This window comes from Lolium perenne, chromosome 7 (genome assembly GCF_019359855.2).
Source record: "Lolium perenne isolate Kyuss_39 chromosome 7, Kyuss_2.0, whole genome shotgun sequence".
Lineage (NCBI taxonomy): Eukaryota > Viridiplantae > Streptophyta > Magnoliopsida > Poales > Poaceae > Lolium > Lolium perenne.
Window position 1 is genome coordinate 59,234,598 of NC_067250.2, and position 72,089 is coordinate 59,306,686.

Sequence of the window (72,089 nt, forward strand, 5' to 3'; positions counted from 1 at the left end):
GGAGTCTTCGACTCTGCTGCTGTCCGCAACCCGGCTTCATGGCAAGCAAGATAAACCGGTAGGGGATAAGCACATGAACTGCGAAGAGGGAAAGCAGGAAAGAACAATCCGGAAAATCTAACTAACCTCGGTTTAACCGGTTTTTTGCAAAATTTCGAAGTTATTTCTAAGTTCAAGAAAATGCTTGTTTGGTGAAAGAACCTTGTGCTCATACGCCAAAGAACGCCCAGAGAAGGCAGGCAGAGCCAAGGCAAAAGAACCAAGTGTGCATCGAATTGGATGCGGAAACAATTTGGAAATCTTTGCAGTGCAGGATAAAAGCAAAACCAAAAGCAAATATGCTAAGACGAGCTTAAGATAATTAGCTACCGGTATAACTTACCGGCATAAAATGTTGCGCGGCAACCAAAAGCGGACTTAAAGTTTTACATCATAAGCCCCGGCATACCGGGGCAGAATTTAACAGAACATTGTCTCAAGACACGCAGGACCAAACAGCATGACAAAGGTGAATCTTAAGGCAGGTAATCAGACAGCGGGGGCTTCAGGAGGAGCATCGCCAGCACCAGCGTCATCTAGAGGCTCCTCCTCGGCTTCATCCTCCTCCTCATCAAGATAATCTTTGACGTCAGGAGGGGGAGGGATGAAGGTGCGCATATCGGCGTACTCCGCGATGTGGTACGCGCGATCCTGCCGCTTAGCGGTGAGAATCGGGTCCAGATCGGTTTCCGCGCCTTCGCGCACTCCGGTAAGGGCATCCAGGTTCAGCTCCGGGTACCAGGAGGAAGCGACACGGAGGGCAGAGTCTGCTCCAGCGTGGGCAGCAGAACACTGCCACTCGCGGATCCTCTTGCCGGCGCCCTTGAGACGATCGCTGATGAGGGAGAAAGTATCCGGCACCTCCTCGCCAGGCCACAGAGTCCTGAAGAGCTGGGTAGCTACATCAGGAATGTCAGATAAATTGCGATCTATGGCGTGCATATGAGACACCCGCGCATTCAGCGCGACCAGATGGTCATAGGGCGTCCATGGCACGGCAAGATTCGCTTGGCCCTGGGCAGTGCGGCGCTCGTCGACCTTCTTGACAGCATACTTCTGAGAATCCGGAAAGAGGCCTGTGTAAAGAAAGAAAAAGGCTAAGGAAGGGAATCCGGAAGAAAATGCAACCGGAAGGAAAGATGCAACCGGGAGAAAATGCAACCGGAAGAAAATGCGATCGGAAGAAAAAAGGCTCGTATGCAGTAGTCAAAGAATGCAAAAGGAAAGGACTTACGGTAGGCAAGTGTATCAGTTTGCAGGATCAGGCGGTTGCACTCCTTATGCTCCTCCTCTAGCCGCGCAGCTTTCTCCTCGGCACCCTTCCGGGCCTTGGCCAGCTCCTCCAGCTCAGCTCGCAATACCACGGTGGCATTGCTGGCATCTTCCAGAGCCTCATCCATCTTGGCCGCTGCATCAGCTTCAGCGGCTTTGAGGGCCTTGGCATGATCAAGCCCCAGCTGGATGAGCTGGGACTTGAGCTCCTGGTAGCTGGTTTTCTGGGCGCTCAGCTCCTCCTGATGCCGCCGGATAAGCTGGTCCTTCTCCCCTGCAACCCGGAAAAGAAGGTGTTAACAAGATTGTGCTGGTAAAGATGAAAAGGAAACCGAGTTAACAGGAGAAAGGAAAAAATTGTACGTTGGGCGGCAGCGAGCTGCTCCTTGAGAGCCTCAATGGAAGCTTCCGGGATCACTGTTAAGCAGAAGTTATAAATGTTAGAAGGAAAAAAGGTTTCCGGTAAAAAGATGCCGGTGGTACAAAATTACCTTGGCACTTGTCGTGTGCCTCAGCGAGGTCCCGGTGTTCCCATAGGAGCTCCTCAAAGAGGGCCTTCCGAGCGTCAGCCGTGAGCTATTCAAGAAAAAGAGGTAAGCTAAGTTTTGTGCTAAGAACAGAGTTCTTAACCCAAAACTCGGGGACTGGCAGTGCCGGTTTCGCGCGTTTCTAAGTTAAGTTTTGCGCTAAGAACAGAGTTCTTAACCCGAAACTCGGGGACTGGCAGTGTCGGTTTCGCGCGTTTCTAAGTTAAGTTTTGCGCTAAGAACAAATTTCTTAACCCGAAACTCGGGGACTGGCAGTGCCGGTTTCACGCTGAGTTTTTAAGTTAAAGTTTTGCGCTAAAAGCTGCGCTCTCACCACAAAACTCGGGGACTGGGAAGATAGACAAGAGAGAAACCGGCATGAAACTAAAGAAAAATCCGGAAGCAAGGAAACCGGTAAAAGATGAAAAGAGTCAGTAAAACGTACCATTAAGTTGTTCGTGGCATCGTACCACGCGCTGTCGAGCTCCTTCACGGCGCTGCGAAGCCGCATGAAGTGCTCCTCGGAAGACCGGTCCCCAACAGGGTCAGGCGCCGGCAGCCTGTCCTTGCCCAAACCGCAGGTCGCCGGGGTCATGTCTGCGGCGTTCCACTTCTGGGCGTAGGGCAGAAGATGCCCCAGGTCCCGGCCCCTGCGCTGGAACTCAGTAATACGGCCAAGCAGGCCGGTGGCCTTCGTGGCGGTATCCCTGGCAGCCTTAGAAACGTGCAGCACCAGGGGCTGCTGGCCGCCGGAAGGGGCGCTGGAGGCCGTCGCCTTCCCCTTGATGAGCTTGGAGATCTTGGGCGGCGGCGCAGTTGGAGCAGCCCTGGAGGGCTTGGTGCGAGGAGCATCAGGAGGTGGCATGAGGATGGTTCGTGGAGAAGGGGGAGCGCTGGGCGCGTCACCCGGGTTGGAACTTTCCGGCGCGGAAGTTTCCGGCGTGGAAGTTGTCTTCTTTTCGAGGACGGGAGGAGCCGGAGGCTCCGCCCGCCCGGCAGTTTTTTCCTCGGCGCCGATGTTGCTGGCGCCGGTATCCTGGTTCTCTGGGAGGAAGGAAAGATCCTCCTCCGTGCGGTGATCTGATGATGAAGGGGCCGCACGCCCCGAACTTGTTGTGCCCCCCGAAAGGGAGGCAGAGGTGTTGCCGGCACCAGATGGTGCCGGGCTTGAGCGAGGAGGAGGGGTTGAGGTCCTTGCGGAACCTTCAGAGCCCGATGGCCTTGAGCCAAGCTTGAGCGCGGGGCTGAAAGAAAGAAAGAAGGATAGTTGGAAAAAAGCAACCGGAAAAAGAACTTGGCGAAAAGAGGCAAGAAAGTAAGAAACTCACCCGGAGGCAGTCGGCATTTGCTTGCGCCCGTAGCGGCGCACGCCCACTTCCTTCTCCCCCAAGGGCTCAGTCCGGAAGCGCTTGGAGGGAGGGCCCTGGCTTGGACCGGCATCAGATGCCGGCAGCTTGTTCTTTTGGCCTTGGGCCATGAGTTTGTCCACAAACTCATGGCCGGCCTCAGCGCGCAGGGGCGGCGCGTGCTCGTGGATCTGTAAGTTAAACATAGCTAAGGAAAAATTCGCAAGAAGGCAATTCCGGAAAAATATAAGAAACCGGAAAAGAAGATACCTCAAGCATGGTCAGGTCATCGGAGGACCCGGTTGGCTCCGGCGGAGACCGGCCAAGGCGCGCAGCCGGAGTCTTGCCCATCTTCAGATCTTTCCAAAAGATGTAGGGATCTGGGTCGAAGGAGTCAAGGGCGCGCTTCACGCAGATCCCGCGTCGCTCTGCTTGGATGAGGGGGAAGCGGTCCTTGGCCTTAGACACGAAAAAAGAAGGTTAACAAGAGCAGAAAGTTACCGGCAAAAACTACCCCAATTGCGTAATCTCTTACTTCTTGGGTCGGAGGGTTAGTAGTGCTGAGGGGAAGGAGGCCCCATTCCCATTCAAACGGCATAGCAGTTTGGCAAATCTGCTTAGCCTTGCGAACAACATCCTTCTTGCTAAGGGGACGGCCTGTGATCTTGGTAGGATCGCCAGGGCCGTACATCTCGCTCATCCTATGCACACGGCGCTTCAGAGGAAGTACCCGGCGCGAAATAAAGGTGCGGATGACATCATCCGAGCAGATGTTGGTCTCCTTCTTCAAAGAGGCCATGAAGCGTACCACCCGGTTGGTTTCGGCATGATCCGTCTTCGGGTTGTAGCTCCAATTGGTTCTACTAGGAGGCCCCGCTTGGAACGGAGGAAGATCAATAAGATTGGCGCGGCCGTTGTTCTTCACATAGAAAAAGGTTCCTTGCCAGGCGCGGCAGGACTCGAGGCCAGTGAACTTAAGGAAAGTGCTCCCTTGGCGGGAGCCAACGATGCAAGATCCGCACTCCACAGGCGGCTTGGGCTTAGGGATTTCCTTGCCCTGAACAGAATTAATCCGCAGACAAAAGAAGCGGGCAAACGTCTCACGAGTGGGACGAATGCCGATGTAGGCCTCCATGAAGGTGGCATAGCAGGAAAGGTAGAAGATGGCATTGCCAGGAAGGTGGTGAGGTTGGAGTTTATAGAAATCTAAGAACTCCCGGAAAAAAGGAGAGGCAGGAAGGCCGAAGCCACGCTCAAAATGAACAAGGAAAACAACATGTTCACCGGGCTGGGGGTCCGGTTTGATTTCGTCACCAGGAAGCCGGCAGGTTACCCCTTCCGGAATCCTGCGGGACCGGTATAACCAATCGATCTCATATTCAGTGACATTGGAGTCCATCCAGGCTCCGCGGGTGATTGGGGAAGGCTCCGCGCCGGATGATTGGCTAGAGCTACTAGATGCTTGGCCAGAGCTACTCGCTTCTAGGTGGCTACCGGATGCTTGGCTAAAGCTACCGGATTCTAGATGGCCACCGGACTCTTGGCGGCTACCGGATCCCTGCTGGTTGCCGGAATCGGTATCCATTGGATCTGAAGCCGTAGATTCGCCGGAAGATTGTCTATGACGGCTAATGGAAAGGGAAGAAGAAGAAGCAGAGGAAGATTCCTCGCCAGACATTGGTTTGGGAGGTGAAAAAATAGAAATCCCACACTTGAACCCCGCGCGAAGATCTACGAGTAAGAAGAAAATCAAAGAAAAAGAGGAGATAAGAACACCGTAGACCCAAGATCTAGAAAGCAAGCAGATGGCGAGCAAAGTGAGATTGGCACTAACCTTGAGCGGCGCAGTCGCTGAGGAAGACGTTCGCCGGTGAAGGGGCGGACCTACGGTCGCCGACGAGCACCGTCGACGGCGAGGCGAAGAAGGTCACGAAGAAGCAAGAATGCAGCGCGCGCGACGAAGGTGCTGCAGAAGATTCCCGCACGACGAGGGCCGGTGGAAGCACGGCGTGAGTTCGCCGGGCGACGGAGCTCGAGCGAACGACGGCGGACGGAGAGCGGCGAAGGCGCAGAGGCGAGGAGCACTGTGCGTGAAGGTTGGGGAATGCGAGAAGAGGAAGAAGAAAGGACAGTTGTCCTTACAAAGAAGAGAGGAGGTGGGCCGAAAACCGCCGGGCCGCGGCGGTTCGCCTCGCGGCCCGCGACGGTTCGCGCCACGGGCCGCCACGCGGCGAAGAAGTACACGCGAGAAAATGGAAGCCACACGGGGGCACACGCGGGATCCCAAGTGGCTAGTGGGATCCGCAGTGGTGCATTTAATGACCGCGCGGGAGTCGAAGCGAAGTGACAACTGACTCTGGCGCGACAGTTAACAGTGCGCATGTCACTGACAGGCGCGGGGCCCAAAATATTCTCGACTTCGCCGAGGAAAGAGTAAATACGAATGATACCGGAGAAAAGAGATGCCGGAAGATGCCTTGCAAAGAGAGGAAAGATAAAAAAGGGCAAAGATGCCGGATCCAAGCTCAGGCCGGAGAGATTAAACCGGTATCCTAAAAAGATGAAAACCTGGCATGGTTTGTAGGATAGAATCCGCCAGACTATACCAGCTTCGGGGACTAATGTTGGGGGGATAACCCCCGGTATGCCAAAGGCATGCCAAACCGGATGGTTTGAGCCATCGAGATACCGGTTTAATGTTCTTACCGGAAACAAATGTAGGAGTTTGGGCTAAGTGAAGCTAAGCCGGTATCCCCAAGGGGGTATGCCGGAACCCGGTAAAGAAATACCGGAGAGAAGGGCCTGTCGGCAGGACTGGTCAAAGATTCTCTTCAGAGCAAGAGGACAAGGATGAGCTAAGCAAAGTGGCTTTAATCAGAGCCCTGGCGCCAAAGAGAGAGATGACGCTGAAAGAAGCCGGAGGACGTCAGCGTTCCTGATTAAAGAAGACCCCGGCGTCATCTATGATTAAAGTAGCTTTGTAAAGTAGTTTGTCCAGTCAAAGATGCCATTAGGGTTTCTTGTTCTGTAAGCCACCCTCTCCCCTATATAAGGAGAGGGGGTACTGCCTCATACAGGCGCGAGTCCACAGAGGAGATTAGACGATAGAACTTGTATTCTGGCACTTGTAACCATGTTGAGATCAATGAAGCTTGCGAACTAGTAAAGAGTTCTTCCTCTTGTCTCTCTTCTTGCATACCGGCCTTTGGTGGTGTTCTTGAGGAAAGCATCCGGAAGTTCATCCCATCTAGTCGCAAACCCTCCCCCGAATCCTCTAGCGTCCATTCGGCCCCAATCTAAGCCATCCTATGGCATCTGCTCGTTCGCCACGACGACACCCGCCACCCCACAATTAATAGCCAAATACACAATGCATTCCCCTAGGCCCATAAAGGTGAAGTATCATGTAGTCAACATTCACATGATACCACTAGAAGAATAGCACCACAACTTAAATATCAAATCATTGCATATTAATCAACACAGTTCCACTACGAACAGCATGACTTCTCCAATGTCCTCAAGAACTAAACGAACTACTCACGAGACATCATATGGATCATGATAAGAGGTGATATGATGATGAATAACAATCTGGACATAAACTTAATTCAATGGTTTCACTCAATAGCATCAACTACAAGGAGTAATCAACACCGGGAAGTTTCCCCTATGAACTAGACAAGTATCAAACCCAAGATGTTACAGCGGGATGGCATGGAGACAGTGGTGATGATGGTGATGGTGGTGGATACGATGGTGATGGTGATCCCGATGAAGTATAGCTCGATGGCGGTGATGATGGCGACGATCTCCCCTCTCTGGGAAGGAATTTCCCCGGCAGATTTCCGCCTGCCGGAGAGCTTTTCTCCCTCTCTGGTTCTCAGCCCCGTAGCGGCGGCGGAATATTTTTCTGGTCGTACCCCCAATCTTAGGTTTCCCGAGGGGTTGATATACGCGAGGGGGCATCGTTAGAGGTGGGCCAGAGCGGCCACACCATGCCAGGCGCGGCCTGTGGTGGGCTCGCGCCTAGGGGTGGTTTGGAGCCCCCTGGCCCATCTCAGCCTCCCCTTCTGGCTTCCTCCGTCATCTGGAAAAATATGATTTTCTGTATCTTTGTTGAGAATTGTTGGTCTTCAGAAATATGGTGCCTTGACAGTCCTTTTTCCAGCAGATTCCTAGCTCCGGTGGTTAATTCTCCAACAATCATCAAACATGCAAAAATAGATGGAATGACATAAGTATTACCTCTAAATATGAAATATATCAATGAATAACAGTAAATTATGATATAAAATAGTGATGCAAATTGGACGTATCAACTCCCCCAAGCTTAGACCTCGCTTGTCCCCAAGCGAAACTGAACTTGGTAAACCAGACCACAGGTTTATGGAGTGAAGTGTCAATTAACAAAATACGGACAAGAAGCATCATAATTACCAATACACAAGTCATTATAGATAGCAACTTCTTCTTATATAATTCAACTTGCTATGAGTAAGGAATCATTAAATAGAGGTGCATAGAGGAAATCATAATTGATGATGGCAAACTTTTGCTCTTGGTCGGAGAACAATTAACAAATGGTACTTATCTTTCGAGCAGAGTCTTTATATTAGAGCTTATTGCAGAAATCACATGCTCAATCATTTCAATCTCTTTTCAATCATGGATAGCTTTCAGAGTTATATTCATTCAGATAAAAGTATTGTGCTACACAAGGAAGAATGAAGAGAGGATTGAATGGATCAACATATATAAATGGTTGGATCACAACAACTTAAGTGCTTGCTTGAGGTAGAGGGAAATAGGTTTACTGACTCAACATAAAAGTAAAAGAAAGGCCCTGCGCAGAGGGAAGCAAGATTACTCATGTGCTAGAGCTTTTTCGTTTTAAATGCAATAGGAGTGTAGAAAATATATTTTTTGAGAGGTGTGCATGTCTATGTCAACGGTAGTGATAATTAATATTACGCATCATATAAGTTGCATGTCTTATGCCCATATACCATTAGCGCGCACAACCTTGTCTTACTTTAATGATTACCAAATATCTTCATCATATGCATATAGTTTCAAGCAAGTATCGCAAAGGGGTACCTCCATGGCGCTTGTACAAAGGTCCAAGGAGACAAATCACATTTGATTTCTCGATTTTGATAAATCTCAACTTTAGACATCCATACCAGGACAACATGGAAAACAGATGGTTGGACTCCTCAGATTAATGCTTTAAGCATTCAACGGTAATATTATCTCGATTGAGATTTGAGGATTTAATTGTTCGGCTGAAACTTTCACCATGTGAGCATGGATTCGGTTGGCGGCCCTTTGCTCTTCTCTAACAAATATGCATACTCCAATCTAAACATGGCAACCCCAATTATTTCACACAAGATGGACATTCATAGCATGGTAAAACATGATATTCAACAAAAAGAGACACATTGATGGCATTCCCTAGACAACATGGTTATCGCACAACAAGCAACTTATAAGTTACATAATCCTTATCACAATAGTATTTTTAGAATAATTTCCCATGAGCTAAGAACACAACACAAACGGGTAGTAATGTTTGAAGGTTTAAAGGTAGCACACAAGCAATTCACTTTGGAGTGGCGGCGAAATACCACATATAGGTAGGTATGGTGGACACAAAGGGCATGAGTTTTTGGTTCATGGCTTGGATGCACGAGAAGCATTCCCTCTCAGTACATGTCTTTGGCTAGAAAGGTTGGGTAGCAAGCATAAGAGTTGAGTGATACAAACAAATATACATGTGATAGAAAAAATCTGGGAGTACAAATGATTTAATCTTAAGAATATGAAGCTTATGAGCCAACAAGAAAGAAACATAATGGAATAATATATCTACATGAATTTCTCTCTTTTCTAATTAATCCTCAAAGTAATGTTGCTACTGACCAATGCTAAGTTTGCCAAGATCAACTAGAATTACTTAATGCTCCCAAAGTGATACCAATACTAACCAACAAGTTTAATCATATGATAGAAGTCACAAACTAAAATAAGATGTGCAGAAAGTAAATGATAAAGACTTCTCATTAATATTCCATAACGGCAACTCAAACCAAGGGATACATAGATAACCAACTAAGGAGAGATACTTCCACACTACAAACTATTATATGTGATAACTTCGCTACTCATGATATGACTATACTAAAAAAAATAAGTAAAAGATGATAGTGTGATACCACGGCACTCCCCCAAGTTTGGAACAAGCCAAGGTGATGCCAATACCGATGACGAATCACTCCTTCAGCGGTGGTGATGCGTCCATGATTGGAGTAAGAAAGTTCTTCAGCATTCTGCGAAGCCGGTTGTTCTCCTCTCGAAGAATCTCCACCTACTTCCTCAGAGCTCGATATTTATCACAAAACTCATCAGTGACTCGAATGGCCTCCTCTGCTGCAGGGAAGGAGCTAAGGTCTAGAACTGGTAGTATTGGTCCCTGCATATTATGAGAAAAAGCATGCCCAGTGTTAACTGATCCTATGAGGGTAGGTTTCCTTGCCCTCAATCTTGCAGCAATCTGCCCCTCTCAGCTTGATGATGTCTCCTTTACTTCCTCCATCCGTCCAGCAAGAGTCCTCCGTTCAAGATCACGAAGGAGCTCGCACCGGCGTTGAAGCTCGCGATCCTATGAAGATGAACCCCGGGATGACATTTGCAAAGAAACAGATCGAGACAAAAACAAGACGAGAACACGATATACATACCTCAGGGGATCCAGGGGATTATATAGCAAAATGTTTTGTAACAAAAGGAAGAGAACAAGACGAAACCGGGTCGGAAAGGGGCTCCAGGGCGCCCAGACCATGCCTAGGAGCGGCCTGGAGCTTGCCCGCGCCTAGGACTGGTTTGGTGCCCCTGGGCACCTTCTCGTACCCGTTTCCATCTCGTAATTTTTCCTATTTAGCAAAAACAGCAAAAACATTACCTGGAAAACCTAACGCGAACTTTTTCTTACTAGAACTGTTACCTATTTGGAAATGGATTTTGCAGATTCCTGGAATTGCTCCTTAATGAATTCTTCCGGAGTCACCACTTGAATAATATCAACATCTTCATTATAAGAATCTCCAGAAATATAATGTTTGAGTCTTTGCCCATTCACCACTTGTGTAGTATTATCCTTCAAGGAAGCAATTTTTATGGCACTGGAACGATACACCTCTTCAATAATAAAAGGTCATTCCCATTTCGAGAGTAATTTTCCTGCAAAACATCTGAGACGAGACCTATACAATAAAACTTTATCGCCTACATGGAACTCTCTTTAAAGTATTCTCTTATCATGCCACTTTTTAACCTTCTCTTTAAAGAGTTTAGCATTTTCATAAGCTTCACTCATCCATTCATCTAAAGAACTCAAGCCAAGAAACCTTTTCTTACCGGCTAGTTTGAAGTCTCTATTAAGTTCTTTCACTGCCCAGTAAGCTTTGTGTTCTAATTCTGAAGGCAAGTGACAAGCTTTTCCATAAACCATTGTTTAAGGAGATATACCCATAGGATTTTTATAAGAAGTTCTATAAGCCCACAAAGCATCATTTAACTTTCTAGCCCAATTCTTCCTAGATTTACTAACAGTCTTTTGCAAGATAGATTTAATCTCTCCATTTGATAATTCTACTTGCCCACTTGTTTGAGGATGATAGGCTGAAGCAATTCTATGATTAACATCATATCTAGCAAGTGTCTTTCTAAAAACACCATGAATAAAATGAGAACCTCCATCAGTCATAAGATATCTAGGCACACCAAATCTAGGGAAAATAACATCCTTAAGCATTTTTAATGAGGTCTCACCATCAGCACTCTTTGTAGGTATAGCTTCTACCCATTTAGTAACATAATCAACAGCAACAAGTATGTGAGTATAACCTTCCGAAGGAGGAAAAGGACCCATAAAGTCAAATCCCCAACAGTCAAATGGTTCAATCACAAGAGAATAATTCATAGGCATTTCATTGCGTCTAGAAATATTACCAACTCTTGGGTATTCATCGCAACATAAAATAAATCTTCTTGCATATTTAAAGAGGGTAGGCCAATAAAAACCTGATTGTAGAACCTTTTGTGCAGTTCTATCTTCAGCATGATGTCCTCCATAAGCACTACCATGACATTTGCTCAATATCTCTTGTTTCTCATATTCCAGAACACATCTTCTCATAATACCATCCACTCCTTCTTTATATAAGTAAAAATAATTCCTCAAATCATAAAAGAATTTCCTTCTTTGCTGAGCTGTAAATGTTGGAGGCAAATACTTGGAAACAATAAAGTTAGCATAATCAGCATACCAAGGACTCTCATGCGAGGTTACCTTTATTGCAGCCAATTGTTCATTTGGAAAACTATCATTAACAGGAATAGGATCATAAGAAATGTTTTCCAATCTAGACAGATTATCAGCAACAGGATTTTCAGCTCCCTTCCTATCTACAATATGCAAATCAAACTCTTCTAAAGCAACACCCATCTAATAAGCCTAGGCTTAGCGTCCTTCTTTTCCATAAGGTATCTAATAGCAGCATGATTAGTATGAATAGTAACTTTCGAATCAACAATATAAGGTCTAAACTTATCACAAGCGAAGACTACAACTAGAAATTCTTTTCCAGTAGTAGCATAATTCTTTGAGCATCATCAAGAGTTTTACTAGCATAATGAAAAACATTCAGCTTCTTATCTACTCGCTGTCCGAGAACATCACCTACCACAAAATCACTAGCATCACACATAATTTCAAAGAGTAAATTCCAATCAGGTGGTTTAACAATAGGAGTAGTAGTTAAAGCCTTCTTTAGAGTTTCAAAAGCTTCCTTACAATTATCATCAAAAACAAAAGGTACATCCTTTTGGAGAACATTAGTAAGAGGCATTGAAATTTTTGAGAAATCTTTAATAAACCAGCATGACCAAGAACACTACGAATACCTTTAACATCCCTAGGACAAGGCATTTTCCTAATTGCTTCCACTTTGGCTCTATCGACTTCAATACCTCTTTCAGAAATTTTATGTCCAAGCACATTTCCTTCATTTACCATAAAGTGGCATTTCTCCCAATTAAGAACAAGATTAGTTTCTTCACATCTCTGCAAAACTTTATCAAGATTGTGCAAACAGTTATCGAAAGAAGTCCCATAGACGGAGTAATCGTCCATGAATACTTCCACAATTTGTTCCCAAAAACCATGAAAGATAGTAGACATGCATCTTTGAAATGTAGCAGGAGCATTACACAAACCAAAAGGCATACGTCTATAAGCATAAGTTCCGTAAGGACAAGTAAAAGTGGTTTTCTCTTGATCTTGCTTTTTAACAGAAATTTGGGAGAACCCAGAATAACCATCAAGGAACAAAAATGAGTTTTCTTAGACAACCTTTCTAACATTTGACCAATAAAAGGTAAAGGATAATGATCTTTCTTAGTAACTTTATTAACTTTTCTATAATCAATGCACATCCTATAACCAACTACTAATCTTTGAGGAATAAGTTCATTATTCTCATTAGGCACAATAGTAATTCCTCCTTTCTTAGGGACACAATGCACAGGACTAACCCATCTACTATCGGCAATAGGATAAATAATACCAGCATCAAGAAGTTTCAATACCTCATTTCTTAACACATCCTTCATCTTCGGAATTAAACGGCGTTGATGTTCAACAACTGGCTTTGCATATGGTTCCATATTAATAGCATGCTGAAATATAGTAGGAGAAATCCCCTTCAAATCATCAACAGTATATTCCATAGCTCCTCGGTGCTTCTTTAATATTCCCAATAATCTTTCCTCTTTCTGTCCTGAAAGTTTAGAACTAATAATAACAGGATATATTTTATTATCATCAATATAAGCATATTTAAGATCATCAGGTAAAGGTTTAAATCAAAAACAGGATCCTCCTTGAGTGGTAGTGTGGTACCCAACTCTTCCACAGGTAAATCGTGCTTAAGCATCGCCGGTTGACGAAGAAATATCTCATCAATTTCCATTTTTTCTTCCATAAAGACCTCACTTTCGTGATCCTCCATATATTGATGCAAAGCATTGTTAGGAGCAACAACAATATAAGCAAGTTTCAACTCTAAAATCTTCATTAGGCAATTCAATTTTATAAGGAGCTTTAGTAAACTTAGAAAAATTAAATTCATGAGACTCTCCATCAAATTTAGTAAGGATTTTCTCCTTCTTGCAATCTATAATAGCACCACAAGTATTCAAGAAAGGTCTACCAAAAATTATAGGACAAGTCTTACTAGCCACTGAACCAAGTGCTAGAAAATCAGCAGGATATTTAATCTTACTACATAAAAATTCCACATCTCTAACAATACCAATCAGAGAGATGGTCTCTCTATTAGCAAGCTGAATAACCACATCAATTTCTTCAAGTTCACATGAACCAATTTCATGCATAATTTCCCTGTAAAGCTCATAAGGAATAGCACTAGAACTTGCACCAATATCACATAAACCATAATGGAAATGATCACCTATTCTGACAGAAAGCACAAGAACACTATTTTTCAGTAACCAAGTCCTTTACTATTGCTACCGCAGGTTCAATAATTATTTCTTCATCAGGTTCTATAGATTTCTTTTTTACTTTTATTAACCACACTAGTTACAATAGAATGTTCCTTTACCTTGGCAGGGAAGGGTACTTTCTCAATATAAGGTTCAGGCAAAACACGATCAGCAGTACAAACTTCAATATTTCTAGTAGGAACACAATTAACAATATCTTTATAAGGTGCATGATACTTGTTCCACTCCTTTTGGAGAACATCAAGATAAGAGGCAAAAGCCTTAAAAAAATTGCAAGAATTTTAGAATCAAGACCGTAAACAACACTAGTATTGCGAAAGTCGTCAGTTTGCATAAAAGATTCAATGCATTCATAATCATAATTACTACCTGACTTTCTTCCTTTATCCCATCCTTCAGTATTTTCCTGAATGCGGTCAAGAAGATCCCATTTAGCTTCTTCCTTCATACGTGTAAATGATCTAGAACAAGAAGCATCCAATAAATCCTTATCATGAAGAGAAAGCCTCGCATAGAAGTTATTAATAACAATGTTACTAGGGAGCTCATGAATGGGACATTTGAGCATTAGTGACTCAATCTCCCCCACGCTTGGGTAATACTCTCTCCATCTTGAGGCCAGAAATTATATATTTGATTCTGATCTTTATGAATCTCACTTGGAGGATAGAATTGAGAATAAAAGAGAGGTACAATTTCCTCCCATCTAATAGATCGGCCATTCTTTAGCATCTTATCTGCAGCTCTTCCCTTAAGTGATAAAGAGAATAATTTCCTCTTAAATTGGCCCATTGAGATACATGCACACTTGAACAAATCGCATAATTCATGTACAAAGAGTAAATGATCACCCGGATAGACAATTCCATCTTTATAATAGCAGTTATTCATAACACATTCAACAATTTTCATAGGTATTTTAAAAGGATCCAATTGAGCTTTCGGTGGTTCATCTACTACCATAACGGTGGTAGTAGTAATTCCAAATAGAGGGACAAACGGAGACGCCTCCATAATAAAATAAAGCAGTAGCAGATAGAAATAAAAACAGTACTTACAGTAAAAGTTACCTTTATCAATTCCACTCTTCAATAGCGCTTCACTCCCCGGCAACGGCGCTAGAAAATAGTCTTGATGACCCACAATTATAGGGGGGGGGTGTATCGTAGTACTTTCGATAAATAAGATTGTCGAACACGACGAGGAGTAGAAGGTGTTGACCAGCAGTTTTGATCGAGGATTCACCGTAAACACTAGCGAACATGTTTGCAGGGGTATTTGATATTGCAGATAAATAAAGTACGAGTAAATAAAATTCAGTTGTAATAATTGCAGCGAGTGTCCCAATCCTTTTTAGAGCAAAGTACAAGCCGGTTGTTTTACTTATGATGAACAAACGGTCATGAACACACTAGAATCACGTCAAATGCTTTCGCTTCACATAGTTGAATAATATTCAATGGTTTGGTAAGTGTTGTGTGGGTGAACCTATGCTAATGCACTACCCCGTACTTAGACTAATTCATACTTGTGATTATACCTCGTGCAAGCATTCGCAACTACAATAAAGTAATTAAGATAAATCTAACCACAACGTTAAACTTTTAGATCCTACACTCCCTTGTGCACCGGTTTCCTAACGGGGGTTTGGGTTTCTGTAGCTCCTGCCACCCTACAATTAGTAGCCAAATACACAATGCATTCCCCTAGGCCCATAAAGGTGAAGTATCATGTAGTCTACGTTCACATGATAACACTAGAAGAATAGCACCACAACTTAAATATCAAATCATTGCATATTACTCAACACAATTCCACTACTAACAGCATGACTTCCTTCTCCCATGTCCTCAAGAACTAAATGAACTACTCACGAGACATCATATGGATCATGATAAGAGGTGATATGATGATGAATAACAATCTGGACATAAACTTAATTCAATGGTTTCACCCAATAGCATCAACTACAAGGAATAATCAACACCGGGAAAGTTTCCCCTATGAACTAGACAAGTATCAAACCCAAGATGTTACAGCGGGATGGCGTGATGATGATGGTGTTGGTGGTGGAGATGATGGTGATGATGATCCCGATGAAGTCCAGCTCAATGGCGGTGACGATGGTGACGATTTCCCCTCTCCGGGTAGAATTTCCCCAGCAGATTTTAGCCTGCCAGAGAGCGTTTCTCCCTCTCTAGTTCTCCGCCCCATAGCGGCGGTGGAATATTTCTCTGATCGTACCCCCGATCTTAGGTTTCCTGAGGGTTTGATATACGCGAGGGGGCATCGTCAGAGGTGGGCCAGGGCGGCCACACCATGCCTTGGCGCGGCCTAAGGTAGGCCCGCGCCTAGGGGTGGTTTGGAGCCCCCTGGCCCATCTCGGCCTCCTTTTCTGGTTTCCTCTGTCATCTGGAAAAATATGTTTTTCTATATCTTTGTTGGGAATTGTTGGTCTTCAGAAATATTGTGCCTTGACGGTCCTTTTTCCAGCAGATTCCTGGCTCCGGTGGTTAATTCTCCAATAATCATCAAACATGCAAAAATAGATGGAATGACATAAGTATTACCTCTAAATATGAAATATATCGATGAATAACAGTAAATTATGATATAAAATAGTGATGCAAATTGGACATATCAGGGCGCCCAGGCCCGCGGCCTCGACCGCCTCGCCGGCTACTTGGACCCGCCATGGACTTCCTCGCGGGGCTTGCTGCATCGCAAGAAGAGCTAGGCGGCCCTACGGTGGAGCTCGTGGTGGCTAGGGTTTGTGTGGAGGAGTGAATGGGGAAGAAGAGTGCACGCCCTCTTTATATAGGCCGGAGGAAGCCGGCGACCACGGGACGCGTGGCATCGCCATTACTGCATTGGCGGAGGTGGGCGGAGGTCGCTCGGCGGGCAAGGCATCGCCATTAACGTGGCGCAGATTGCCGAAGCGACGCAGTGGCGCTAGTCGCTGGCGCGCCTGAGAAGAAGCATCGAGCCAGGGTCGCTTCCAGGCGGGCCCGACAAAACGTCCGCTAGACGTGAGCGGACACTTTGTGCGTCCGCGCAGCGTCCGTAGAGACGCATTCGAGGCGCATATTTGGGCCAGGTTTGCGTCGCCGCGGATGGCCCGATCACTTTTTGTCGCCCCGCTGGAGCAGGGACCCGACGCATTTTTTGGCCCGACAGACGCAAACGGTATCTCAGCGTCCGTTTGCGTCACCCGTTGGAGATGCCCTAAAGCAACATAAGAGAGGGGAGGAGGAAGAAGAAAGATGGGTCGCAGGAAGGTGGAGATGAAGCAGATCGAGAACAGGATCGGCAGGGGCAATCCTTATTCTATGCTTCACGGGAACGTTAACCTCGCTACGGGTACCCCTTCGATAGCTATATTCTTCGAACGAGCCGGCCCACTATCCTGGCAGGTTTGCCTTTTTCCGGTTTTAGGAACCTTCTAGATCCTTCCAATGCGGTTTTCCTGGTTATTTTGTTCCCCGTCGGTTTCCCTTGTTTTCCGGGTTATTACCTTTTTCTGTTTTTACATTTTTTTATGGTAGAGACCTTATTTATTCAATGTCAATAACAGTGGGGATACATAAGCCCGAAGGCAGGTCGATAAGCCACACTCGGCGACCCCGTCATCTCGGATGACGCTTCTAGCAAGGTTATGCGCCTCTTTGTTCGAGCTCCTGCGTTCATGACCAAATGTGAGCTTCTGGAACCCCACTTTGGACTCAACAATCTCTCGGACGATGTGTCCGTAGACACCCATGGATCCTCCTTCCAGACTTCGTATAACCATCTGGCAATCACTCGCAATATGTGCCTCCCGTGCATTGATATCGCATGCAAGCGCAATACCCTCCCTACACGCTAGAGCCTCTAGTATTTCCGGGTCTGTTCTGCCGGGTAAGACCACAACCGACGCACCTAAAAAAACACTGACTTCATACCGCGCTACCGCAGGTGACTTTCCCCAAGAGCTGAAATGGGATGCTAGGCCTAGGAGTTGTCAGCTATCTCCAGCAGGTGGCCTGATCTATTTTAAACACAAAATATGTTTATTTTGATCTATTCCGCTATATGTGCTCTTTTGGGTTGGGCTGCCCAGAGGCCCGACACATTTGGTCCGGTATGACCATTTTGACTTATCTTTTCCTTATTTTTAACTTAAATAGCTTATATGTATAGAAAACGGTAATGTAGCAAGCAAATAGATTTAAGTAGTATACATAAAATAAACAAAATAGATCGCATGCAATGTAGTGCAGAAAATAAAACAACATAGTTCATAATTAAACAAATAAAATCGGATTGGATGACTACTTCTTCTGGCCTGCCAATTCCCACTAATGCTCAATAAAACGCTTGGAGACTATCGTGAATGTGGCTATCATGGAGCTCACTGTTCATACAGAGGAACTCCTCAAACATAGATGCCCTAGGCTCTAGCTCAACCAACTCATCCTGAAATTGCCATCCTTTATCATGGACGCATGCATCATCAAGCTTTTGCTCAATGATCATGTTGTGCATGACCACACAAGCGGGTCATCGCCTCCTACATGGCCTGAAGGCTACATGTTCTAGCAGGCTGACGATCAATAGCCCACCGAGATTAGAGCACACCAAATGCTCGCTCCACATTTTTCCAACAAGCCTCTTGATATTTGGCAAACCTCTTCTTCTACTCACTTACAGGCTCGTGGATGGTCTTTACAAGTGTGGACCAGTCATGATAGATGTCATCAGCTAGATAATATGGCTTGTTGTATGCATTGTTGTTGGTCTCATAGAGAACTACTATAGAATTGCCTTCTATAAGCCTGGAGAATATCGGAGACCGCTCGAGCACATTGATGATTATGGGAACCGGCCATGCCAAAGAAATAGTATCAAATCCCTAAATCTTGTGATGCAACTGCCTCAAGAATGACAATGCATCCCTTCACATGCTTGCTATACTGCCCCTGCCATGCAAACGAACAATTCTTCCACTCCGAGTGCATGCTATTTATGCTTCCGATAATCCCCGGAAAACCACTTGCCTTGTTGATGGACAATAGCCGGGCAGTGCAGACAACATTTGGGTGCCTCAAGTAAACCACGCTAAACACCGGAATCACATCTTTGCATAACTTTTACATCGATTCAAGGCATGTGGTCAGTACTCATCAATGAGATGACCACACACTCTGTATGCAAGGATGTGAATAGCTGCTGAACATGAAGCCTAGCTTACAAGTGGCATCAGGCTTGCATCTAAAGTAGGTGTCATAGTCTGTCACGCCTTGTCGAATAAATAAGAACAAGTCATTTGACATGCGATAAAAGTGCACAAATAAGTGCTCCGAAAAGAATATTTTGGTCGGGTGAAAGTAGTCTTTGAAGAGCCTCTACCAGTCAACTCCGCGATTGCGCTTCATGTTGGCCTTGTGTGGCCTCATCTAGCCCCTGTGCACATGCGTCTTGCTCTCGGTGTGCTCATGGATGAGGGGGGCCACGGCCATCATGATGTCGGAAGAGGCGACCGAATCATCATCGATCGTCGAGTTGTCAACCATGTTCTGCTAAAAGAACTGGATCATCTTGCTGAGGTCCATCTGTGTGCAACAATGATGGATCAATGGCCAATATCATATGCAAAAATGGCCGAAAAATGGTCCAGGTTATGCACCTCAAAATCGGTCATGCAAATGGTCGAATAGTTGATTGCAACAATCTGTGTGTACCAATTTGTTGGGACTCCAAGTGCAGAGTGTTGTAGCAAGTGTATTTCCCCACAAGGGTGAATCGAGGGTTTATATAGAACTCTCGGGAAATTGGCTTAAGCTAAATTCTTCCTTCTCCTCTTCTAGCAACCTTCAAAATAAAGTTCTTGCCTTGTGTCCCCAACTCCACCGTGTGGTGCAAGCACAAGGTTTCGTATTAGTAATAGGAAAAATATAAAATAATGTAAGGTAAACAACTTAAGTAAACTAAATAAAAAGAAGTAAATGCTAAGGGTATTTGGATTTTGTGTGTGTATTCAGAGATAGTATTTTTGGTATTTTAGGATTAAATAATGGTAGAAAATATTAAGCAAGGTAAAAGTGTTGAAAAGGTGTTTCCAGTGATTTAAAATAGACCTGGATTCATGGGTTCACTTGTCTACTCTCTTTTCAAGTTGTAGTGGACACTAACAATTCATCAATGGCATAATATCGGTGGAACTTCAGTATGTGTTTGATAAGCATTCATATGGGCATTATGTCCTAACATAGTGATGATGCAACATATCCCTCTTATACTCCTCAAGAAAGGAAAACTCCAAGAAATCTTGAATTATGAATCAATAGATTATAGCCTTATGCAATATGACATAATGTTTGAATATCAAATATGCTTCCGTGAACAAACAAGATCATCATAATGTCACATGATAAACATAACACATGTATTCAATTTATCCCTAGTGTGGCAGCAAAACAAAGGTAAATACCATAGTAGATCATGAATTTGTTGTCACTATTCAATCTACACGACCATGCTACTCCATCTAATACACACTTCTCTCCATACATGTTCTTGCATACAAGTTGGATCAGAACAAGCACATAAGAACGGGGTACATGCTATTTATCTATCAATACTTCTTACACATAATAGATTCCGATCACATATATCAATATCACAGAATAAAGATCAACATATAGGAATTACATATATGCTCATAATTATGTTGTGTAGCTCATATGGTACTATAATCTATGAAGAACAAGCCAGAGAGATCAAGCTACTACCACAAAACCCATAGTCCAGGGGTGGACTACTCTCTCTTCATCATGGTGATGATGGTGGGGATGTTGGAGAATGTGGAGATCTCTCCGGTGGTGGCTCTAGCGGAGTTTCTCCCTCCAATCTTCGCTGGTTCTGGCTCTGTTTCTGTCGCTCTCTCCTCGAGGAAGCCTTGGGAAGTAATATATATAGGGGTATTTAGGTCAAACAAAGTCTGTGGGCGAAAGAATCAGGCGAATTAGATAGACGAGGTGGAAAAGAGGGGAGTGGCGCGCCCTCCCTGCTAGGCCGCACTGCATGCCCTCTTTTGGCTCTCTTGGCCCATCTCGTGAGGTCTAAGCGCTCCAAATGCTTCTCTTGATGAAATATTAACATCCCAGAAATTCTAGCTCAATTTAACTTCGTTAAGGTCTCTCAAAACCAAGAATACACAAAACAGGTTTTCCTGTCCTGCAGAGTTATACCGCAAATAAAGGGGACCTTTGGTAAATACCAAAAATTAATATAAAACATGGATACAACATAATATGTTGCAAATATGTGGGACTATGTGTAAAAAAACTGTAAAGTTCATGCATGAATTTTACATGCATCAACAGTTCCCTGGCATCGACGCTGGTGGGTGGGCGTGAGCCAACGGGCAGCGCGCAGGGACCTATTCTGGTTCCGACAAATGCTCGTGAGGATGTCGACATGATTCACGGCCTCTTAAGAGCTGCGTCCCCATTAGAAGATGCTAGCAATGGTGAGGGGCAGGGTATAGGCGGTGGTGAGGTGGCAGGGTTGCGTTGCGGAGGGAGGTGAGCAAGTTGGTTCCAGCTGGCATGTGCGCCACTGTCGGGCGGTCCCTAGGGGTCCAAGAGGTGGACATGCGTGGATGCGCTTGTTGTCCGCGCCGATGCATTGTCAACTCAAATTTGGGCCACAAATGGATCATCGCGGATAGGTAGGTTTGTTCTGTCGTGCCGGTGGGCTAGGGTTTTGCCCTAACTTTGTTCGCACTGGCACGTCGATCCCATTTACGTCGGGCCACTGGAAATGCCCTTCCCGCTCACGACACCGAGGTGGCGTCCACCATCTTCTCCGGCTGCGGTCGCCTCTTCGAGTTCTCCAGCTCGTCGTGGTACGAACTGTATGTAAAGTTTTAACTCTACTCATGTCCATCGGCTGGCGATATCACATCCAAGATTCACAGCTTTTTTATATATAGATCTCTCTCAGCTTCGTTCCCTGCGCTTGGTTTTGGACCCTATCCCTTCATCGTTCCTTCAGCCAATTTTTTGTGTCAATTAAGCAGCGGCTTCATCAAGATCTAGCCAAATGAACCTCTGTTCTTGTCTTCTGTCAACAAAGATTTTTTCGCGGGACCAAGAAAATAAAACAGACTTGATTATAATATAAATATAAGTGCAGATTAGTTACTAAACTAACTAAACCGGATTTTATTAGGATTGTATCTGATATATGTTTACCTCATGGGTCCTGGTGTAGATTTCTCAAGCTTAGACCACAGAGTTGTCCTCTCCATGTATTCATCACCATTATGGTTTTGGATCGCTTTGGTGCAATGGGTAAGAACAAGTGAGTCGTTCATCCATCCTTGCTGCTTAATCCTTCCATCTTTAGAGAATACTCTTTCGCAATCTACTTGTCCTTGCACGTTCGCTTTCTTTCCTATCCATTCTAGATCATCACACCCATCCAGAAATGTCTCTTCTGCGAGACTCGCTCAAAAATCGCATACCCAAAAGTATCATTCCACATCACTAGGGCGGGTTACGGTCGAGCAGCAATCTAGAACTACAGTTAATCTAGGATGTTGTCACGAGCTGAAATGAGACACCCATCTTACTGTTTCATTGGTTACTGTTCCATAGAAGGCAGCTCTCTCCAAGAATCTGACGTATCCACATTAATTGAGCCCCGTCTATTGGTACTTCTAGCTCTGTGATCTGACCGTCGAACCGCTCAGAGTCAGAGTGCGTCGTGTCAGCAAAATTAAAGGCAACACAGCTTGCACACAATGCATGCATGAACGAGCTGCATGCAAGCCAATCCTAGTTGGGATCACACAAAAAAATAGTAATTCTATAATTGAGTAAGATTCTTATTGTGTGGACAATTTTAGAAAGCTGGTTGAAATAAATTGATAATTGTACTATAGGAGTAAAACTTGCTGGTACAAAGAATGATCACCGCTTTTCTCATTTTACTCTCTTTTATTTATTGGTTGTTATAAAGCTAAGATACAATCCTAAAATTTGACATAGTTTTACTTTCTAAAAATAATATAAGGCTTAATCCTTAGGATGAAATTAGTATTTCTCAAGACAAAAAAGTAACCCCAAAGTAAGATACAGCGAGAGTGAGGCAGATGGAGGAAAATAAAGAGAATTCAGAGCTGCGGAGAAGCAGACAGTGCGTGCCAGGACGAGTTGGAGTACCAAGAGACTTTTCTTCTCCACACGCCCGTCGACACGTAACCCGTCCTCTCCCAGCTCAGCAGCAGCTGCATGCCTGCATGAATTCCGGACGTCCGACCACCTTCACTGCCCTGATGTCAGCTGATCGTACGCACGCATGCACTTTGCGGCTCGGTCGCATCAAATCATAAGGGCATCTCCAACGGGGCGATCCTACTGTTACCATCTTCAGCGGTCCGCTCGGAAAATGCGTCTGCTACCATCTTCAGCGGTCCGCTTGGTCCTCGCACGGGCCCGCCTGACAGGGGCACAACTGCTTCGTCTTCCGCGGCATTACTTACGGACGGGCGCGCTGCAGCCTTTTCAGGGCCGCGTTAATGGCGCGCCTCGGCTTCCGCGAGCGTGCGCAGCTGGGCAGCGTCGCAGTGGCATGACATTGAATGCGAGATGGCGTCCGAGCCTCTTAAAGGGACGCTGCTGGCGCCCATTTCCCCAACCACACCATTGCCAGAGCCCACACTATCCAACCGACCGACGTTATGGGGAAGAAATGTTGGCCGTTCCGCAAGACCAAGAACGACCACGAGGCTAGCAGCTCGCGGTCCGGGAAGAAGCCACAAGTCGGGTGGTACGTCCGCGTTGAGCTCGCGCGGCGGCTTTCAGAAGAAAAAAAACCGTTCGGTACCATGGCCGAACGGAAACCTGCCTAGAGGGGGCTGGTACCTCCATTCGAGGTGTGTGCCGGTCCACCCCCCCCCCCCCCCCCGTGCCGCGCGAGGGCCAAGAGCGGCGGGACGAGGTGCGCTGCCACCGAGCGATCTTGCCGCCGAATCTCCGGGAAGATCCAGCGTACGCGCTCAACTCCTACAACTGGATCTCTTTCGAGACGTGGGAGTTCGACACGCGCCGCCGCGCTGGCTACCTCGGCGACATCGACTACTTCGACCGCGAGATCACCGCGGAAGAAGAAGAGAACGACCAGGAGGACGCGGACGAGAAAGCGGACATGGCAGAGTACGACCACGACGACGGCGGGCCAGCGTGGGATCCAGAGACCCAGCCGCGAACATTACCGAGGAGGAGGCCATTGCCATGGCACTGGCCAACAACGAGCTCGCTTTGTGGGACGGGCTCGCAATCCAGCTCCGCGAGTCCGCGCTCGCGCAGGGGAGGCCCGCGACACCTCCGGCCACGCCGACGCGTTCCAACGACCGCGCTCCGGCTGCTGCTCCGGCCTGGGATCTCTGACCACCTTCACCACGAGGGCTACTCCGGTGCTCCCCCCTAAACTAAGTTGAAGGGTCATAGTTGATATATTTTTTCCTATGTTGGATCCGCCGAAATTCATGTCTAGCCCATGTATACTTGTCTATATTGATACGATATGTATACGTCGCGCAAGGAAAAAGAAGAGATCACATAAGCAAGATCTTTATAGCATTTTTTTATTTCGGCACACGCACGTGACCGTAGATACGTATAAAACGAGATACAACACAACGGCGGACCATACGGCCTGTACATGGCTGTACGGACGGTGGACCTACACTCAAAATTATGATCGTGAGTCCTCTTACGAACATCTATGGAAAGATCTCCACCATTATTGTATTTTACGTGCCCATATTTTTTCCAGGGGAGGAGCACCGGAGCAGAAGTGCTTCACCACAGCCTCCTGCGCAGGCAACAGCCTGGCCGCAGTTGCCGCAGCTTGCGCTACCTCCTCCACCGTCAGCGTACCAGCTTCCATGACCGAAGCCGGAGTTCATCGACCTCGTCAACGACGACGATCAGTAGGCAATACCTACTTTTACCACGCCTTTATGGTCTTTTTTATGTTTTTTGTTAATGTAAATTATGACTTTATGAATGAAAAAATTATGCGTCGTGCCGTTGGATCTACCCTCGACGCAAACGAACGCGCGGACGATTTCGACCATGACAATGTCTGTTTGGGCGTCCAAAATGTGTCGGCCCCTTGGAGATGCCTTAAACCCCCACCACCACTCCAAAAAGTACAGTACCAGAGAGAAGAGAGAGAAAGACGGAACAACACGAACGATTGGCCATTGGCCAAGCTAGGGATCCGGGGTAAAAAGATTTGGTGGAGGGGGACATTTCTAGAGCGAGATATTTGGTGAACATGGATATTTCTTGAGAGGGAAAGAGAAACAGGACTTAAAGGCACACCGAGAAAGCATATGATCGGAAATTCAGACATCCTCTGCTTGCTTCGTAAAGCAACAGGAGAGAGGAGAGGGGAAGGGGGAGAGAGGAGGAAGAAGAAGAAGGAGAAGAAAGATGGGTCGCGGGAAGGTGGAGATGAGGCGGATCGAGAACAAGATAAGCCGTCAGGTGACGTTCGCCAAGCGCCGGAACGGGCTGCTCAAGAAGGCGTACGAGCTCTCGCTGCTTTGCGACGCCGAGGTCGCGCTCATCGTCTTTTCCGGCCGCGGTCGCCTCTTCGAGTTCTCCAGCTCCTCGTGGTACGTACTGTGTCTTAGTAAGTTCTAACGCTGCTCATCATGTCCATTCTCTGGGCTCTAGCGATATCACATCAGAGATTTTGCCTGGGGTTTACATCAGCAACTTTTTCAGCTATAGATCTATCTTGCCTTTGTTCCCTTCGCTTGGTTTTGGACCTTATCTGTTCATCGTCGCTTCAACCGATTTTTTGGTCTCAATTTAGCAGCGGATTCGTCAAGATCTGGCCAAATAAACCTCTGTCCTTTTTGCTTTCTGTCAGCAAAGCTTTTTTTATGGGAGCAAAAAGATAAAACAGACTTCATTATATAATACTCCAGATAGTAATATAGTATTAGGATTTTATCCAATATGTGTTTACCACATGGATCCTGGTGTAGATTTCTCGAGCTTAGACCATAGAGTTGATCTGCTGCACGTATACCTCACCATTATTGTTTTGGATCGATCGCTTTGCTGCAATGAGTAAGAACAAATGAGCCAACACCATCTCTCCTTGCTGCCTATTCCTTCCATCTTTGGAGAATTCTGTTTCACTACTGGTAATTGCAGGATGTTCTCTTTCTTTCCTAGCTATCAGTTCTGTCTCATCAAACCCATGAAGAAATCTCTCTTTCTGCAAAACTCACTCAAAAATCGCAGTTCCAGAATAATCATTCTACATCACAAGAGCCGGTTGCGGTCGTGCAGCAATCTAGAGCCAAAATTGCTCTAGCATGTGTCACAAGTAAAAATGAGATGCCCTTCTTGCTGTTTCATTGGTTACTGTTCCATTGAAGGCAGCAGCTCCCCCGAAAAATCGTCTAGTGTGGTACTTCTAGGTGTTGCGTGGTCTGACCGCCGAACTAAATTACTACTCCAGTACTCCTACGTCGTGTCAGCAAAATTAAAAGAAACACAGATTGCATGCAATGAACTACTGGATGAACTGATAGGTGGACAGTGCATGCATGAATGAGCGGCATGCAAGCCAATCCTGGTTGCGGTTACACAAAATAATACTAATTCTAAAATTGAGTAAATTTCTTATTGGGTGGAGAAGTTGAGTAAGATGATTGAAAGAAAATGATGATTGCATTCTAGGAGTTAAACTTGCCGAGGTAAAAGTATCATCATAGCTTGAACTAGACTTACAATGATAATCATGTTCAGCTACTATCTCCATTCACAAATACTCCGCCTTCTGGGTTTAATCAAAATCAAACTTATAAACTTTGATAAAAAAAGTTTACAAAAAATATTAACATCTATAAAATAAAATATATTATATTAGAATCGTCATAAAGTGTACTGTTGTATTAAAAGTATTTTGTATTACAGATATTGATATTTTTCTTATATTATTGATTAAACTTTGCAAAGTTTGACTTTGATTAAAGCCAAAACGTGAAGTAAACAAAAATAGAGGGAGTACAAACGTCATGTAAACTTTCTATTTTGTATCCTGTAAAATATGGTGCAATACAGTGAAGTTTCGATCCATCTCTCGTTCAACTTGCCATCAATCCATGTTACCACATGTACTCCATTTCTATATATTTTTTGCACCCCTTTTTATATTTAAGAGGAAATTCTACTTTTTACTCTATATTTGTGATTTTATGAAACTGATTAACCACATTTAATTTTATGAGGAACATTTGGCCCCTACTTGTTACAACGTGTCAAGTTTAATCCCATTTAACCATTTTTCCTTGGTTCTGTAGCTCGAACAACCTGTGAGGCTGGCATGGATGTTGAGTTAGACAGCAAGTCGGAGACGTCATGCAGTTTTGTGTTTTCATCCAACTTGTGGTCCGCTAACGCGTCTGACTTGCACCTCGACCCGCATCCAGCTGATCTCACTTAGCCAAACCAGGACATGTACCAACTCCAGGATTCCCATTCCTCATAGAACTAAATATGATTACATATTTGAAAGTGACAACGTCGGTGAGTAGGTCTAGGAGACCTAGGGATGTTGTGCGGCTAACTCATGGGTTTGTTGGTAGCGGGTTGTGGTGCGGGTAGGTGGGGAACGGATCAGGTATAACCAATGAGAAGAAAACAATGACATCGGGTAGGTTTCCAACCTTTACTTGCATCCACATCGGCTTGACATGTGGTGCTGGAGTGCCCGCAATAATAAAATGGTTGTAAAACTTGGCTCACAATCATAAGTTTGTGGTAAAATGTTGCACACAAATTAAAAAAGGTAAATGATATCACAAAATCACAAATAGAGGTAAAATGAGTGGAATTTGCACCTATTTCAGGCAACTTTAATTTTTAAGTGCTTCTTTGATTCCTAGGATTCTTCAAATGCATAATTGTAAAAGGACACATGATTTCAATGTCATGGCCTTTCAAATCCTACACATTTTTTATTGTTCGATAGCTTCATAGAAAAATGATTCCTTCGAAAAGGTTTGTGTGGATGTAAAATTTCCTATGAGATTGGGAAACCTTAAATAAATGGTACATAATTGATCATACGAATTAAACAAATGAAATGCAAAAAAAAAATCTAAGGATTGTAATCCACCAATGTTCCTATGAAAATCCTTTGAATCAAATACACGCTCATGCTCTGTATTCTAAGTTTTCATTTCATGTACTTCAAGTTTCGGTGGTCTTCTCTTCTAAATTTCTAAGATACGGTTGTCTTGGATTAATGACCTCACAGTGGAAAGTTTATCCCACATCCTTGTTATGTGCTTAGTTAAAATATTGTATGTCTGAACTATTTTAAAAGTGATTTAATTAACATTTTTAATGAAAGGTATTGCTATGTAGTAGTATACAAAAGTGACCAACAAAGACAATAAATTTGTGCCCACAACATATGCACATAATCATTAGATAACAACAAACAACGCAAAAAAAACTCAACATTCAAGCGAAATGAAAACAAGGACATGTCATTGCAAGATCGTTAACTAAACAAAAACACACATCTAAAACTGATTTAATTGTAGACTCTACGATGGAGCCAACAGAACATTATCTCTATGCGAATAACAAATGTGGATCTGTGAGGTTTAGAAGGGACTTATCATCAAAGCGACCCACATCAACACTGTGGGTGACAAACAAACGCATAATCTATGGTTTCAGCCTAGGAAACAAGAGAAGCTGTAATATGTATCGTGGAGTATGGCTAGCGAAGGCCCGATCTACGTGTTCCACCACCCATATGGTAGGTAGAAAAACTCTATCCAGCCACAACCGCCACCATTGGCTAAGAGCACCCCAGCCGCATCCTTAAATAGGAGTTTGACACATGTGTCGAACAAACCGAATGACGGGTATCGGGCCTGGGTTCCGCTTTTGGGTGGCATCTATGCGACTATGCCCAGCTGCCACCCTCAAATGGCCTACAGAAAAAGCTCTAAGTTTAACGTAAGTTAGAATTTTATTCAAATTTTGTTATATATTACATACACGAATGAAGTTCGGCTAGAATTTAAGACTAAACTAATTTTTATATATATCCTCGGAAATCTTTGTGTCACTCTACCAAAATACAAGAAATTTATTTGAATCGGGTTATGATCTTGAAATCTCTTAGATTCAAACTGAAGTAAAATTTAGTCAAATTAATATGACTTTAAGAAAATGGTGGAAATTGTTTCTGAATATTATATATTGCTGAGGTCTTGAATATTTTTGTAACAAAAGCTTAACCCTGCCGTTGAACAGCCTACATTGCTCCCCCACCGCGTGACACATGCATGGTCGACATTCATACATGTATAAAGCGTGGAGATATACACATATCTCTCTTTACAGCCGAAGCGTCATTGAACATCCATTGAAAGTCAGGTGTCAATCATCTCATGCAATAAAAAAGCAAGTATTACTTTTTTGTTGTTGACGGGAAACAGTGAATGCATGTATTTATATTTTTTTTTCCTTTGACTACAATTGTACAAGAGGATGCTTATGTGTGAATTTTACAAATCGATGCACACCACAAAGAATCTTACTCCCTTTGTTCTCATTATTCGGCTCTCTGAACTGAATGGATGCATTTTTATATCTAAACGATTATTGCTGGGATTTTTCTCCCTCAAGTTTTTTTGGCGTTCATTTATATTTCATGAAGATATTTCCTCTTTGGATGACTTCATGGTGAAGAATTTTATGGTTCATCCTCGTTTTAGGTGCTTGATACGCTGTTATACGTCCTAAATACTGGACACGGCTAGCTGAGCAATTTGCATATCGATTCTTGTACTGATATTGGCACGTGCAAGGGTACAATAATGCATTTGCTTTCGTATGTGAGCACGCCGTTTGGCGTCAGAGTCAGCCCGCTTCAAGTTTCCTGCTCTAAGCTTAGGCTGGGTTGAGATTGCACCGCTTTCGTCGAACTTTATTCTTTATATATTATTGTGCCAATGTATGTAAGAGATGGACAAAAAAAATTTAGCCAAATAGTGAAATATGAAGAAAAAAAAGATTAGGAAAATTAAATTTGGTTATTATAATCCAACATAGAGCTAAAGTACGCTAGCATTCCTCCATCGGGGTTGCTGGTAAGGATGGCAATGTGTAGTGAATAATATTAGGTTTGGGTGCTACCCACAGATACACAAGCATACTCCCACCCTGAATATTTTGGTTTGGTACCGAAGGATAAAATTGCCATCCTTAGTTGTCAGGCTTAGCATGCTTTGTAGTCATCTCATATTGCACTGGCGAACAAATGGCTCCCTAGGTCCACATGTCAAGCTTATTTAAGTTTTATTCTAAGCAATGTCATGCTCTATCTCCATCAACTAGATACTAATCTTTGCCCTAACTATTTGCCACATTTGTCGCATCGTCGATATACTACTATCAAAACCTCCATTACGGACTTTGGGGGAACTCATAGGTGCCTGCAACAAAGATATCAATTGGTGGTAGCGGAAGATACCACTTATGGTTTCTAGAGTGCAGGTGAAATACAAATAAGAAAATAGAAAGGAAACACCACCATATTCCACGGTTGTCCATGTCCTCCTTTGGAATGGAGAAGGAATTGTATGGTACCGGTGCCTTTACTGTTAAAGGTGCTGCCAGGTCGACTTCTCCAGGTCGAGGAAGGATCTCATTAGCTAGGTTTGCCTCTTTTTTATCAACGCCGATGACCTCCCTCCTGGCAAGCATCACTACGAAGACATCCATGACCGTTTCTCACCTATCTATCGTGTTGATTAGACCCACATACAAGTAGAGAATCCTCAATATGGGTGTCGTAGTTTGGATCAAGGAGCTCCATTTCTGGGAGCTAAGGATATCATGTTTAACACTGAGAGACTCAGTCTCTGCCAAGCGCTTATACATGGTTGGATCTTGGCCTGGAGCATACTAATCTTAAGCACAGACCTAGGACAAAAGTCCATTATATCATTCAAACTGTTGAAAAACATCTTATACATAAAGAACTCAATGTCCAAGAAGACATGATGCGAAGAGCCAAAGACACACAACCAATGGCATGGATCGTATGGGGTCGCTTGCAACGTACCAATATATCATTACAGCTAGTTTATGCTCCATCAAGCAAGAAAATCCGTAATAAAATTACAACCGACACTTATGCATCTCTAATCATGTTATTAGGTGAATTATTCGTCGGTAGATCAGTTGAGTGCACCCCTCCCAAACCCTAAACACACCCCGCCGCCGCCGCCGGTAGCGCCTCCGGGCAAAGGCCGCGGGGCGTGGCGGCGGCGGCGGCCTCTCCTTGTTGCCGCGCTGGGACGGCGACCGGGATCCCTCGACGCTCGCTGCGGCCGGTCGGATTTGGTGATGGGCGGCGGCGACGGCCAGACCTCTGCGCGACGGCCAGAAGCGGCAGCCCCTTGCCTTCCGCCGGATCTTCACCGCAGCACGCCGGAGGGGCTGGTGGCGGGCAGCAGCCAGGCCATGATCTGCGCCACTTTCCCCCCGCCTCTCGGCCGTGTGTGGAGGCGATCTCGGGTTTCTGTCGCGCCACGAGGTCGCCCGGGGAAGCAGCCTTGGGTACGACGGTGGAGGTGGCCATCTTCTTCGTCGGAGAGGGTCGGCCTGCGGTTGGTGGTGGTGGATCCATCGATCTATCACCGCTTTCCGGCGGCATGATGGAGGAGCTTGGAAGCCGGCGTCGGTGTCGCCGGTGGTGGGTTGGAGTGGCCAGCCCGGGATGGTCGCCGACGTGGGGGTCCGACCTGAATAAAGGCGGCGGTCCTAGGGCCTCTCTTGCGTGAAGAGGAGGACCTACCGGAGGCCTGGACTCGTGATCTGGCCGGAGTGTTGAGTTCCGGAAGGCTCCGCCGATGAATGTAACAGTGCTTTTGCCTGGAGTTTGTTGGATCGGAGGTATTCGGTCGTGCGCACCCATGTTTTTATTCCGACCGATTGGTTCTGGAGGGAGCGGCGCGAAGCTCTTTTTCTTTGATTGACATCAAGTGACTATGGATCCATGATGAAAGTCGGAAGAAGAGAATTTCATGAAGGCCAGAGGGGAGGACTAGCTAAGGGAGGTTCAAGTCTTTGCGATGTTGAGGGACTTGCTTGGTGTTTCGGGCTTCACAGCAGCGGTATGAAAGTGGGGGCGACAACACAGGTGAAGTGCAGAGTCCTACCTTTCAGGGTGAAAACCCAAGGTCTGGCCTTAATTGGTTGTGCCTGGCAATGTCCTTGGTGGAGGTATTTGTTTTGAGAGCGGGGACTAGTCTGCAATTCAGGTGTTGTCTTGGCGGTGGATGTATTGCTGTTGTTAGGCCCGAGATATTGTAGCGGGACTTTTATTTCTTAGTTTTCTTTTCTTGTTTTTGGCTGTGTGCATCCGTAGTGCCATTAGGGTGGTGCGTTGTTGCAGAGGCTGGGTGTAATTGGTATCTTCTTGATATTAATATATTCCCTTTATCGAAAAAAATCATGTTATTAGGACGCCAACCATATTGGTTGAAGCCCGCACAGCGCCCAGACCCCATACGACTCCCCTCCTCCTCCCCAGCGGCTCCCCTCCTCCCGCCGCCGCCGCCTGAGGCGCCACCGGGCAAAGCCCTGGAGGTGTGGCGGCAGCGGCGGACTTCCTCGGCCACGACATCCGTGGGGGCGCGGGTTTGCGTCTCCGGCGGTGGCGACCCGCATCGGGCTGTCGACGGTGGTGCCATGGAGCGGCGGCGACCAGAGGAGGGAGAGGATCTCCATCGTTTGGCGGGCGGCGGTGGTTCGGGTCCGATTTGGGTCCTGGTGGGCTCGGGTGGGCCGCGATCTTACTGCTGCGGTCACAATGATGCCGGCTTCGTGCAGGTTCTGGGTTCGTTCCGAGGCAGGACGACGCCATGGGCGACTGTCCTTGGCATGGTGGTGGCGGCCTCCTCCTTCGCCAGAGGTGGTCGTCTGGTTGCTAGGGTGGCGGATCACGAGATCCGTCTACTCCGGCGATGAAGTTCTAGTCGACGACGAGCTAGCGGTGAAGGGGCCACCGGTGAAAGCCGCGCCTTGACATCATTCTTGGCGGATGATGGCGGCGGCTATTGGCGTTGTTCCCTTGTGAAGGCATCATCTTTGCTGGCCTCTACGCTGGCTCTTGCCGAGTTGGGGACTAGCAGTTGTCAGTGAAAACTGTGCCACGATTGGCGGGCGATGGCGGCGTTAAGCGTCGCTTCCTTCTTGAAGGCATCGTCGTCGCAGTCTGCAGCTACTCACTCGTGCTGCTCCGGTGGAAACCCTAGATCCGGGTCTCCCGGATCGAATGATGTTGGCGCTTCCTGCGTCGTTCTACCTCTTGGGGCATCATTTTTGGAGCAGCGGCAGGATGGAGGTGGATCTTTGGTGGAGTGGTGGGACACGTGCAGGATGGTGGAGTTGTCTGGCGTCATGGTGACATCGACGGCAGGTCTGGCAAGGTCAATGCGGTGATCCCTCTTGAAGATGGGTGTGAGGAAGACGGTGGTAGGATTTCTGTGGCGTGTGTGTTGGCGTGCGCTGAGAGTCTGCTTGACTGGATGTGCTTCTCACGTGCTATTGGGCGGCTTGGGAAGGCATTTGGTTGTTTGGATGATGTGAGTTGGTGTATTGTCACCCCCCTTCATCCCTCTGTAGGTTTAGAGAGGTGGCTTCGAGTTTGATCTTTGTATTGCTCTTGTAAGATGTTGCGAATAATCTAATAAAAAAAAGCCGTGTGCATCCCTTAGATGCAGAAGCTGAGGCGATTTTTCCTCCATTTTAAAAAAATTGAAAATAGACATGCATCAATTAGTGTTTTTTAACCTTCAACCGGTCAAGCGTTGCACCACGATATATATGCAATTATGCATACAAAGCACTTTATGATGGAGCTTTGAGCCATGGAAGAGTACCCTGGAATTTCAGTTTTGTACTTGTCCAGTACTTGAACGATCACTTCATTGCCTTTACATTTTCTGCATATCCAGTACTACATGGTTAAACTTATCAATTGTCTTTCTTATGTCAACAGCATGTACAAAACACTTGAAAGGTACCGCACTTGCAACTACAACTCACACGAAGCAAACCCTACACTGGAAAACGAAGTAAGCATCTCAAGTTCTTAACAACTTTCTGAATGTAATGCAAATTATACTGCTATCTTGATGGAAGGGGCGAATATCAGTTTCACTAAAAATTGCAATTAACTAAATTCGCCATTGGAGACCATAATTTTCGTACAGTTAACCAAAAAAAATATTGGACAAAGGCTTGCATTTCTCTCTTCAAGGTTAAATGATGATTTATGTTTCCTTCACGCGAGGCATATCTTGTTATGCTGAAGAAAAAGAATGTTCTTCAACCTTAGTCAAAAATTATTTTTTCCTTTAGATTTAAAACTATTGTTTATTTTAGTTGACCATGCAATAATAATAATTATCAAGAGCATTACCGTTTAAAGTTAATGGGCTATTGTGAGACTCCAACTAGTCTACAGAAACGTATACAATAGAGTCTGAGAACGATGAATCGTCACGTGAGAATCAGATGCACCTCTTCCATGGGTATTAGCGGAAGAGAAGGCAGCATCGCTAGTAGCATATTTTATTGACTTTTTGTTATGAAATTTGGAAAAAATGATAAAAGACCTCTTTTGAGTTACATTTAACAATGATATAGGACAAATAAAAAGTGCATCATTAGCCCATGAAAATTGCTCGTGGATTTTGTGGAATCCATTTAAACATGTATTAAATAATGTTTGGGTATATACCTGAGGGTTTAAATTATTTTGTTCTTTTTTGGAGAGGGATAGGAGACAAATTTTTCATACTGTACAATTGTTTGCCAAAAAAAAATGTACGTCGTAATACATCTATGTGAGCCATTGAGAAGCATTATTACGAGATATTTAACTCCAAAAATCTAGAGTCTGTAGTGAGGACTGAGAATTCACCAGTGTGCGCAAATAAGCATTATATGTTCAGTAAGTTGTCCCAGGCTAGATTCAACTTAAACATTGCACCACCTTCCAGTTCGTTCCCTTTCTGAAATTTTCTAGATATTCCCGTTTGTTGGAACGACATTTCGTTTGAACTACTTAATTTGTTTACCCAACATGGTCTGTTAAGTTGATATGTACGCACTGTCAGTATTATATCACTTGACCTAACATTTCTGTACCTGTTCTTTTCTTGTTGAAACTAGATTAGTTACCACGAATATTTAAAGCTAAAGACCAGAGTTGAATTCCTTCAAAGTTCACAAAGGTAGTCTTCAGATGTGGTGCCGAACCTTACTTTTTCTGCATATGCTCTTATTATTTCGATATTGCTCTAGCTTACCAGCCCTCGTTCTCATATCTTAGAAATATTCTCGGTGAAGATCTGGGTCCACTTAGCATTAAGGAGCTTGATCAGATTGAAAACCAAATAGATGTATCCCTCAAGCATATCATGTCAAGAAAGGTAAGAAATTTCACTGGTTATGGAAGCTAAGGTTCGGCGTTTCAGATGTTTTTTTCTAGTACATACTGCTCCAGTTTACCCGCAGGAGATGCACAAGGCCCAATTATCCGAGTACAACGACCATATTGGAAGCAACAAGCCACATGTAGCCGGAAACATTAAGTTGATTTATTTCTTGTAATGAAATAATATCTACTTGCAACAACTTTAAAATTGTATCGTTTTAGGATTCTTTGTATGAGATTTTAAATAATTGTTTAATGCTTTAAATTTACACATGCATGATAATTCTACCAGTCATTTGGGTCGTGTATGACAAAGTCGTATGTTTTGCAGAGTCAAGTATTAGCTGACCAGCTATTTGACCTGAAAAATAAGGTAAGAATGAACTTCTGATTATCATCACGCTGAATTGCATCATCTCTGTTGATATTTTTTGTTTAATGACTGACTAAAATTATGTTCTGCAGCAGCAAGAACTGCAGGATCAAAACAAAGACTTGAGGAAGAAGGTAATATAACAACAATTGTCGTGCCTATGCTTGACTGAAAATTTTAAATACCATGAAAAGACATATATTTTATGCCAATTATTTTGTGAACGACAGTTGCAAGACAGCATCCTCGAAGAGAACGCAGTTCACATGTCCTGGCAAGATGGAGGACAAAATAGTGGGCATGCCAATGAGCCCTATCCGGGATTCCTCCAACACCCGGATCATGATTCCACCATGCAAATTGGGTATGTGCTTATCAATGATATGCTTGTAAACCTCTCCTAGAAACTTGAATTTTCATAACTTGAGTATATTTTTTTATATATTGAGGAATATTTTTGTTCTATCAATCAGTCCATAGTTTAATTGAATTATTATTTTCGTGTGAAGGTATCATCAGTGATCAGTCCTACATGGACCAGCTGAACAACAAAGACATAGCTTCTCACAAGAACCCGAATGGAGAACCTGGATCGTCCGCAGGCTGGATATGACTGATCGATGTGGCGTTGCCTCCCGTGTGTAGCCACTAGCCAAAACATCAGGACTTCCGTGCAACTGTTATATTTGTCTATCATTGATGTGTGGTGAGCACCATATGTATCTTTATCTATGTCAGCACCTACGTTATGCTATATTGTGTTTGTACGTTGCTCTGCTGATTATTATTCGTGGAAGAATTGTAAGGATAGAGGAGGATTATGCTAGGTGTCGGTCGCCTGACACTTAGGCTAAAGTCGGTCGTCGCGCGATTATGTGTGCAAAACCAGCCGTGATGTAGTCTTGCACTTGGGCCCCTCGGGTTTTTGGAAATCAACCGTGCTTGCAAGCTTCTCCACTTAGACCGCAAGGATATATCCCCTTGGCCTTAAACTTTCCCATATTTAGAACACATATGGCATTATCGTGAGTTAGCCTAGGATAGAGTATTCTATATATAACTAAGTAGTTCGTAGCCACTAAGAAGATTTCCCTCAACATGCAAGGTATCCATCTCATTAAACATCTCATCTATTTCATTAAACATCTACAAGCAATCTTAAGCTGTCACGCGTGGCTCCCTTCTTTTTAGGTTCTACTTCTAGAGAAGCTAGCTTTTGTAAAATTGTTGGAAAAATCTGTGGTGGAGAGAAGCTCGCAGAAGGCGGTTCTTACTACTCTTTTTAGCTTCTGAAAATTTAGTTTGTTTGATGTGTTGACTTGTGAAATGTCTGTAACACCCCTAATTTTATATGTGATCTAAATAATTGCTAGCAGATAATGACATAGAAATGAAAAAACACGAAATAGTATGTTCCACATTGAGCAAAGTGCTAGGAGAGTGATTAAATGAACGAACTGGGCAGCGCAGAGAGCAACCTATTCCAGCTGCACATGGCCGCGCCATGGACATGGCTTGTTTACCTCAAGGATGCGCGGGGCGGCGCACATGCCGAGGGCATCTCCAACGGGGCGACGCAAATATACGCTGAGCGACCGTTTGCATCCGTCCGGGTTAAAAATACGTCTCGTATCATCTCCAGCGGGGCGACGAACAGTGATCGGGCCGTTCGCAGCGACACAAACATGGTTTAAATATGCGTCAGGTTTGCGTCTCTGCGGACGCTGCAGTCGTCCGCTCGGTCCTTGCATGGGCCCGCCTGGCAGGGCACAGATGTTTCTTCTTCCGCACCATTACTTACGGGCGGCGCGCTGCAGCTTTTCCAGGGCCGCGTTAATGGCGCGCCTCGGCTTCCGCGAGCGTGCGCTGCTGGGCGGCGTCATAGTGGCAGGACATTGAAGGCGAGATGGCGTCCGAGCCTCTTAAAGGAACGTTGCCGGCGCCCATTTCCCCGACCACACCATTGCCAGAGCCCACACTATCCACCCGACCGACTGCATGGAGAAGAAATGTTGGCCGTTCCGCAAGACAAAGAACGACCAAGAGGCTAGCAGCTCGCGGTCCAGCAAGAATCCACGGGTCGGGCGGTACGTCCGCATCGAGCTCGTGCGCCGCCTTTACGAGGAAAACCGGCCGGTGCCATGGCCGGACGCAAACCTGCCTGGAGGGGCTGGTACCTCAACTCCAGGCGCGTGCCGGTCCCCGTGCCGCGCGAGGGCCGAGAGCGTCGGGACGAGGTGCGCCGCCGTCGAGCGATCTTGCCGCCGGTTCTCCGGGAAAATCCGGCGTCGTGCTCAACTCCTACAACTGGATCTCATTCGGGACGTGGGAGTTCAACGCGCGCCGCCGCGTTGGCTACCTCGGCGACGTCGAGTACTTTGACCGCGAGATCGCCGCGGAAGAAGAGGAGAACGACCAGGAGGACACGGATGAGGACGAGGACGAGCACGCGGAGTGCGCAGACTACGACCATGACGACGACGGGATGGCGTGGGATCCGGAGACCCAGTCGCCGGACATTACCGAGGAGGATGCCATTGCCATGGCACTGGCCAATAGCGAGCTCGACGAGCTCAACGAGCTCGCTTTGTGGAACAGACTCGCAATCCAGCTCCGCGAGTCCGCGCTCGCGCGGGGGAGGCCGGCGACTCCTCCAGCCACGCCGACGCATTCCAGCGACGGTGTGCCGACTGATGCTCTGGCCTGGGATACGTGGCCACCTTCACCACAGCCTCCTGCGCAGGCGACGGCCTGGCTGCAGTTGCCGCGGCATGCCCTACCTCCTCCACCGCCGGCATACCAGCTTCCATGGTCGACACCGGAGTTCATCGACCTCGTCAGCAACAATGACCAGTAGGCAGTACCTAGTTTTACCACGTCTTTATGGCCTTTTTAAAGTATTTTTATGTTTTTATTAATGTAAATTATGACTTTTATGAAATGGGAAAAAATTATGTGTCGTGCCGCTGGAGCCACCCCCGTCGCAAATGAACGTGCGGTCGATTTCAACCATTTGGGACGACGCAAACGGACGTGTCTGTTTGGGCGTCCGAAATGCGTCACCCCGCTAGAGATGCCCTCAAGCCAGCACATGCCCACGTCCCTGTGTGCGGTGTGGTTCTGTGCTGTGACTCCCTGGCCGGGCTGTGGCTGGGAGGATGACATCGGGAGGAGAAGCTTGAGTTCGCTGGTTGAGTGTGGGGCGGCGGCTATTGGCCGCGGGCGTCAGCGTCAGGGTGGGGAAGCGCGAGCCGGCGGCAGGAGGCGGCGGCGTCCGTGTCAGGTGCGGGTGGCAACGGGTTTAGCGGCTACGTCGGTCGCGGGAGAGCTCGCAGGGGCAGCGGGCGTCGGGCGAGGTGGTGGTTGTCGGAGCGCGTGGACAAGGAGGCCCTCCGTCGTCGGTGTCGGAGCGGCCAGCAGGGGGAGGGGTAGGTCAGCGGCGGCGGCTGAGGCTAGGTAGCTGGAAAGAATCCTAGCGAGCGCTTTGCTGGGAGAAACTGGAAACGATGCGTCTTTGTAGACATTTAATTCGGCTTCTGGGTGTGTATGCTCCCTCTACTAAAAAGTTATATTTTGAAATATCGAAAAAATTTGACAAAAATTCTACATGTACATCTCCACAATACGTTCGTCAAGTTTGAACCAATATTTTTTGTTATCTGTATAAAAAAATTATCTTCTAAAAAGTCTTACTTTTAGCATTGAATTTTGTTTTCATACACACGTCACAAGATAAGTTAATTTTTTATGAAACGAATTTGTGAGTGCGTAGCACGTGAAGATGTACATGCAAATTTGTATTTCAATTTTATAAAATTTCAAAATGTGTGTAACATGAATTTCAAAATAAAAGGAGCATATGCTCTCATGTGTCAAAACACCACTCCTCTGTGTTTGTTCTTTTTCTCGAAAAAAAAATTTTCTTATTTTTTCAAGATCTTTTCTTGTTCACTTGCATGGCGAAGCCTGGTAAATAAGAGCAACCAAAGAGGTACCTTAGTATACCATTTCGATTCCTAGTTGAGAAGCTCGGGAATCCCGCGAGAAGTACGTACGTCCTGGCCGCCACTTTTTTTTATCTTTTGAGCGGGAGAACATCATATATATTAATCAAAGGCAGAGATACAGAGTCTTTTAAGGGTAGGATGGGAACCATCCACACTTTGCTTTCTAGCTAGAGCAGCTAATGTTACCGGACGTGTTAATTCCTACGGCATCACATGTGTGATCCATCATGCACGTCGTGTCGGAGGGCGTCTCAGAATCGATATCGTGCAAATTTCGGCGAATTCGCTGAGATCCTCATGGTACCGGATTTTGGGCATCACATAATCCACCTTCCGGTTATCGTCCGGTCCCTTCCAGTATTAAGTTGCAAGCAACGAATTATCGCATTAAACAATGTGTGTAAAGTAAACAATAGAATTACCCTTGAATAAAACATTGTTATTTTCTCCCTAGTAGCAACTAAAAGAACATCTCTCCATAATTATATTTTGTGTGTTTGATGACAATATGTGTGATGATCTAATGTGGCATAGTGTGCAGAAAAGATCAACATTATAGTTTGACATTATAGTTTGAAGTAAGAAGTGCTCAAAGAGAAAAAGTTGTGGATGAAAAGGAAGAAGGAAGAAGGAAAAAGGATTTCTGGAATTTCCATCCTGGAAATTATGAGAATTTCCAGCCCCCTAGCTAAGGACTTTAGCTCCGGAGCCACTGGATGCCCCCCAGAAATTTGCCCGGACATTTGTGACGAGGGGGCGGAAATTCCGGGGGGCGGATATTCAAGCCCCAACTTACACCGGAATTTCCGGCCCTAAAGTTTGCAACGGCTACAATTGGTGCGGGGTATAAATACCCCCTTCTCCCTCCAGCTCAAGTTGCTCAATCCTGCTTAAGTTCATCCACCATTAGAGCCACTTCAAGAAACATAAGATTCACTAGATCTCCTCCTCCAACCATCCAAAGCTCTTGATCTTTGGAGAATCGAAGGAGAAGACCCCGATCTACATCTTCATCGAAGCGATTTGCATTTCCCCCTCATATGCTTGAGGGCCCCTTTGCTAGTGTTCCTCTTTGGAAACCCTAGTTGTTTGTGGTTGATTTGTTTCTTGTTGTTGTTGTCCCCAAGAACCTTGTAAAGGCCCGATTTCCGCCTCGAGGAAATCCCTTAGTGAAAGTGGGCTAGGCCTTTGTGGCGTTACTCACAGGAGACCTGAGTGAGGCCTTTGTGGCGTTGATCTGGCCTTCGCGGCGACCACACCCCTCCAAACGTAGACGTACTTCCCCTCGAAAAGAAAGAACTACGGGGATCATCTATGTGTCTCTGCGTGCTCCACTCTCGGTTACCTCTATCCTTAATAGCTTCATTATATCTTTCCTAGCGATATCTTGCTTAGTTGAAGATCTTGTAATATAGGTAAATTCACATAGTTGCATATCTAGAGAATTTACGTTTGTGTCAAGCCTAAATTTAAAAAGAACTAAAAATTGGTTAGCACCTAATCACCCCCCCCCCCTCTAGGTGTGGCATACGATCTTTTTAATTGGTATTAGAGCTTCGGCTCTTATTTCGGGCTTAACCGCCTAAGAGTATATCGGACGATGAGAATGCGGAAGGGGCCGCGAAGCCGGTCTCTATGAAAGATATCAAGTTGATGGAAACATCTTTGAGGTCCTCCATGGAAGCTCAAATGGAAAGTATAAAGTTAATGCTTTCATGGCTTATTGCACCGCTTCCCCCCGTCATTCCCGTCGTAGAGGAAAATGACAAGGGTGCTTTAGAAGAGGGAAATGCTTTGGGCTTACCCTCTTCTAGCAAGCCCTTGGATGGTGATCACTTATACAAAATTAAAACCCCCAATGCTTCTCCTAGAGCGAGTGTCGGTGGGAGCTACAATGTCGTCCCACCACCTTTCCGCTCTCCCGATATCCCGGTTCCCTATACTCATATAAACAATAGGGGTGATCCACCCAAGTTTAATGTTGAAGATTTTAGTATATGGGAATTTGAGCTTCGCTCTCATGTTTGCAGTGCCTCCAATGAACTTTGGAGAATCATTATGGAAGGTTACAAGCCTTACAATCCCGACAAGTTGACTAGAAGAGAAGAGGCTGATAACCAACTCAACTCTATTGCCTTGAACATGATTCAAACAAGTGTGGGGACAAAGGACTTGGCTTATGTTCGGAAATTCACCACCGCCAAGGAAGCTTGAGAGGGTTTGTCCATAATCTTCATGGGAAGTGAAAGCATGAAGAGAAACAAGTATAGTGCTCTTCGGAACCAAGCCGAAGGGTTCATGAGGTTGCCAGATGAAGATCATCATGAGATGTATAGAAGGCTTATCACCATTGCCGATGCCTTTCGGAAGGTGGGTGCCCAACATATTGATGACTTTTGGATCAAGGACAAGTATATTGATTGCATGATGCCTCTGTTGGAGATATGCCCAAGAGGCAATAATAAAGTGGTTATTATATATCTTTGTGTTTATGATGAATGTTTATATATACCATGCTATAATTGTATTAACCGAAACATTGATACATGTGTGTTATGTAAACAACAAGGAGTCCCTAGTAAGCCTCTTGTATAACTAGCTTGTTGATTAATAGATGATCATAGTTTCATGATCATGAACATTGGATGTTATTAATAAAAAGGTTATATCATTATGTGAATGATTTAATGGACACACCCAATTAAGCGTAGCATAAGATCACGTCATTTGGTTCATTTGCTATAAGCTTTCGATACATAGTTACCTAATCCTTTCGACCATGAGATCATGTAAATCACTTATACCGAAAGGGTACTTTGATTACATCAAACGCCACTGCGTAAATGCGTGGTTATAAAGGTTGGATTAAGTATCCGGAAAGTATGAGTTGAGGCATATGGATCGACAGTGGGATTTGTCCATCCCGATGACGGATAGATATACTCTGGGCCCTCTCGGTGGAATGTCGTCTAATTAGCTTGCAAGCATATGAATGGTTCATAAGAGACAACATGCCATGGTATGAGTAAAGAGTACTTGTCAGGAGACTAGGTTGAACAAGGTATAGCAATACCAATGATTAAACCTCGGACAAGTAAAATATCGCGTGACAAAGGGAATCGGTATCGTATATGAATTGTTCATTCGATCACTAAAGTCATCGCTGAATATGTGGGAGCCATTATGGATCTCCAGATCCCGCTATTGGTTATTGGTCGGAGAGAGATCTCAACCATGTCTGCATAGTTCACGAACCGTAGGGTGACACACTTAAGGTTTGATGTCGTTTAAGTATATATGGAATATGGAATGGAGTTCGAAGTTTTGTTCGGAGTCTCGGATGGGATCCAGGACATCACGAGGAGTTCCGGAATGGTCCGGAGAATAAGATTCATATATAGGAAGTCATTTTATAAGTTTGAAAATGATCCGGTGCATTTATGGAAGGCTCTAGAAGGTTCTAGAAAAGTCCGGAAGAAATCACTATGGAAGGCGGAGTCCCAGAGGAACTCCACCTAGCATGGCCGGCCAACCCTAAGGGGGTGGAGTCCCAGGTGGACTCCACCATAGGTGGCCGGCCACCGCCTTCCAAGGGAAGGTGGGAATCCAACCTTGAGTGGGAGTCCCTCCTTGGGTAGGTTTCCCACCATATGGAAGTTTTTGGGTTGGGGTCTTATTCAAAGACTTGTAGTCCAACACTTGGGGGTTCCACCTATATAATGAGGAGCAAGGGGAGGGGCCGGCCACACCAAAGCCTTGGCCGCCCCCTATAGTGGCCGACGCCCCCCTCTCCCCAAACCCTAGCCGCCTCTCCTCCACCACCTCTCCCGCATACGCTTAGCGAAGCTCCGCCAGAGATCTCCACCACCACCGCCACCACGCCGTCGTGCTGCCGGGATTCCAAGGAGGATCTACTACTTCCGCTGCCCGCTGAAACGGGGAGAAGGACGTCTTCATCAACACCGAACGTGTGACCTAGTACGGAGGTGCTGCCCGATTGTGGCACCGTCAAGATCTTCTATGCGCTTTTGAAAGCGGCAAGTGATCATCTTCTGCAACAACGAGATCTAATCTCGTAGGCTTTGGAAATCTTCAAGGGTTAGTCTCGTTCATCCCCTCATTGCTACCATCTTCTAGATTGCATCTTGGCTTGGATTTCGTTCTCGCGGTAGGAAATTTTTTGTTTTCCATGCTACGAATCCCTACAGTGGTATCAGAGCCGTGTCTATGCATAGATTGGTTGCACGAGTAGAACACAATTGTTTTGTGGGCGTTGATGCTTTGTTGTCTTTAGTTTGAGTACTTTGCATCTTTGTGGCATAGTGGGATGAAGCGGCTCGGGCTAACTTTACATGACCGCGTTCATGAGATTTGCTCCACGCTCGACATGCAACTAGTATTGCATAAGTGGCTTTGCGGGTGTCTGTCTCTCCTACTATAGTGAAGATTCAATTTACTCTTCTATTGACAACACTAGTATCACTGTTGTGGTTCATGTTCGTAGGTAGATTGGATCTTACTCGAAAACCCTAAACCACGTAAAATATGCAAACCAAATTAGAGACGTCTAACTTGTTTTTGCAGGGTTTGGTGATGTGATATGGCCATAATGTGATGATGAATATGTATGAGATGATCATTATTGTATTGTGGCAACCGGCAGGAGCCTTATGGTTGTCTTTAAATTTCATGTTGAGTAGTATTTCAAAGAAGTTGTAATAGTTGCTACATGGGAGAACAATCATGAAGACGGCGACATTGACCTTGACGCTACGCCGACGATGATGGAGATCATGCCCGTTGATGATGGAGATCATGTCCGTGCTTTGGAGATGAAGATCAAAGGCGCAAAGACAAAGGGGCCATATCATATCACATATGAATTGCATGTGATGTTAATCCTTTTATGCATCTTATTTTGCTTAGATCGCGACGGTAGCATTATAAGATGATCCCTCTCACTAAAACATCAAGATAATAAAGTGTTCATCCTTAGTAGCACCGTTGCCAAGACTTGTCGTTTCGAAGCATCACGTGATGATCGGGTGTGATAGATTCAACATGTGCATACAACGGGTGCAAGCCAGTTTTGCACACGCGGATACTAAGGTTGCCTTGACGAGCCTAGCATGTACAGACATGGTCTCGAAACAAGGGATACCGAAAGGTAGAGCATGAATCATATGATTGATATGATGAACACTTTGAGTGTTCGCCATTGAAGTTACATCTTGTCTCGTGATGATTGGACTTGGTGTGGTGGATTTGGTTCGTGTGATCACTAAGACAATTCGAGGGATATTGTTTTGAGTGGGAGTTCACCTAGATTTTAAATTTTGTTGAATTAAAATTTGAACTCAATTTGTCATAAACTTAGTCTAAACTATTGCAAATATATGTTGTAGATTATGGTGTCCCCATCAATCAATTTTAACCAGTTCCTAAAGAAAGAAAAGCTTAAGAGCAATGGTAGCAACTTCACCGACTGGTTCCGTCATGTGAGGATTTTCCTCGCTGGTGGAAACCTGCAATATGTGCTCGATGCACCGCTAGGTGACCCTCCTGCAGAAACTGAAACCGATGAAGTAAAGAATGTTTATGAGACTCGGAAATCTCGGTACTCTCAAGTTCAGTGTGCCATCCTATGCAGTCTGGAAGCCAATCTTCAAAAACGTTTTGAGCACCACGATCCACATGAGTTGGTCAATGAGCTAAAAGCTATCTTTGAAACTCATGCGGCCGTGGAATGCTATGAAGCATCGAAACACTTCTTCAGTTGCATGATGGAAGAGGGCAGCTCCGTTAGTGAGCACATGCTCGCCATGACCGGGCATGCGAAGAAACTCAGTGACTTGGGAATAGCGATTCCTAACAGACTGGGGATTAATCGTGTCCTTCAATCACTGCCACCTAGTTACAAGAACTTTGTGATGAACTACAATATGCAGAACATGAACAAAGAGTTACCTGAACTCTTCTCCATGCTGAAATCTGCTGAGATTGAGATAAAGAAAGAGCACCAAGTGTTGATGGTCAACAAGACCACCAGTTTCAAGAAACAAGGCAAGTCTAAGGGAAAATTCAAGAAGGGCGGCAAGAAAGCTGTCGCGCCTCCTGTGAAACTTAAGACTGGCCCTAAGCCTGATGTTGAGTGCTATTACTGCAAGGAGAAGGGACACTGGAAGCGTAATTGCTCCAAGTATTTGGCTGATCTGAAGAGCGGCCTTGTCAAGAAGAAGAAAGGTATATCTGATATACATGTTATAGATGTTTATCTTACTAGTTCTCGTTCTAGTGCCTGGGTATTTGATATTGGTTCGGTTGCTCACATTTGTAACTCGAAACAGGAACTACGGAATAAACGAAGCCTATCGAGGGATGAAGTGACGATGCACGTTGGAAATGGATCCAAGGTCGATGTGATCGCTGTCGGCACGCTCCCTCTACATCTACCTTCGGGATTAGTTTTAAACCTCAATAATTGTTATTTAGTGCCTGCGTTGAGCATGAACATTATATCTGGATCTTGTTTAATGCAAGACGGTTATTCATTCAAGTCTAAGAATAATGGTTGTTCTATTTTTATGAATAATATCTTTTATGGTCACGCGCCTGAGAAGAATGGTTTATTTCTATTAAGTCTCGATAGTAGTGATACACATGTTCATAACATTGATGCTAAACGAATTAAATTGAATGATAATTCTACTTATATGTGGCACTGTCGTCTTGGTCATATTGGAGTGAAACGCATAAAGAAACTCCATTCCGATGGATTACTTGAATCACTTGACTTGGAGTCACTTGATAGATGCGAAGCATGTCTAATGGGAAAAATGACTAAAACTCCATTCTCTGGTATTATGGAGCGAGCTACAGACTTATTGGAAATCATACATACCGATGTGTGCGGACCAATGAGTGTAGCCTTGCGCGGTGGTTATCGTTATGTTCTAACCTTCACAGATGATCTGAGTAGATATGGGTATATCTATTTCATGAAACATAAATCCGAAACTTTCGAGAAGTTTAAGGAATTCCAAAGTGAAGTAGAAAATCAACGTAACAAGAAGATTAAATTTCTGCGATCTGATCGCGGAGGAGAATATCTGAGTTATGAGTTTAGCATGCATTTAAAGAAATGCGGAATACTTTCACAGTTGACACCGCCGGGAACACCACAACGTAATGGTGTGTTCGAACGTCGTAATCGAACTCTCTTAGATATGGTTCGTTCTATGATGTCTCTTACTGATTTGCCGTTATCGTTTTGGAGTTATGCATTAGAGACAGCTGCATTCACTTTAAATAGGACACCATCTAAATCCATTGAAATGACACCGTATGAATTATGGTTTAATAAGAAACCTAAGTTGTCGTTCCTTAAAGTTTGGGGTTGCGAAGCCTATGTAAAAAAAGTTACAACCGGACAAGCTAGAACCCAAAGCGGAGAAATGCGTCTTCATAGGATACCCTAAGAAAACTATAGGGTATACTTTCTATCACCGATCCGAAGGCAAAATCTTTGTTGCTAAGAACGGAACCTTTCTTGAGAAAGAATTTCTCACTAAAGAAGTGACTGGAAGAAAAGTAGAACTCGACGAGGTTACAGAACCTTCTCCCATTGATCAGAGTAGCGCAGTGCCAGAAGATGTTCCTGTGCCGCCTGCACCGGTAACAGAGGAAGTTAATGATAATGATCATGAAACTTCAAGCGAGATAGCTACTGAACATCGCAGATCGACAAGGGATCGTACCACTCCTGATTGGTTTGACCCTTGTCTAAATGTCATGATTGTGGACAACAATGATGAAGACCCTGCGACGTATGAAGAAGCGATGGTGAGCCCATATTCCAACAAATGGCAAGAAGCCATGAAATCCGAAATGGGATCCATGTATGATAACAAAGTATGGACTTTGGTAGACTTACCTGATAGCCGCAAGGCTGTCGAGAATAAATGGATCTTCAAAAGAAAAACAGATGCTGATGGTAATATTACTGTCTATAAAGCTCAACTTGTGGCAAAGGGTTTTCGACAAATTCAAGGTGTTGACTACGATGAGACTTTCTCACCTATAGCGAAGCTAAAGTCTGTGAGGATTTTGTTAGCAATAGCTGCATTTTTCGATTATGGGATTTGGCAGATGGATGTCAAAACGGCGTTCCTTAATGGAGACATTGAGGAAGAGTTGTATATGATACAACCCAAAGGTTTTGTCGATCCTAAAAATGCTGACAAGGTGTGCAAACTGCAGCATTCAACTTTATGGACTGAAGCAAGCATCCAGAAGTTGGAACCGACGTTTTGATAAGGTGATCAAAGACTTCGGGTTTATACAGTGTCGTGGAGAGGCCTGTATTTACAAGAAAGTGAGTGGGAGCTCTGTAACATTCCTGATATTATATGTAGATGACATATTATTGATTGGGAATGATATAGAACTATTAAGCAGTGTAAAAGGTTATTTGAATAAGTGTTTTTCAATGAAAGACCTTGGTGAAGCATCGTACATTTTGGGCATCAAGATTTATAGAGATAGATCAAGACACCTAATAGGGCTTTCACAGAGTACATACCTGGACAAGATTCTAAAGAAGTTTAGAATGGATGAAAGTAAGAAAGGGTTCTTACCTATGTTGCCAGGAAAGGTCTTGAGTAAAACTCAAGGTCCGGCTACGGCAGAAGAAAGAGAAAGGATGAATCAGATTCCCTATGCCTCGGCAGTAGGCTCTATCATGTATGCCATGCTATGTACTAGACCGGATATAGCACATGCTGTTAGTTTGACTAGCAGATATCAAAGTGATCCAGGAATGGAAAACTGGACAGCGGTCAAGAATATCCTGAAGTACTTTAAAAGTACTAAGGATATGTTTCTTTGTTATGGAGGTGACCAAGAGCTCGTTTTAACCAGTTACACCGATGCAAGTTGGAACACTGATCCTGATGACTCTAAGTCTCAGTCTGGGTACGTGTTTATATTGAATGGTGCTGCAGTAAGCTGGAGTAGCTCGAAGCAGTGCACGGTGGCGAAGTCTTCAACAGAATCGGAATACATAGCGGCTTCAGAGGCTTCATCAGAAGCGGTATGGATGAAGAGGTTCATTGTAGAGCTTGGTGTGGTTCCTAGTGCATTGGACCCACTAGTCATCTATTGTGACAACATGGGTGCCATCGCCAATGCACAAGAACCAAGGTCACACAAGAGGCTGAAGCATATCAAGCTGCGTTATCATTCGATTCGCGAATACATAGAAGATGGAGAAGTAAAGATTTGCAAAGTACACACTGATCTGAATATGGCAGATCCATTGACTAAAGCTCTCCCTAGGGCAAAGCATGACCAACACCAGAATGCCATGGGTGTTAGGTACCTTACAATGTAATCTAGATTATTGACTCTAGTGCAAGTGGGAGACTGTTGGAGATATGCCCAAGAGGCAATAATAAAGTGGTTATTATATATCTTTGTGTTTATGATGAATGTTTATATACCATGCTATAATTGTATTAACCGAAACATTGATACATGTGTGTTATGTAAACAACAAGGAGTCCCTAGTAAGCCTCTTGTATAACTAGCTTGTTGATTAATAGATGATCATAGTTTCATGATCATGAACATTGGATGTTATTAATAACAAGGTTATATCATTATGTGAATGATGTAATGGACACACCCAATTAAGCGTAGCATAAGATCACGTCATTTAGTTAATTTGCTATAAGCTTTCGATACATAGTTACCTAATCCTTTCGACCATGAGATCATGTAAATCACTTATACCAAAAGGGTACTTTGATTACATCAAACGCCACTGCGTAAATGCGTGGTTATAAAGGTGGGATTAAGTATCCGGAAAGTATGAGTTGAGGCATATGGATCAACAGTGGGATTTGTCCATCCCGATGACGGATAGATATACTCTGTGCCCTCTTGGTGGAATGTCGTCTAATTAGCTTGCAAGCATATGAATGGTTCATAAGAGACAACATGCCACGGTACGAGTAAAGAGTACTTGTCAGGAGACGAGGCTGAACAAGGTATAGAGATACCAATGATTAAACCTCGGACAAGTAAAATATCGCGTGACAAAGGGAATCGGTATCGCATGTGAATGGTTCATTGGATCACTAAAGTCATCGTTGAATATGTGGGAGCCATTATGGATCTCCAGATCTCGCTATTGGTTATTGGTCGGAGAGAGATCTCAACCATGTCTGCATAGTTCACGAACCGTAGGGTGACACACTTAAGGTTTGATGTCGTTTAAGTAGATATGGAATATGGTATGGAGTTCGAAGTTTTGTTCGGAGTCTCGGATGGGATCCAGGACATCACGAGGAGTTCCGGAATGGTCCGAAGAATAAGATTCCTAAATAGGAAGTCATTTTATAAGTTTGAAAATGATCCGGTGCATTTATGGAAGGTTCTAGAAGGTTCTAGAAAAGTCCGGAAGAAATCGCTATGGAAGGCGGAGTCCCGGAGGGACTCCACCTAGCATGGCCGGCCAACCCTAAGGGGTTGGAGTCCCAGGTGGACTCCACCATAGGTGGCCGGCCACCCCCTTCCAAGGGAAGGTGGGAATCCCACCTTGAGTGGGAGTCCCTCCTTGGGTAGGTTTCCCACCATATGGAAGTTTTTGGGTTGGGGTCTTATTCGAAGACTTGTAGTCCAACACTTGGGGGTTCCACCTATATAATGAGGAGCAAGGGGAGGGGGGCGGCCACACCAAAGCCTTGGCCGCCCCCTATAGTGGCCGGCGCCCCCCTCTCCCCAAACCCTAGCCGCCTCTCCTCCACCACCTCTCCCGCATACGCTTAGCGAAGCTTCGCCGGAGATCTCCACCACCACCGCCACCACGCCGTCGTGCCACCGGGATTCCAAGTAGGATCTACTACTTCCGCTGCCCGCTGGAACGGGGAGAAGGACGTCTTCACCAACACCGAACGTGTGACCGAGTACGGAGGTGCTACCCGATTGTGGCACCGTCAAGATCTTCTACACGCTTTTGAAAGCGGCAAGTGATCATCTTCTACAACAACGAGATCTAATCTCGTAGGCTTTGGAAATCTTCAAGGGTTAGTCTCGTTCATCCCCTCGTTCCTACCATCTTCTAGATTGCATCTTGGCTTGGATTTCATTCTCGCAGAAGGAATTTTTTGTTTTCTATGCTACGAATCCCTACAGCCTTATGAATCCATTGATGTCAAGAGTCTCCTTGGAAGAGAAAGCTATCCTACACTTACCTCCCAACAAGTGGTGAACGAGATGCAAGCTCTCAAGGTGGCCAAACAAAACTCTCAAGATTCTCGTAATCGTGCTATAGGAATGGCAAGAGGTACAAACCTTGCTTTGAAGGTCAATACCGTGGAAGAAGTGAACACTCAATAACCATATAGGACTTCTTGGAGCATGTCCTATCCGGAGGATTTGGAATACCACTACCATGACCACATGGCATTCCATGCAAAAACCTTTTGGGTTGATCAAGAGAAACAACACAAGTGGGTTCAAGAGCTCAGGCCCAAGATCAAGATCGTGCTTCAATTGTGGTGACAAGTTCCATTTCATCGCCGAATGCCCCTATGAGAATAGAGAAACTCGTGGTGGAAGGCTCATTCACAAGGATAAGAGCAAAGAATCAAAGGACCCCAACAAGAAATTCTACATCAAGAATAAGAAGAACAAGAGGCCATCAAGGATTGTGCTAATGACTAAAGAAGAGTATTCTTCTGATGACAATGATAGTGATAGTGATGAAGAAGAGACCTCAAAGGAAGTGGACACCATTGCCACCACCAATATTCCCTCTTCATCCCTCTTTGAATCCCCCAATGAGAACCCTCACATCAAGAATGCACATTGCTTCATGTCAAGGTCCTCCTTGGACACATCTATTGTGCTATCAACTCAAGAAGAATACACATCCGGGGATGATGATGATGATGATGAAGATGAAGATGAAACTTCCAATGGGTTGGTTGCTCTTGCTTCCCTCGCCACCACCTCTTCATCACCATTGAATCCCCCAATGAGGATATTCACGTGAAGGAAGAAAATTGCTTCATGGATAACTCTTCCGAGGTATCATCCCCTAACCCCCCTATGCCTAACATAGCAAATGCTCTAGGGGTTGATCATGCTAGCTTAAAAATGAAACAAGAAATACTTGATTTCGATGAGTTCATTCTTAACTTAAAAAGTGACACTAAAAAGCATGTTGGGGCTCCCATGGTTCGTCTAGCACAACTAGATGATATCCTAGATAAAAAAATGTCAAATAGAGAGAGAGGATTCTCTTGAAATATCCCCTCTAAAAAATGCCCTTGAGGAAGGACAAGAAACTATAGCTTCTCTTGAAGAGAAACTAGAAACTCTTGAAGAGCCTCAAGATGAAATTGCTAAGCTTACCAAAGAAAGAGATCTTGTTAGGGCTACAACAAAAGTGCTTAAAAAGGAAAAGGCCAAATTTGGTGTTGATCATGAGAAACTTGTGAAGGATCTAGATGAACTATACAAGGCTCACAAAGCCTTGAAGAGTGAAAACTCTCTCCTCTCCAAGTCTAATGAGAAACTTCAAATTAGGCTTGCTAAATATATGTGCCTAGCTCTTCTACCTCTACTTGTGACCATGCAAATATTATTGAGGAAAATGCTAGGTTGAAGGATGAACTTGTTAAGGCCTCCTCTCCCCAAAGTAAGTTATCTTTGGATGACCTCTTGAGTAAGCAAAGGTCAAACAATGGGAATGAGGGCATTGGCTTTAATGCCAAGGCAAAGAAGGCAAACAAGAAGAAGGCCAATCCCGCACAAGAAAAGAAGAAAGTTGTCATTAATGGTGATGCCCCAAAGGCCAAAACCATTAATGATGATGAAGAGGGAATTGCTAACCCTCTCTATGTTTTATTTAAAGATTATTATGGTGATGTTTATGCAAAATATGTTGGCCCTTACGATGGTTATATTGCTTGGTCTATTTGGGTCCCAAAGACCCTTGTTGCTAACAAAAGAGGACCCATTGAAAAATGGGTACCTAAATCCAATAATTAATCTCATGTAGGACTATGCCGCCGGAGGTTCAAAATGGGTGCTTGATAGTGGATGCACAAGTCATATGACCGGCGGCAAGGATCTCGTCAAGGAGTTGAGGCCTAACATTCATGAAATCACTGTATCCTTTGGCGATACATCCGAGGTATTGGGTTTTGGCAAGGTTGTGGTTGGTGAAAGTGCATAGAGCCCCCATGTGTGGTTTTGGTAATTAATGGCAATCCCTATGGACTAATGGTTGTATTGAGTTATATGTGTAGTAGTTGTCCATAAGGCAATGCTTGAACGATTAGTTGGCGTCAAGGTTGCAATATGAAGAAATGAGGTGCAAGTTCAAGATGAGTCAACTCGAAAAGATCACATGCTTGAAGCTTGCCATTCATATGTGCTCATGGATATGTGAAGATGCACCGAAGAAGAAGCTCTCCTATAGTGGTTATGGGGGAGCAATCCGCAAGACATCAAGCAAGCACAATCAAGAACGGAGTTCCATCCTTGTTGCGGTCAAGATCATCATCCTCGAGCTAAAGTGGAATGCGCAAGGTTAAGGTTTGCTCTTGATAGGGTTTCTTCTTACCGGGCGCGTGATTTAGTTGGGAGACCGGTTTATAGGCCAAGTGTCGTACTATTAAGGGGCTCTCGAGTGAGTAACTCGGTCGTATCGCTCGGAGTACGGTCAAACCTTTGCATCCTTGCATCATATTTCTTGGTTGTTATTTGGATATTATCCATGTGGTGTTTTAGAGCTTGTGGTTATTTCCATGACAAGCTCTAGTTCATCGAAAAAGAATTTCGCATAGATCAGTTGATGCGCTTTCGAGTTTGGTGATTTTCTTGATTTATCGTATTAAGGTGTTGCACCTCTAAAATTAATAGAAAATCAATCCCCACTAGTTTCCATATTTTCGTCCTCTTTCCAACAAAATTGGTTTCGTCTCATTTGGATTTTCCAAGCTCAAGATTTTTGCATTTCAAGTTTGAATTTAAAAGAAATGGAGAGGAGGGGCCAGCAGCCGGAGCTTCTGCCGGCCACGGCTGGAACCACCGCCCTTCCCTGGCCGGAGCTGTAGGACAACGTTGCATAGAAAACAAAAAAATTCCTACCGCGAACACGCAATCCAAGTCAAGATGCAATCTAGAAGACGGTAGCAACGAGGGGATTATCGAGTCTCACCCTTGAAGAGATTCCAAAGCCTACAAGATGAGGCTCTTGTTGCTGCGGTAGACGTTCACTTGCCGCTTGCAAAAGCGCATAGAAGATCTTGATCACGGCGCCACGAACGGGCAGCACCTCCGTACTCGGTCACACGTTCGGTTGTTGATGAAGACGACGTCCACCTCCCCGTTCCAGCGGGCAGCGGAAGTAGTAGCTCCTCTTGAATCCGACAGCACGACGGCGTGGTGTCGGTGGTGGTGGAGAAATCCGGCGGAGCTTCGCTAAGCGTGCGGGAAGTGGAGGAGCGGGGCGGCTAGGGTTTGGGGAGAGGGGGGCGCTGGCCACTAAGGGGTGCGGCCACCTTGGTGGTTGTTGGGGTGGCCGGCCCCCTCTCCTTGTCCCTCATTATATAGGTGGAAGCCCCAAGTGTTGGACTACAAGTCTCCGAATAAGACCCGAACCCAAAACCTTCCATGTGATAGGGTAACCTACCCAAGGTGGGAATCCCACTTGGGGTGGGATTCCCCCCTTCCATGTGGGGGGGTGGCCGGCCCCCATAGGGGGAGTCCACTTGGGACTCCTCCCCCTCTAGGGTTGGCCGGCCATGGAGGTGGAGTCCCTTTGGGACTCCGCCTTCCATAGTGGTTTCTTCCGGACTTTTCTAGAACCTTCTAGAACCTTCCATAGAACCTTCCGGATCATTTTAAATCTCATAAAATGACTTCCTATATATGAATCTTATTCTCCGGACCATTCCGGAACTCCTCGTGATGTCCGGGATCTCATCCTGGACTCCGAACAAATATTCGAACTACATTCCATTTTCAAGTTCTACCATTTCAACATCCAACTTTAAGTGTGTCACCCTACGGTTCACGAACTATGCGGACATGGTTGAGTACTCACTCCGACCAATAACCAATAGCGGGATCTGGAGATCCATAATGGCTCCCACATATTCAACGATGACTTTAGTGATCGAATGAACCATTCACATACGATACCACTTCCCTTTCTCACGCGATATTTTACTTGTCCGAGGTTTGATCATCGGTATCACTCTATACCTTGTTCAACCTCGTCTCCTGACAAGTACTCTTTACTCGTACCGTGGTATGTGGTCTCTTATGAACTTATTCATATGCTTGCAAGACATTAGACGACATTCCACCGAGAGGGCCCAGAGTATATGTATCCGTCATCGGGATGGACAAATCCCACTGTTGATCCATATGCCTCAACTCATACTTTCCGGATACTTAATCCCACCTTTATAACCACCCATTTACGCAGTGGCGTTTGGTGTAATGAAAGTACCTTTCCGGTATAAGTGATTTACATGATCTCATGGTCATAAGGACTAGGTAACTATGTATCGAAAGCTTATAGCAAATAACTTAATGACGTGATCTTATGCTACGCTTAATTGGGTGTGTCCATTACATCATTCATATAATGACATAACCTTGTTATTAATAACATCCAATGTTCATGATTATGAAACTAATCATCCATTAATCAACAAGCTAGTTAAGAGGCATACTAGGGACTCTTTGTTGTTTACATATCACACATGTACTAATATTTCGGTTAATACAATTATAGCATGACATATAAACATTTATCATAAACATAAAGATATATAATAACCAATTTTATTATTGCCTCTTGGGCATATCTCCTTCAGTCTCCCACTTGCACTAGAGTCAATAATCTAGATTACATTGTAATATACCTAACACCCATGGCATTCTGGTGTTGGTCATGCTTTGCCCTAGGGAGAGCTTTAGTCAACGGATCTGCTACATTCAGATCAGTGTGTACTTTGCAAATCTTTACTTCTCCATCTTCGATGTACTCGCGAATCGAGTGGTAACGCAGCTTGATATGCTTCAGCCTCTTGTGTGACCTTGGCTCTTGTGCATTGGCGATGGCACCCATGTTATCACAGTAAATGATTAATGGGTCCAATGCACTAGGAACCACACCGAGCTCTACAATGAACATCTTCATCCATACCGCTTACGATGAAGCCTCCGAAGCCGCTATGTACTCGATTACGTTGAAGACTTCGCCACCGTGCACTTTGCTTCGAGCTTGCCCGACTCATCGCAGCACCATTCAATATAAACACGTACCCAGGCACCGTGACTTAGAGTCATCGGGATCGGTGTTCCAACTTGCATCGGTGTAACCATTTACAACGAGCTCTTGGTCACCTCCATAACAAAGAAACATATCCTTAGTTCTTTTCAAGTACTTTAGGATATTCTTGACCGGCCATCCGATGTTCCATTCTGGATCACTTTGATATCTGCTAGTCAAACTAACGGCATGCGCTATATCCGGTCTAGTACATAGCATGGCATACATGATAGATCCTCTTTGCCGAGGCATAGGGGATATTACTCATCGTTTCTCTTTCTTCTGTAGTAGCCGGTCCTTGAGTCTTACTCAAGACCTTGCACGGTAACATAGGTAAGAACCCTTTCTTACTTTCGTCCATTCTAAACTTCTTTAGAATCTTGTCCAGGTATGTACTCTGTGATAGCCCTATTAGGCGTCTTGATCTATCTCTATAAATCTTGATGCCTAATATATACGATGCTTCACCAAGGTCTTTCATTGAAAAACTATTATTCAAATAACCTTTTACACTGCTTAATAGTTCTATATCATTCCCAATCAATAATATGTCATCTACATATAATATCAGGAATGCTACAGAGCTCCCACTCACTTTCTTGTAAATACAGGCCTCTCCATGACACTGTATAAACCCGAAGTCTTTGATCACCTTATCAAAGCGTCGGTTCCAACTTCTTGATGCTTGCTTCAGTCCATAGATTGAACGCTGAAGTTTGCATACTTTGTCAGCATTTTTAGGATCGACAAAACCTTTGGGTCGTACCATATACAACTCTTCCTCAATGTCTCCATTAAGAAACGCCGTTTTGACATCCATCTGCCAAATCTCATAATCGAAAAATGCAGCTATTGCTAACAAAATCCTCACAGATTTTAGCTTCGCTACAGGTGAGAAAGTCTCATCGTAGTCAACTCCTTGAATTTGTCGGAAACCCTTTGCGACAAGTCGAGCTTTATAGACAGTAATATTACCATCAGCATCTGTTTTTCTCTTGAAGATCCATTTATTTTCGATAGCCTTTCGGCTATCAGGTAAGTCTACCAAAGTCCATACTTTGTTATCATACATGGATCCCATTTCGGATTTCATGGCTTCTTGCCATTTGTTGGAATATGGGCTCATCATCGCTTCTTCATACGTCGCAGGGTCCTCATCATTGTTATCCACAATCATGACATTTAGACAAGGATCATACCAATCAGGAGTGGCACGTTCCCTTGTCGATCTGCGAGGTTCAGTAGTTTCCTCGTTCGAAGTTTCATGATCATTATCATTAGCTTCCTCTATTGCCGGTGCAGGCGATACAGGAACAGTTTCTGGTACTGCGCTACTCTGATCAACGAGTATAGATTCATCAATCTCATCGAGTTCTACTTTTCTTCCAGTCACTTCTTTAGTGAGAAATTCTTTCTCAAGAAAGGTTCCGTTCTTAGCAACAAAGATTTTGCCTTCGGATTTGTGATAGAAAGTGTACCCTATAGTTTCCTAAGGGTATCCTATGAAGACGCATTTCTCCGCTTTGGGTTCTAGCTTGTCCGGTTGTAACTTCTTTACATAGGCTTCGCAACCCCAAACTTTAAGGAACGACAGCTTAGGTTTCTTATTAAACCATAATTCATACGGTGTCGTTTCTACGGATTTTGATGGTGCTCTATTTAAAGTGAATGCGGCTGTCTCTAATGCATAACTCCAAAATGATAACGGCAAATCAGTAACAGACATCATAGAACGAACCATATCTAAGAGAGTTCGATTACGACGTTCGGACACACCGTTTCGTTGTGGTGTTCCCGGCGGTGTCAATTGTGAAAGTATTCCGCATTTCTTTAAATGCATGCCAAACTCATAACTCAGATATTTACCTCCACGATCAGATCGTAGAAATTTAATCTTCTTGTTACGTTGATTTTCTACTTCACTTTGGAATTCCTTAAACTTCTCGAAAGTTTTGGATTTATGTTTCATGAAATAGATATACCCATATCTACTCAGATCATCTGTGAAGGTTAGAACATAACGATAACCACCGCGCGATGCTACGCTCATTGGTCCGCACACATCGGTATGTATGATTTCCAATAAGTCAGTAGCTCGCTCCATCATACCAGAAAATGGAGTCTTAGTCATTTTTCCCATTAGACATGCTTCGCATCTATCAAGTGAGTCAAAGTCAAGTGATTCAAGTAATCCATCAGTATGGAGTTTCTTCATGCGTTTCACTCCAATATGACCAAGACGACAGTGCCACATATAAGTAGAATTATCATTCAATTTAATTCGCTCAGCATCAATGTTATGTATATGCGTATCACTACTATCGAGATCTAACAGAAATAAGCCATTCTTTTCAGGTGCTCGACCATAAAAGATATTATTCATAAAAATAGAACAACCATTATTCTCAGACTTGAATGAATAACCGTCTTGCATTAAACAAGATCCAGATATAATGTTCATGCTCAACGCGGGTACAAAATAACAATTATTTAGGCTTAAAACTAATCCCGAAGGTAGATGTAGAGGAAGTGTGCCGACAGCGATCACATCGACTTTGGATCCGTTTCCAACGCGCATCGTCACTTCATCTTTCAGTAGTCTTCATTTATTCTTTAGTTCCTGTTTCGAGTTACAAATATGAGCAACCGAACCAGTATCAAATACCCAGGTACTAGAATGAGAACCAGTGAGATAAACATCTATAACATGTATATCAGATATACCTTCTTTCTTCTTCTTGACAAGGCCGCTCTTCAGATCACCAAGATACTTGGAGCAATTACGCTTCTAGTGTCCCTTCTCCTTGCAGTAATAGCACTCAGCATCAGGCTTAGGGCCGTTCTTAGGTTTCACAGGAGGCGTGGCAGCTTTCTTGCCACCTTTCTTGAATTTTCCCTTAGACTTGCCCTGTTTCTTGAAACTGGTGGTCTTGTTGACCATCAACACTTGGTGCTCTTTCTTGATCTCAATCTCAGCAGCTTTTAGCATGCCAAAGAGTTCAGGTAACTCCTTGTTCATGTTCTGCATATTGTAGTTCATCACAAAGTTCTTGTAACTTGGTGGCAGTGATTGAAGGACACGATTAATCCCCAGTCTGTTAGGAATCACTATTCCCAAGTCACTGAGTTTATTCGCATGCCCGGTCATGGCGAGCATGTGCTCACTAACGGAGTTGCCTTCTTCCATCATGCAGCTGAAGAAGTGTTTCGATGCTTCATAGCATTCCACGGCCGCATGAGTCTCAAATATAGCTTTCAGCTCATTCATCAACTCATGAGGATCGTGGTGCTCAAAACATTTTTGAAGATCGGATTTGTCAACACCCGGATTTTTAAGTCCGAATGCCTATTATGTCATACATCGCAATCCCAGGAATATTGTTGTTGCGAGGCATAATATTTAAGTATCACAGTCTTCATTCATTACAAACCATAAGTCTTACAATTTGGAATCACATGATCCATATTACACGAATAGTTGATCTATTGATCAACGAACAAACACAAGTTCATAGTTCAACATAGCGGAAGCGTAAGATACAAGGACTCTCTAGTCCACAGGCCAACGCTTGACGTCGGAAGGCGCTTAGTTGTCGTAGGCATCCTGCTGGTCATCTCCTTGGTCATCTTCATACTCTAGCCATTTGAATAGCCAGGGACAAAGCCGTGAGTACGTTGAGTACTCGCAAACTAATACTAATGTAAGTGCTAGACATTCTAGTATGGTTTACTAAGCTCTAGTTTATTTACATAAAGCTAGTTTTAGTTCACAAAGTTTGAGAAAAGCTTATTCAAGTGCTAACTAACTCAAGTGGGAACATTAGTGTCATTCCCACCATTCAAGTGGTGATTTCAATTCAATCCACCACAAGTCATTTCACCATCATCCTTTTCAACATCATTTTCAAAGATATGACATCAGAAACTGTATGGCCTTTCCAACCGTCCGTAACCGTGGACGCGGCTATTCGAATAGGTTTACACTCTGCAGAGGTTGCACACTTGTGCCACAACATTTGATTTCATCCGTCGGGATTTCCCCGAATCATCGTAACACAGTACGCGGATCATCAACCATAACCTTTCACTTACGAATCCTAGTATGAGCACCTCTCCCCATGAGCTTGGCCTCCCAGTGAAGACAGACAGTCAGCCTGGGAACTGCACAGGGCTTGGGCCGGGCATTCACCTCATTTCGCATCATAACATATCGTTTTTTTTGTGGTAGAGGCAGCTTTCGGCATAACCCCGATGATGCTTGTTTAGAGGGAACCCATACTAAGACGCATAAACTTCCAGTTAAGCCCTACCCATAATCAGGTATTGTGGGGGTACTTAAGAATTGGAAAGGTATCGCATTCAAACCAACATCATTGTTTTCAAAAATCACCATCTTCTCTTGGTCATATTCACCTTCAAAAATCCTTCAATGGAATGTATCTTCATTCCAAGGTTTCAAAAATCCTTCAAATCCACATGGTTCCCATCTAGAGTAGTCAAGTTTTAATTCATTAGCACTAGCTCTAATTCATGAGGGGTGCTAACTTTCTTTGCTTGGAGAAGACTAACTCACTACTCTAGTACTCACCTTGTACTTTGACCAAAGTTAACTATAAAAGTAACTCATTTAGAAAACAAGTAAAGACTTGTAAAGTAAAAGCTTGGGATGGGTGCATATAAGAAAAGATAAGAAACATGGTGCCTTGCCCCAAGGGGGCTTTGCACTTTGCAAGAATATTAGCTTGCATTGGTAGTAGCTTGCCTTGGTAGTTCTCAAACTGTTCCTCCTCCTCCTCTTGGTAGCAACCTTCTTCTTCGGCGTACTCTCCGGTGCTACCGTCTAAATTTGAATACGAGTATAATTACTCACTAATTCAATGGCTATTCCACACATCACAAATAAACACACAAACTACTCTATGCACACAAAATCAATAAACTAGGGTGCATGGGTTGTGGGGTTTAAAAAGAATTCACTTCTTTGTATTCCATATGTAAATGATAGTTTCCATAGGGTTCTTGAGAAATAATTTCCTCTTATTCAAATCTTCTTAAGATTTAATTTCTCCAACAATCATGCATGAACTCATATTGACCTAAGTCAAATGTTCATCATCATCATCATTTGGGAAAATGATTTAAATGAGGTGGATCACCTCATACCATTTAAATAACACTACCTTTGATTTAAATCTCAAGTAATTCATATAAGAGAGTTTGGGACCAGGGGTCCAAACATCCCATGAATCCATGTGAGACAAGTTTAAATGAAGTGTAAGACTTCACACAATTTAACTTTAATAGTTTTGGACAATATCAACTAGTTAAACTAGTCGAAATATCCATTCATTAAACCATGGCATGATCATGCAAGGTGACCACACCATTTTATTTCATAAACAATTAGTGTAAGTCAAATGTGAGCTATTAGAGTTGGAATTAACTTAATATCTATTTTGGTTGATTTTTAAGAATTATTTGAATAGGGAAAAGTCCCTGTCTTGTTATTTTTATCATATTTATTCTACAAATAATCTGACCATGAGGCCAGTGGCATGTTGTAGAGAATTTCAGTGGCTTTCTAACAACATAAAATTCACTAAATTTGGTTTAGCCAATTTGAAACTATTTAATTTCAAAGTTTGGGCAGTATTGAAATTCATTTGAATTAATTAAACCTAATTTAAATGAAAAGGGCCGGCGGGAAACTAACTGGGCCGAAATGGTTTGAAAAAGGCAGAAACGGCCCAGCAACGCATCCAGTGCGCGCGGGCCTGCTGACAGGGTGGGGGCCACCCGTCAGTCTCTCTTAAAACCCGAATCGGTAAGTTTCAACGTGGGACGTAGGATTAAAATGAGATTGGACGGCGCTGGTGCGTCGTCTTCTCCGGCGAGAGGCAGAGAGGTTGGCGGTGAGGGTAGGGGGTCGGAGAGCTCACCACGGCTCCAGCTAGGGTTGGCAGTGGGCGCGGTGAAGGTGTGGACGACGGCGAGTCGACTGGTACCGGCGGCAACTCCTGGATCGGCTTCAATCGGCAGCGAGCTTCCGCGGCGTCCGTCGGCAGTGAGGTGGCGATTGGGTGGCTACGGCGGCGAATGTTGATGGTGGAGGGGCTCAGGCGGTCGAGTGAGAAGAGGGGAGTATGCTGGTGTGCTCCATTCGACGAACGGAGCTCTCCTTTTATAGGCGCGCGAGTGACCGTGAGGGCTGCGGCGAGGTCGACATGCTCGCGGCGATTCCGGCGAGCGGTTGGGCTAGGTGAGGGTGCGGTCGGGTTCTCCTCTTCCAGGCAAAGCTAGGAGTGGTGTTGGCTTGGTCGGGCGGCTCCGGGATTGGTCGCATTTCTTCCACGACGGCCGCGGCGCGTACGGGAACAAGTCATCGTCTCCGGCGCCGGCGGTCACGGGTTGGGGCTGGGCGCGTGTCTGGCGCGGCTGAGGTGTCACGGCGGTGTGCTTGGTGCAGAAAGGGGGTCCAGGGCGTGCGCGAGGTGGCTGCGCGGCGCGTGGCCAGTGCGCGTCCATGGCGCGCATGGTCGCGACGCGAGCGGCATCCAGGGCAGGTTTGGGCGCGCGTCGTCCGGGCGTTGTCGAGCTCCTCCTCGACCAGGGCGGTGCTAGGCGGCGCTAGGGAGGTGCGGTGGCGCTCAATGGCATGGTGGCCAGGGCGGAGAGCGAAGGAGGAGAGGGGGAGGTTGTCGGGTTAGGCGACATGGCCGGCATGGCCATGTCTAGCCTTGCTCCTCCTCTCCCTAGGGTTTCTATGTTGCCATTAAGGGTGAAAAGGGGGCAGGGGAACCATTTGGGGTAGTGTAGTGTAGGTTAGGTGTGTATAGAACACTATTTCAAATAGTGTCAAATAGTGCCATATTTTGCAATTTGCAAAATTCTCCAAATTTGAAAATAATTCAAAAGGTGAAAGTTTTTGAAATGTGAGTGTTGGTATTAGTTGTAATTGACCAGAGGTGATTTGAGGTGGTGGTGGAAAAATTTGAATTCAATAATTGCAAAAATTGACAAGTGTGAGATTGTTCCACTTGTTAAAATGTTGCAACTTTGGATGAGCATAGCTATTGATCAAAGATGAATTTGGCAGGGTGATCTTCATCAAAGTTGTTCAACTTGATGTTGACTTTGAAATGGTGCAAAGAGTTAGCAAGAATTGGTTTGGGAAAATTGAATTGCAGGGGCTCAAAGTGGTGATCAGACTATAAATTTCAGTTTTGACCATTATCATATGTGAGTGGGAATTGTGTTTGAATTTCATTTGAATTGTGAATCTTTGATTCCAAAAGTTGTAATAAGTGTTTAAAAACATTATTCAACTAATGGTTAAGACCATATAGGTCTAGGGTCAAAATTTTATAAGAATGCCATAGGGCATATGTGAGGGTTTTTAGGGTTTTGCATTTTATGGATTTTCATCCTCTTTGTTTGATTTGGTTGGTGATCTTCATATGATCACACTAGGGTTTTAGAGCATATCAAATACAAGTAAAAGCAATCATCATGGCATATCACTCAAATGCACAAGTCCTATGCATGGTACTATATGCAAATAGAAAAGTTTTTGTTGGTTTGAAATTTTGCTTTCTGGAATTTCTAACTTTCTTTTTATTGAAATTTGGGGTGTTACAAACCCTTCCCCTTACAAAAGATCTCGTCCCGAGATCGAAAAGAAAGTTAGGTACTAAAGAGATCTGGGTATTCCTTCTTCATGAAGTCTTCGCGTTCCCACGTGGCTTCATCCTCGGTATGATTGCTCCACTGTATCTTCAGAAACTTGATGCTTCGGGTGCGGGTGGTTCGGTAAGCTTCTTCCAGGATGCGAATCGGCACTTCGCGGTAAGTCAGATCCTTGTTGATATCCACCGATCTGTGATCGATGTTCTTGAACACTTCGGTCTTCTCAGGGACTTCAAGGCACTTCCGGAGAAGTGAGATGTGAAACACGTCGTGCACAGCCGACATTTCTTCCGGCAACTCCAGTTGATAAGATACTTCACCTCGGCGGCTGAGGACTTGGAAAGGTCCGACATAGCGGGGTGCAAGCTTTCCTTTCAGTTGGAATCTTTGCATTCCTTTCAAGGGGGATACTTTGAGATAGACGAAGTCTCCGATCTCAAAGGTCATCTCCCGACGTCTCTTGTCGGCGTAGCTCTTCTGTCTGGATTGCGCAGTCTTGAGGTACTCGCGGATCTTGTGGACTTTCTCTTCGGCTTCACGAAGAACATCTGGGCCGAAAACTTGGCTTTCTCCGACTTCTGACCAGTTCAGGGGGGTACGGCACTTCCTTCCATACAAGGCTTCAAAGGGGGCCATCTGTAGGCTGGCTTGGTAACTATTGTTGTAAGAGAATTCTGCGTAAGGTAGGCAGTCTTCCCACTTGGATCCGTATTCCAGTACGCATGCTCTAAGCATGTCTTCCAGTATCTGGTTTACTCTCTCGATCTGTCCGTCGGTCACGAGGGTGATAGGCGGTGCTGAAATTTAGGCGAGTGCCTAGTCCTTCATGCACTTTCTGCCAGAACCTTGAGGTGAACTGGGATCCTCTATCTGACACTATCGATTTGGGGGTTCCGTGCAGAGCGACTATTCTGGAGATGTAAAGTTCAGCTAACTTGGGGCCTTGATAGGTGGTTTTGACGACGATGAAATGGACGACTTTGGTCAATCTATCGACCACTACCCATATTGAATCATTGCCTTTGCTGGATTTGGGCAGTCCGGTGATAAAGTCCATTCCTACGGAGTCCCATTTCCATTCCGGAATCTGGAGGGGTTGTAACAGTCCGGCGGGTCATTGATGTTCTGCCTTGACTCTCTGACAGATGTCACACTTAGCGATATAGCTACCGATCTCTCTCTTCATTCCGTGCCACCAAAATTGTTCTTTCAGGTCCTGGTACATCTTGGTACCTCCGGGGTGGATTGAGTAAAGGGTGTCATGGGCTTCTTGCAGAATGACTTGTTTCAAGTCAGAGTCCGATGGTACGCAGAGACGTTCCTTGTACCAAAGCACTCCGGCTTCGTCTACGGTGAATCCGGGGGCTTTTCCTGCGGCTATTTATTTCTTGATTCCGTCAATGCTAGCGTTGTCCTTCTGGGCTTCCTTGATCTGACCAATCAAGGTGGGTTGCAGTTCTATGCTGGCTAGGAATCCTTCACTAACAAGTTCAAGTCTGAACTGTTCAAACTCTTGGTGCAAGCTGGGCTGTTCGGTTGCGAGCATGGAGTTCAACTGGCACGGCAGTCGACTCAAAGCATCCGCTACCACATTGGCCTTGCCGGGGTGGTAGTGAATCTCCATGTCGTAATCCTTGATCAGTTCGATCCATCGGCGTTGTCTCATGTTCAACTCTTTCTGGGTGAATATGTATTTGAGGCTTTTGTGGTCGGAGTAGATCTCGCATCGATTACCCATGAGGTAATGACGCCAAACTTTCAGGGCTAAGACCACGGCTGCAAGTTCGAGGTCGTGGGTTGGGTAGTTCTGTTCATGTTGCTTGAGTTGTCTTGAAAGGTAGGATACAACCTTGCCTTCTTGCATAAGCACGCATCCAAGTCCAGTCTTGGAGGCGTCGCAATATACGTCAAAGGGCTTTGCGATATCTGGCATGATCAGGATTGGGGCTGTTGTCAGTCTACTCTTGAGCTGTTGAAAGCTCTCTTCACATTTGTCGGTCCACTCAAACTTTCGGTCCTTTTTCAGTAGTTGGGTCATTGGTCGAGCGATGCTCGAAAAACCTTCTACAAATCTGCGGTAATATCCGGCTAATCCAAGAAAAGCGCGAACCTCGGTTTGTGTGGTTGGGGCTTTCCATTCCATAACAGTTTTGATTTTGGCGGGATCTACGGCAATTCCTCCTGCAGACAAGATATGTCCCAGGAATCCAACTTCTTCCAGCCAAAACTCGCACTTGCTAAACTTGGCATACAACTTGTGCTGTCTAAGGGTTTCTAGAACAATCTCCAAATGTTGTTCATGTTCCTCTTCGGACTTAGAGTAGATGAGGATGTCGTCGATGAACACAACGACAAACTTGTCCAAAAAGTTCATGAAGATCTTATTCATGAGATTCATGAAATAAGCGGGGGCATTGGTCAGTCCAAACGACATGACGTTGTACTCATACAACCCATATCTGGTGGTAAAGGCAGTTTTTGGAATGTCGGTGGCTCGGATCTTCAGTTGGTGGTATCCAGTTCTAAGATCAATCTTGGAGAAAACTCGGGATCCGGTGAGTTGGTCGAACAAGTCTTCGATCTTGGGTAAGGGGTATTTGTTTTTGATGGTGACATCGTTAAGCTTACGATAGTCCGTGCATAAACGATTTGCACCATCTTTCTTGTCGACAAACAAGACGGGGGATCTCCAGGGGGATGCACTTGGTCTAATCAAACCTTTGGCGAGCATGTCATCTATTTGCTTCTTCAGCTCCACCAGCTCGGCTGCGTTCATGCTGTAGGCTCTCTGGGCGATGGGTCCAGTTCCGGGGATTAACTCGATGATAAACTCGATATCCCGATCCAGGGGCATACCGGGTAGATCATCCGGAAACACATCAGGGTAGCGACAAACGACCCTGATTTGATCCAGAGTTGGCTTGGATACACTTTGGTTGCAGGTAAATTTTCTGGGTAGTTTTTCAGAGACGTGCTCAACTACGATACCGGTGCTGCTAGTCATGGTTATGGCTTTCTTGGCGCGGTCTATCAATCCATTGTGCTTGGACATCCAGTCCATTCCTAGGACAACTTCCAAACCTTTGGTTCCAAGTATGATTAGATTTGCAAAGAAATCTACATCATGGATTTTGATTGGTACATTTTTGCAAAATTTTCTGGCTTTGGTGGTTGATCCGGGGATTTGAACTATCATAACATGCTTCAAACTGAGGGGTTGAATTTTACTTGTTGATGCAAAATCTTCGGTGACAAAGGAATGAGATGCTCCGGAATCAAACAACACTCTAGCAGGGATGTGGTTGACAGAAAACATACCCAAAGACAACATCTGGTGCTTCCTGGGCTTCTTCGGCGTTCATGTGGTAGAGGCGGCCGTTGCGGTTGTTGGGGTTGTTGGGGGCGAACTTCTTGCCGGTGGAGACACGGCGTTGCTGCTGAGCAGGTGCAGCGGTGTTGCTGGCGAGCTTGGCAAGACGCTTGGGACACTCGTTGGAGTAGTGCCCCACTACACCACACTCATAACAAGTGATAGTGCTCTTGTCCTGCTTGTTCGCAACGGGAACGGCATTGCTTCCGGTTCTGGGAGTGGTGTTGGTGTTGGTGTTGTTGTTGTTAGGGGCTCGGGGTGGAGCGCGGTTGTAGTTGTTGTTGTTGTAGTTGTTGTTGTAGCCTCCTGGCTTGGAGTTTCCTCCACTCCGGTTCTGATACCCGGGGCGAGAGTTCTGCATCTGGGGTTTGTTGTTTCTCGGAGTGAAACCTCCGCTTGAGCTAGGGCGAAACTTTTGGGGGTGGCTTGATCCACTCTGATTCGCCATGCGGCGCTTGCGGTTCTCATTGGCTTGGTTTAACTTGCCCTCCATCTGGATGGCGGAGTCAACAAGGGCTTCGAGGTCGGTGAAGGGGATGTTGACGAGGACAGTCTGCATCTCATCATGCAGTCCGTTCAGGAATCTCTCCTTCCTCTTCTCAACGGTGTCGGTCTCATCAGGGGCATACCTTGACAAGGTGGGAAACTTGTCGCGGTATTCAACCACCGTCATGCGACCTTGTTTCAGCTCACGGAATTCATCCCTCATCTTCTTGATAAGACCCGGGGGTACATGGTACTTGCTGAACTTGAGTTTGAAATCCTCCCAAGTCATGAATTGACCTCCGTTCATGGCACGGGTGCTTGTCCACCAAGCGCGGGCTGGTCCAGCGAGATAGTGAGTGGCGAACAGAACTTTCTCGTTGGCTTCCACTCCGGCTACCTCAAGATTGTTCTCCATAGTCTGGAGCCAATCGTCGGCGTCGAGGGGCTCCTCGGTCTTGCTAAACACCGGAGGGTTGGTGTTTTGGAAGTTCTTGAGTTTGGATCCGGGGTGGTCATGATTTCCATGGCCTTGGTTGGCGATGTTCTGCAAGGCGATGAGGTTGGCTTGGCGCTCGGCTCTTTCGGTTTCCCGGTCTGCAAGCATGGTTTGTAGCAGTTGCGGCATCGCGTCGTTGGTGCGATTCGGAGGGGCCATCTGAAGATGTAGAAGATTATGAGATAAGAGGGAACATTCTATGGTTCATTTTGGTTAAGTTTGAAAAACATTTGAAAACTTGTAATCTTTTCATGACAAACATAACATTCATTCATTCATGCAACACATAGTACAAACTACACACATACTCCAATGGTTTTAAGAACCATTCTCGTGCTACGATACAAAGGACGGGATACAACTCACACCTACTATAAGTGAACTAGTGCAACTACTCCTCATCATCGACATCGATCGGGACGTAGTCGTCAGGTCCTGCTTCCAGGAACTCGTAGTCCTCCTCCTCGGTGTTCTCGTCCTCCTCAAAGTCGTTGTCATCGCTCAGAAAGGCGTCTCCTCCCTGAATATCGATGCCTCCATCGTCATCCTCCAGCTGACGAATCTGATCCTCCTGGGCCTTGACAGTGGCCTCAAGTGACGCGATCCGGGCGCGAAGGCGGCGAATCGTAGCGTCCTTCTTGGCACGCTGCTGGCGAAGGCTCCTGCGGTCGTTGTTGAGTAGCTTGATCGCCTCACCCTGCTCGGTGATGTGAGCATGGGTCTGGTTCGCGTAAGCGCGAGTGGCGTCGAGGTCCCTCTGAGTCTGGTAGAGCATGAAGTCCAGGTGCTCAGCATGGTGCCTCAACTCCGGGTGCGGCTGCAGCTCCATGGGCACTCCCGCAGCATCACGCCTCACAAGGTGGGCGTAGCGAGAGGCGAGGATGCTCACCACGTTCTGTCCACAGAGGCGCGCAAGTGCCTCCTGTAGGCCACGTGCGAGTCCGTCGAGCCAGTTGCTCTCGCGGAAGGAGAAGAGGATCCTCTCCGAAGTGGGAGGCTCCATCTTGCCCCTCAAGTCGGCAGTGATCACCCACTGCAACTCTCCTCCGGGAGTGTCGTCCAGCTGAACCCCGTGAAACTCGGGGTGTGGGCGCCCAAGGATGTCAGAGAGGGCGTGGAGGTCGTGCTTGAAGATCAAGCTTCCTCCGTTCCCAAGCTGGTAAAACTTGCTGTTGATGGCTTCATTCAGCGCCATCTGAAAGAGAATTGGATGAGTAAGTTAGAGAGTGCAAAGTGTGGCAAAATTTTAAGTTGATTCAAATAAGATAGAACATGATTCATCAAATTTTGGCCAAGTCTCAAAGACAAGAGTGTAGGAACTTTTCACAAATATTTTCTTTCATTTGATTTCAAAGTTAAGTTTTTCAGAACGCCCATTCTAACTAAGGTCTTCTAAGGTCAAACAATGGCTCTGATACCAACATGTCAACACCCGGATTTTTAAGTCCGAATGCCTATTATGTCATACATTGCAATCCCAGGAATATTGTTGTTGCGAGGCATAATAGTTAAGTATCACAGTCATCATTCATTACAAACCATAAGTCTTACAATTTGGAATCACATGATCCATATTACACGAATAGTTGATCTATTGATCAACGAACAAACACAAGTTCATAGTTCAACATAGCGGAAGCGTAAGATACAAGGACTCTCTAGTCCACAGGCCAACGCTTGACGTCGGAAGGCGCTTAGTTGTCGTAGGCATCCTGCTGGTCATCTCCTTGGTCATCTTCATACTCTAGCCATTTGAATAGCCAGGGACAAAGCCGTGAGTACATTGAGTACTCGCAAACTAATACTAATGTAAGTGCTAGACATTCTAGTGTGGTTTACTAAGCTCTAGTTTATTTGCATAAAGCTAGTTTTAGTTCACAAAGTTTGAGAAAAGCTTATTCAAGTGCTAACTAACTCAAGTGGGAACATTAGTGTCATTCCCACCATTCAAGTGGTGATTTCAATTCAATCCACCACAAGTCATTTCACCATCATCCTTTTCAACATCATTTTCAAAGATATGACATCGGAAACTGTATGGCCTTTCCAACCGTCCGTAACCGTGGACGCGGCTATTCGAATAGGTTTACACTCTGCAGAGGTTGCACACTTGTGCCACAACATTTGATTTCATCCGTCGGGATTTCCCCGAATCATCGTAACACAGTACGCGGATCATCAACCATAACCTTTCACTTACGAATCCTAGTATGAGCACCTCTCCCCATGAGCTTGGCCTCCCAGTGAAGATAGACAGTCAGCCTGGGAACTGCACAGGGCTTGGGCCGGACATTCACCTCATTTCGCATCATAACATATCGTTTCTTTTGTGGTAGAGGCAGCTTTCGGCATAACCCCGATGACGCTTGTTTAGAGGGAACCCATACTAAGACGCATAAACTTCCAGTTAAGCCCTACCCATAATCAGGTATTGTGGGGGTACTTAAGAATTGGAAAGGTATCGCATTCAAACCAACATCATTGTTTTCAAAAATCACCATCTTCTCTTGGTCATATTCACCTTCAAAAATCCTTCAATGGAATGTATCTTCATTCCAAGGTTTCAAAAATCCTTCAAATCCACATGGTTCCCATCTAGAGTAGTCAAGTTTTAATTCATTAGCACTAGCTCTAATTCATGAGGGGTGCTAACTTGCTTTGCTTGGAGAAGACTAACTCACTACTCTAGTACTCACCTTGTACTTGACCAAAGTTAACTATAAAAGTAACTCATTTAGAAAACAAGTAAAGACTTGTAAAGTAAAAGCTTGGGATGGGTGCATATAAGAAAAGATAAGAAACATGGTGCCTTACCCCAAGGGGGCTTTGCACTTTGCAAGAATATTAGCTTGCATTGGTAGTAGCTTGCCTTGGTAGTTCTCAAACTGTTCCTCCTCCTCCTCTTGGTAGCAACCTTCTTCTTCGGCGTACTCTCCGGTGCTACCGTCTAAATTTGAATACGAGTATAATTACTCACTAATTCAATGGCTATTCCACACATCACAAATAAACACACAAACTACTCTATGCACACAAAATCAATAAACTAGGGTGCATGGGTTGTGGGGTTTAAAAAGAATTCACTTCTTTGTATTCCATATGTAAATGATAGTTTCCATAGGGTTCTTGAGAAATAATTTCCTCTTATTGAAATCTTCTTAAGATTTAATTTCTCCAACAATCATGCATGAACTCATATTGACCTAAGTCAAATGTTCATCATCATCATCATTTGGGAAAATGATTTAAATGAGGTGGATCACCTCATACCATTTAAATAACACTACCTTTGATTTAAATCTCAAGTAATTCATATAAGAGAGTTTGGGACCAGGGGTCCAAACATCCCATGAATCCATGTGAGACAAGTTTAAATGAAGTGTAAGACTTCACACAATTTAACTTTAATAGTTTTGGACAATATCAACTAGTTAAACTAGTCGAAATATCCATTCATTAAACCATGGCATGATCATGCAAGGTGACCACACCATTTTATTTCATAAACAATTAGTGTAAGTCAAATGTGAGCTATTAGAGTTGGAATTAACTTAATATCTATTTTGGTTGATTTTTAAGAATTATTTGAATAGGGAAAAGTCCCTGTCTTGTTATTTTTATCATATTTATTCTACAAAGAATCTGACCATGAGGCCAGTGGCATGTTGTAGAGAATTTCAGTGGCTTTCTAACAACATAAAATTCACTAAATTTGGTTTAGCCAATTTGAAACTATTTAATTTCAAAGTTTGGGCAGTATTGAAATTCATTTGAATTAATTAAACCTAATTTAAATGAAAAGGGCCGGCGGGAAACTAACTGGGCCGAAACGGTTTGAAAAAGGCAGAAACGGCCCAGCAGCGCATCCAGTGCGCACGGGCCTGCTGACAGGGTGGGGGCCACCCGTCAGTCTCTCTTAAAACCCGAATCGGTAAGTTTCAACGTGGGACGTAGGATTAGAATGAGATCGGACGGCGCT

At 44.9% G+C, this 72,089-nt stretch overlaps 1 protein-coding gene across 3 annotated transcripts; it reads left to right on the plus strand.

Annotated features, from left to right (window-relative positions):
• Positions 1–24,991: 24,991 nt before the first annotated feature.
• LOC127317365 (MADS-box transcription factor 1) lies at positions 24,992–36,459 on the plus strand. 3 transcript variants are annotated; one of them, XM_051347925.2, is made up of 8 exons: positions 24,992–25,451; positions 33,890–33,965; positions 35,068–35,129; positions 35,228–35,327; positions 35,664–35,705; positions 35,798–35,839; positions 35,936–36,075; positions 36,225–36,459. In XM_051347925.2, exons 1-8 carry the CDS (start codon positions 25,267–25,269, stop codon positions 36,316–36,318), a joined length of 741 nt encoding a protein of 246 aa, XP_051203885.1. In that variant the 5' UTR covers positions 24,992–25,266; the 3' UTR covers positions 36,319–36,459. The 3 variants fall into 3 exon arrangements, with proteins under 3 accessions (XP_051203885.1, XP_051203884.1, XP_051203883.1); XM_051347924.2 differs by having other exon boundaries at positions 24,994–25,451; positions 35,801–35,839; positions 35,936–36,069; positions 36,215–36,459; XM_051347923.2 differs by having other exon boundaries at positions 24,996–25,451; positions 35,936–36,069; positions 36,215–36,459.
• Positions 36,460–72,089: the final 35,630 nt, after the last annotated feature.

Bases quoted from the DNA above. Each gene is read 5' to 3' on its own strand.
- LOC127317365 (XM_051347925.2), top strand. From the start codon at position 25,267: ATGGGTCGCGGGAAGGTGGAGATGAGGCGGATCGAGAACAAGATAAGC. The intron at 35,840-35,935 runs GTAATATAACAA...TGTGAACGACAG, and splicing joins ACAAAGACTTGAGGAAGAAG to TTGCAAGACAGCATCCTCGA. The intron at 36,076-36,224 runs GCTTATCAATGA...AGGTATCATCAG, and splicing joins ACCATGCAAATTGGGTATGT to TGATCAGTCCTACATGGACC.